This window comes from Amblyomma mixtum, chromosome 8, assembly GCF_055824585.1.
Source record: "Amblyomma mixtum isolate Tamu chromosome 8, ASM5582458v1, whole genome shotgun sequence".
Classification (NCBI taxonomy): domain Eukaryota; kingdom Metazoa; phylum Arthropoda; class Arachnida; order Ixodida; family Ixodidae; genus Amblyomma; species Amblyomma mixtum.
The window spans coordinates 19,209,863-19,281,951 of record NC_143019.1 but is presented as its reverse complement, the minus strand read 5'-3'; the positions used below and the strand labels follow the sequence as shown (position 1 = coordinate 19,281,951).

General features: G+C 45.9%; 2 protein-coding genes and 1 pseudogene across 2 annotated transcripts; all 3 read right to left on the bottom strand.

Annotated features, from left to right (window-relative positions):
- Positions 1-17,666: 17,666 nt before the first annotated feature.
- On the bottom strand, positions 17,667-32,732 carry LOC149331566 (uncharacterized). Its single transcript, XM_089557370.1, has 5 exons — positions 32,729-32,732; positions 31,437-31,449; positions 29,128-29,231; positions 28,400-28,672; positions 17,667-17,914 (listed from the first exon to the last, which is right to left on the bottom strand). The coding sequence occupies exons 1-5, from the start codon at positions 32,730-32,732 to the stop codon at positions 17,667-17,669; spliced, it is 642 nt and encodes a 213-aa protein (XP_089413496.1).
- Positions 32,733-38,433: 5,701 nt separating this feature from the next.
- LOC149331565 (uncharacterized) lies at positions 38,434-47,220 on the bottom strand (annotated as a pseudogene).
- A 4,260-nt stretch (positions 47,221-51,480) lies between these two features.
- LOC149331564 (uncharacterized) lies at positions 51,481-69,030 on the bottom strand. Its single transcript, XM_089557369.1, has 11 exons — positions 68,958-69,030; positions 67,075-67,245; positions 64,547-64,730; positions 64,236-64,462; positions 62,895-63,102; positions 59,458-59,605; positions 58,313-58,431; positions 57,250-57,370; positions 55,474-55,647; positions 54,013-54,135; positions 51,481-51,645 (listed from the first exon to the last, which is right to left on the bottom strand). The coding sequence occupies exons 1-11, from the start codon at positions 69,028-69,030 to the stop codon at positions 51,481-51,483; spliced, it is 1,713 nt and encodes a 570-aa protein (XP_089413495.1).
- Between the last annotated feature and the right edge of the window lie 3,059 nt (positions 69,031-72,089).

The window sequence follows — 72,089 nt, the reverse complement described above, 5'->3', positions numbered from 1 at the left end:
TTGTACGTTTGGTCCACTATTTCGCAGATCAAAGTTCTGTCTTATCATTGGTTAAATAAGTAGAGGCTGTCTGGTCCACGATTGCGAACAAGGAAGCCGTATCGCTTCCTACACCTTAATTTATTCCCAAGCTCAAGGATGTGGGAACTTCTTGAGCTGCTTCCTGAGCTGACGATATGTCGTCAGATAGTCGACTGAATTAATATTCACAGAAATCAGTGTGTATTGCAGACTTCCTTCTTTGTTTTCTGGACGCGGAAGACTATAAAGTTCTTCTCCAGGAGCAAAAGAAAGGCTTGGGTAACTCGCGATTTAGGAAATAAATTTAAATTTCAGGCCGTAACTTCTATCGCCGTGTCTTAATGCACCGAGAAGTGATCGGGACAACTGAAAAATGTTCCTATCGCAGCCTCTTTTTCCCCGCTGATCTGAGGCTCTTCGCGCCATCTGGCTGTAATGGCTGGAACTGGAATAGCACGGCGGTTGACTATGCAAAGTCGCACACGATCCCTTTGTACTCTCGTGATATAAGTGGTGGGGTGGGGGAGTTAGGACAAATGGAAAGGCGCAGTAAATGTCTCTAAGGCGGCAGCTTGTGAGCATTTGTTGCCATCTGTTCTTTTTAAAGGGATGAAGACCAACATTTATCGCCTCTGATAAGATACAGAGTGTTCCTGGAAATGCATGCACTGGCTTTGGATTAAGAAATATTTCTATATGCCGCTAAAGATTGAAGAAGTCAGGAGACTTGTAATGCTGAACCTGCCGATATCGACAGCAACGTGAAAATGATATAGGAAGACAAAATGTGATTTGGTATTGTATGTAACGACATCCAATTCCGCCCTCTCTCGGAAGCGTTCTCGCGAAGCTCGAAGTCGGATATCTTGTTTAGCTGTCATACTTTGAGATGCCTCTCGGTTTAAAGATAGTGTTATTGCCTATGACTTTGCCATGATTTCTGGACTCAGTTGGAGAAGCGAAAAAGAGTACTTCTACAAAGCACCTTACCGAGGGAACTATCTATTGCGGGCGAGTTTTTCGCTTGGCTAAAGTGCTGCATCGAACAATCCCTCGCTGCCGTTATAGAGAGGTTTCAATCTGCCACCCATCCAGCCAGTACTATGTGGTCGCAAGATCGGTGAAACCTGGCGGCCGGTGCGGAAATGAGCAGTCAGCCAAGTCGCATCTATTCATTACATATCCATTACGGTTCACTGCATCTGAGTCTTTTTTTTGTGTGTGTGCGCGGAACCTACCGAATAACGAAGCTGCAAACACACCTAAATGCGGCCTTCTAGCCAGTGCCTACTATATCATTTTGTTGTGGGTAGAGCCCTATAGAAGCATTGCTGGTGCTTTCCTTAAATTCACTTAACCACGTCATGAAAATCGGTCCAGCCATTGGTTGAAGGGCCTCATTTGAATACCGGCCGCGGTGGCTCTGTGGTAAGGCGCTCGTCTACCGAGCCGGAGTACCCGGGACCACGGCGGCTGCGTTTCGATGGAGGCGAAACGCAAGAGGCGCCCATGTGCTGTGCGATGTCAGTGCACGCTAAAGATACCCAGGTGGTCGAAATTATTCTGCAGACCTCCACTGCGGCACCTCTTTCTCTCTTTTTCTTTTTCACTCCTACCTCCCTCCCTTCCCTTACGTGGCGGTTCAGGTGTCCGCCGAGATATGTGAGGCAGATACTGCCCCATTTCCTTCCCTCAAAAACCAATTTACCAATTTTACCCACTTGAATGGTGGCTGCCAATTCGTTCTTGAGTTGTGTTCGATTGTAGTGTGTTGAAATATATTAAAGTAGGCGAGTAGGGTGAGGGGGATTGACGAGATAACGGTTTAAATCCCTAAACTCAGAACGTGTGCTTCAATTAGTTTTTCCGGCGTCAGATGCTAGTCAATTAACTTTTGGGACTATACGAAATAATCTGATATGTTTGTTGCGCTCACGACAACCTCAACTCACTTTTTTTTCTGTTCTAAACACAACTTACACTGCTTCCTTCAGTCTCCGATATTTAAGATTGATACAGGAGCGTGCCCCGATCTCCGTCGCATACGTGTGCCTTCGAGGCACTGACCAATGCAGAAATAATGTATTGCTGTTACCGCGACCAGGAAACGACTAAAATGTTCTACACAGGAACTCATTACTTGAAGGATAAGCAATAAAAACTGGCATGTCGAGTGCAGTAGCTTTACTTGAACGCCGACGCGCAGGCGCATTTTTTTCAGGGTTCTTGGACGTGTGCGCTCGCACTGAATTTTCTTACGTTCGTTTATCACCGTATAGCTCCGTATATTGGTATTTTATAAGTGACATCTCTTCTCTCTACTGTGGGACAAAAGCCGCACGGGTGAAGGCAGCATTTCCGCTTGTTGCCTGCGTGCCTTGTTCCATGTTCGCCCAACTTGCTGCTAGGCACGGGCATTACAATCTCCCTCGAGGATTTACTTTCTGCTGGGCACGGACATTACAACCTCCCTCCAGGATTTATCTCCACAAAGTGTGGTAATCAGGTGGCTTCTCTAACACTCCCACTCACCGGAAGGCTGTAAAGGAAAGGCTTGTGGCGTCACTGTGGTTCACAGATGTCTCCTCGGTTTGAACACGGAGCCGGTGTCAGGGTTGTCAGGGTGACTGCCTCGTATGACGTAGTATCTGCATCTACCGGAACCGTCGTTGAGAGCTCTGGAGTTCGGTCTTGAGGTCGAGATTGCGTAGACGGAGCGACTCTTGGGGTGACCCTTACACTCCTGTAGGTGACCCGCGTATTCTCGTCGCCGTCCACGTCATTGACGTCCATGAAGTCGTCATCTGCGTTACATTTTCAGGCAGTAGAATGTGACTCACGGGCACGAGGCGTAGGACGTGGAAGGCGTTATTTCCGAAAGAGCAGGGAACGTTGTTTACGTTCCGGTTCTGTGGTCTTTCTGGTTTTAGCTGCCGCGTTGCCACTTCCTCACGACGTACGTTGCAATTCATGCGAATTCCTTTTTTTTGCTTACATTTTTCGCATATGAAGAGCTTAGCGACACTGACTATATTAGGCGCACAAACACAACGGTAGATACGAGTTTTGAGCATTAAACAAGGACGCAATTTCCAGTAACAACAAGGAATCCGTTACATAGCCTGGTGATCTGCTCTTTTTCGGGCAATGTGTTTAGAAAACTCCTGGGACTCGACCTTCCATAAACTAAATATTCCTTGCACCATGAAGTTGTATGGACACAAATTCCCATATCGATTAAACAAGACCATCATCACAATCAAGGTTACATGAGTGACAACGAAGCGTAGGTTGTTGACACAGTTGGTGCATGGTGCTGGTGAGAGAAACCTTCCCCTTCTTCAAAGCCAGATATTAATCGCACTGCATTCATCTCCAGCCTCGTCTATTTGAATTCATTCTCTTGTTTACGCGTCCTGTTCTGCTCGTTTCTCTCTCCAGTTCCATGAGTGATGACGCTTTCAACAAAAGCTTTTCTCGACTTACCCCCATGGAGTCCACCTGTTACCATTTGTGCTGTTCAAGAGACCTTTTTTCGCGGTCCTACTCGTTCCCTTAAGGGGGCCGTCTCGCGCTTGATAGACCTTTGTCGAGAGCTCACAAAAAATTATTTTTATCCTTTGGAACAGGCAGAGGTTTGGACGGCCATACTATTGTCAGCTATAAAAGATAGCGCTACAATATAATCACTCACGTCAACGCTCGTGAAACCTGCCCCTTTCTTGAACTTCAATAAGGGGCATTAACGGGTATAACCAGTATGATTATTGCCGTTTTTGTGAATCAACGTTTCCGGTGGCGGTCTGTCAAAGTAGTTGCAAATGGCAGAGCCTATGGATTCCTGACAGTCTTAACCGGAATAGTTCTATGCACAGATAGTGCAGTTGCTTGGAGTTGTTAGCGTTATATTTTGAAAGGAGCAGCACAGGAACGTTCGAAATACACTCGTCTTTGTCCTACGCCTTTAATAATCTTATCTCAACACATGGTCTTTTTCAATTTGTGGCAACTCCGACCAGACGACAAAGAGGGACAAGTTCTATTCTTGATCTCTTGTTTTCAAACTCCCCTTCATTGCTCGACTCTCTCTCGGTTGTGCCTGGAATAAGCGATCATGACGTTGTAGTAGCCCGCGTTGTAAGTCCAAAACCGATCATTCCTGTGCCGCGGCCTCGCAAAGTCTACAACTTCGAAAGAGGAGATTATAATAGTATTATCGTTGCCCTACAATGTGAACTCGACAGCTTTGTTCAGATTAGCGGTAGCCGAAATGTAGATGAATTGTGGTCCGACTTCAAAGATAAGGTCCTGAGCTTAATTGATACTTATATACCTTACCAAATACTTTCGGTAAAACGCAGAAGGTCTAAGCCATGGTTCACGAAAGAAATAAAGACACTTATTAACAAAAGAAATCGCATGTTTAGAACCTATAGAGACCAGACTAACTCTCCTGCTTTTCAGAGACTTGAGCGGTTGAGTGCGGAAATCAAGTCTAAAATCAAAATAGCAAGAAAAGAGTTCTTTGTTTCACTAGGACCGAAAATTGCAAGTAATCCAAAAACTCTATGGCATTTAGTTAAAGCCAATAACAAAGACGAGGTCGGAATACCTCCGATAAAAGATGAAGGTAACATTCTTACTAGTGATGCAGATAAGGCAACCTGTTTTAATCAGTATTTCACCTCTGTTTTCTCGGACTTAGCACCAGGGCTTACTTCAGTTACTACGGGTACTGAGACCATGCCTGACATTACGATTAGTAGGTCTGGTATCTTTAATCTTCTGCGAAAGCTAAAACACAATTCTGCTCCTGGCCCTGATGGAATACCGAACTTTGTTCTTAAATCTTGTGCAGACATTATATCTTATTATTTATCCATATTGTTCACAAAATCTCTGGCCACAACTGAACTCCCCCATGAATGGAAAATAGGGAATGTAGTTACAATTCATAAGAAAGGACTGAGGGACTGCGTCTCAAATTACAGACCAATTTCCTTAACTAGCGTTTCCTGTAAGACACTTGAACACATAATTTACACTAATATTTGTTCCCATCTTGATAATAACAATTTCTTTGTAGATTATCAGCATGGGTTTAGATCAGGGAGGTCGTGTGTTACCCAACTAATTGAATTTTCTGAAGACATATTTAGCTCATTCGATAATGGTTTCCAAACTGACTGCATTCTCCTTGATTTTCAGAAAGCATTCGACAAAGTTTGTCACGCTCTTCTCTTTTGCAAACTATCTGCTCTCGGTTTACCTCAGCATATTCTTTTCTGGCTGCAAAATTACCTAACTGGCCGTTCGCAGAAAGTAATCGTAAATGGAGCTGAATCTGCTACCGCTTCTGTGACATCCGGGGTACCACAGGGCTCTGTATTAGGGCCTCTTCTTTTTTTAATTTACGTTAATGACATTGGTACTGGAATAACTTCAAAAATCAGGCTCTACGCTGATGATTGTGTTTTATACAGGGAAATTAAACATGATTCAGATCGATTAGCTTTACAGTCCGACCTCCATAGAATATCCCATTGGTGTCAAAACTGGCTTATGTCTCTAAACGTTTCCAAGTGCTCTTATATCCGTTTCACCAGAAAGCGTAATTTCATGCAGTCAAATTATTACATCGATGGTCAGCCCCTCGCGTCAGTTAACGAAGCTAAATACCTAGGTGTCACATTTTCTTCAGACTTAACATGGAATCATCACGTTCAATGTATAACCCAGAAGGCAGGTCGCGTTCTGAACTTTATTAAAAGAAACTTCAAACAAGCCCCACAAAACGTTAGGGAAACACTTTGCGTTACCAATGTCCGCCCTATTCTTGAATATGCCTGCATTGTGTGGGACCCTCCCACACAGCATCTTATTAACAGTATAGAAGCCATTCAGAATCGTGCCGCTCGCTTTGTAACTAGTTGTTACCAATTTCCCAGCAGCATCTCCGGTATAAAACGTCAGATTAACTGGGAGGACCTTTCCCTGCGCCGTGAACGATTTCGCCTTTTATTCTTGCGGGACGTTCTGTACAACGAAACACCGTTAGCTAAAAGTAGATATTTACAGACACCGAGTTATGTATCTGAGCGGCGAGATCACAGCCTAAAGATTAAAGAAATTTTTGCCCGCACATCTGTTTATAAGAAGTCGTTTTTTCCGTGCACTATCAGTAAATGGAACCAGCTGCGTCCTGACATTGTTGAAACTGCTGATCGTGCAAAGTTTGTCGATGCACTTAGTCATTACGCGTAACTTTCTTCATTTTTCCCCTTTGTGTCTACTGATTGATTACCCGTGTATGTTGCGTGTGTTTATTTATTACTTTGGAGCAATTATTGATTGCCCGCGTTTGTTTCTTGTATTTGTTATCACTCTGATGCTTTGAAATGGGTTTCTATCGTTCCTCAATTCTGCAATGCCCATCAGGACAATGTATTTGATGCCTGTACTGTTTACACTTTAGAACTTTGGCGCTGACAAGTGTTCCAGTTTTCTGCCTCGTCCCCCCTACTGTAATGCCCACCTGGGCGATATGTAGGTACTTGAATAAATAAATAAATAAATAAATAAATAAAAAAGGAAGGTGTCAATTATACACTGGAGCGGATTCGCACAAGAGGGAGAAAAAAAAACTTTGCTTGAAGCGACCTCTGTGTGTCAGTATCAAAGTATGTTCGTTCCTTTGAAGTGAGGTTCCTGAAGTGGCTCTCACCGTCGATCGATAGCATCACGGTGTAGGTAACGAGTCCCGTAAAGCCCAGTAGCAGGAGGCAGGAAATGACAGCCAGAATCTTCACTCTGTGGGTGGGGTCCTCCCTGCACGATTAGTTCCGAAATATGCTCTCACGTGGTTGCTGGGAGCTGTAGGCCTCTGAATCGCTGTTGACGAGACTTAAGCACCGCCACATGTCTGTCAGTTTCAGGATCTGACCCCTTCTCTCAGTAAAAGTCGCCTGTTCTCTCTTACGGGCAGACAACTATTTTTACTAATTATCTTTATCTCTTACCCTAATGAATATCTGCCTATCTAACAGAAGAATAAAGGAGATCGTGACCATTAGAAGGAAAAAAAAAACATCACGGTAGGATGAGTGGTAGTGAATAAAGCAGGAGCTCTAAACGTTCTTTCAGCGGCCTACCGATATCCTTCGAAAGGAAGGTAACACATTTATTATATTAGTCGTCGAATGTAGACGGAGTCCGAAACATGAGAATAGCGCGGTGATGCAGTATAAATACGAGTAAGTAACAAAATATCACGTACGGACTGACGGGGATGAGAGAATTCCCGTTTATGTTGTCCCATTCCAAACACACATAAGAAAATGACCTTGAGCGGTGCATGCAATTCGGAAGAAAGGTAACTACCGTTCTCTTAAGGCGACAGAGTTGATTCGCAGAGGAAAATAATTGTCGCGGAATGAAGTCATGTGCAAAGATGAAATCAGAGAACCTAATGGTTTGGTTTGGTTTGGCTTATGGACGTCCCAAAGCGACTAAGGCTATGAGAGACGCCGTACTGGAGGGCTCCGGAAATTTCGACCACCTGGGGTTCTTTAACGTGCACTGACATCGCACAGCACACGGGCCTCTAGAATTTCTCCTCCAAAGAAACTGAACCGCCGCGGCTGGGATTGAACCCGCGTCTTTCGGGTCAGCAGCCGAGCACCATAACCACTAAGCCACCGCGGCGGCTGAGAACCTAATGGGAAAACTTCGTAATTTCATACGTGACAAATTGATACCAGGGCAACTTGGGGAGCCCTGTTAAACGCCTTTGGGTGGCAAATATCCTCGATTTCACCCATCACTGCCGCGAAGAAGTGATACTGAGTGCGGATGCCCCAAGACCGGTGCAAGACACTCACACCAGCGGGACAAAAGGCTGACGACACCTGCGTCACTCTTTAACTGCACCCTCATCGTGGCCGACGAGGCCTAAAGGTTTAAGATAGCAACGGGCACACACTTCACCGAGAGTTGCCGATACAAGGCCAGCCTAGGGCTAATGTTAGCGTGATGTTGATCAAGCAGTTTCAGTCTAAGATAGGGTCTGCATATGCATTGCACATAAGGGCTAATTGGCGGATGAGGATTTCTGTGCCAGGTATCCGCAATCGAAGGCTTCGCTCTCAGAACACACCAATTCGCTGCTTATCTGCCCGTGTGCGCCATGTTAACGCGCTTAAACGTTTGCGCAGTGACATTAACAAACTAGGCAAATGGACAATTTAGGTCTGTACGGCCATTCAATGCGCCGTTACGGCATCGATAGCCCAGCGAGCTATGACAGGTTTTTGAAACGATGTCCGGTGATAACACACTCTCACTATGACTGTGGTTGTCCGCGGTAACGCGTGGTGTAGCTAAGCAAGCACTTACCCGGGGTCTAACGCTGTAATGAAAAGAAAGAGAGTAGCATGAGGTTGTGAATGTCACACGAACAGAGAGGCCTCATTTCGAAAAATAGCTCAGTTAAGTTAAGTGGCAGAGTTTTATACTCCGGTAATACACTGGTGGCGTATATAGGAGCTTTAATTGGGTTGCAGGCGTAAAAAAATGATAATGGAATTCACATCTTCTCATACAGTGCAACAGTGCAATGAAGACGTTCTAGTTTGGCGATGAAAAAATGGTTAAGCGACTTTATATGGTCTGTTATAAAAATCACAAAGACGAATCTAAGGCTTGTTCTGTTTTTACGGTATATTAAGAGGAATCTAAAGTTGCACTTATTGGATAATTACCTTCATTTTATGGCCGGAGAAAAGGGACCCAAAGAGATAATAGAACGTAGCACAGTTAGGTATTTTCACGTGGTAGCATATTCAATGACACTAACTGTAACAAGCACCATGGTCCGCTCCAGGAGGAATGCCATGAGTACGATCGGAGCCATTTAGTGGAAAAGGAGGCGACCACGGACAATGTACGTTCGGAGATCTCGCAGTGTGCTGTTAGTCCTCGCCCAGGGTTCCCCACAAGTTTTAGTGCGCTCGTACTAATGTCCACAGTAATCGATTTCGCCGATTTTTCTCTGATGCCTGCTCGGCCTTAAAAACCATGCTTCGACTAGAAGCTGAAACCTTAATAAAAACCGAAGTGCACTTCAGATTACTGCACTGAATCATCTCTCATTTTTGGTTCGGATCTCTAAAATTAATTTAGCTTAAGATGTTCAATTATTTTGAGCCTAAACAGGAATTATCTTGGCGCCATATTTATGCCGGCTTTGTTCCCGTGCGCGAATTCAGCTAGCCTGCTGACCTAGACGTCTTCAATAGCACAGAGCGCAAGTATAGTTGGCTGCTCTTTATGTACTATCACGCATACTAACAAGGCACAGCGAGAAAAAACCAACAGACTGAGAAACACGAGGGGGTGTGGAAGTTCCCGTATAAAGAAGAATGAAGTTTACTATAGAGTACTGAATAGCAGATGTGTTCTTTCAGCCTTTTCTTCATCAAGTACTGTTTTGATGTGAGCTGTATTGCATAAGAACACACGTGGTCCCTGTAACTATCCTCTACAGTTCGAAGCGTCTTATTTTCAATGCCCAGTGCACCGTCTGGAGACACCTACCAGATGCGAGGAGCAACCCAGGTGGAAACCCTGGTGCATCTACTGGAAGGAAAAGCAGTTACCAAGTGTTAGTGCGACTAGGACACGCCAGTGCAGACAACTGCACTGGGGAATTCAGGAAGATGGACATTCCTGATTGCGTTGTCAGATTGTGGTGACACCTCAGTTTTTAGGTATTGAATGTGTTTTTAAAATTAGGGCCAATGAATCAATGCCATAGCAGCTCATCCCGTGTTTAACGACTGAACTGAAGAAGAGGGCATGCCTCCCTTACGTAACATACCAAACAATTATAGATAAAAACATTTTTAAGTGAGAAACCTTTGTTGAACGCAATTTTTTTCAGTTAATGCAACATTTTTATATAATAGTCAATATATCAATATATCGGCAGTCTTGCACTATCATTTTCTATAACGTCTTTGCCATCGGCATAAGCGTTCCCCGTTGCTTTTCAATGAGAGTCTTAACTATCCGATGCGATCTACGGAATCACTTTAAAAGAAAGATTTTGCAATATATGAGAAGAATGGCCCATTGCCTTCAATATATCTACAACAGTATCTTTAAATTTTTTAGATTTCAAATTTTTTTCCAAGTATGCTCGACATTAAATGAAAATGTTTGAAAATCGAATAACGGAAACCTCTTGGTCGATTGCGCAATAAAATATACTTGCCCATGACGACGCTGTGCTAGATGCCAGTTGCACAGGCAGTCGAAACCTCGGAAGACATTGCAGTCAGAGCACAGTCTGAAGGCTATTAGCACAGACCCCTCAGAGGTAAGCCGAAAAATCAGCACCAGGAAGTATCCTGCACAATTGTCACAGCTGAAAACCAGAACTGGTTTGATAATAACACTGCGGCAGTGCCTGATTTGGGGAGGTAGCTTTGGGAGCAGTTAATACAGTAGCAAGTCCAGAGGCCTGTGACTGTGCCGCTCTAATTGGAAGCAGTGCAAACAACATGAAACACCACAGAGCAGCAGCGAACACACAGTGCGTATTGATCTAAAGTGGATCAACACGAAACATTTCAAATGCCCACTTTTACCACTATACTCTGGACTGGGGGCGTCTTGAGGAAATGCGCTCATCCGGGGAAACTAGGGGGTGCTTTCATGGTGACGATCATGCGTAAGATGCTTGAGCACACTAGTGAACCTGCTTATTCCAGATGCAGCCGGTTTGCAAAGTTATAGTTGCCTGTTACATGATCACTGTCGCATCGTTTCCGCGCTGCGCATTAAGCGCACAAATAAAAGTTGGTTAAGTTGCGACGACACACGGGATGCTGACCGCATGGTTGTTTCATCTTGTGATCGTTGAACGTGCATTCAGAGCCTGAAATGGCGAAGGCAGAAACCAGCGCTCTGCTCACCTGTGTTGAACCTTGGTAAAGCAGCGCGGCGCCGTCGGAGGACCGAAGGATCGAGACCTAAGAATTCTCCCGGAAGAATCTGGAGGAGAACGCGGGGGCGTCAGGACAATAGAGGGGATGCTAGAGGATTTATGAAGGGACACACGTAGCAGATATGCCCTAGGATTAGCTACAGTGACGTAACAAAAGGGGCTGGTTGGGCCGGATCGCCTCACCTCGTCCAGATTTCGTCTTCTTCTCATGCGTGGACGGTGGTGCTTGCCTGTGCGCTTCGTTTCCTATGGTCTCGAGACGGAATATGGGCATTAAGGAAGAAAGCAGAAGAGCCGATAATTGGACACAAAAGAAATTTCTGAGGAGAAGAGCCTTTAGGGGAAATAATAAACCGAGTCTATGGCAGAGAGAGATTGGTAAGATGGTTGTCGATAATCACAAAGTGAACAGGAGGAGGAAAATCTCAGGGTGCTTAAAGGAGTATCGACATCTAATTTTGGTCGCAAGTGTTCTCCTCTACAATGATGCGGAAGACAGTACTACGCATGAATCACCGTGTTGTATTCTCCTAAGACGGCTAAATAATTTATAATCGTAGTTTTTGCGGATTGTTATTTCGGTTTCAACGGCTCAGCCTGACTGTGACGTTAAAGAATGGTTTTATGTCACGTGAGGCAGAGAAAAGCTTTGATACAATCGCTGGTTGATTGTTTTAATTCACTACAGTGCTGAAGACAGCCTTCATCACGAGCATGAATGACAACGCTTGTGGAAACAGCGATTATATTGCAACTTTTAACGGCTCACGTGATATAAAACCACTCTTTGACGTCACACCATTCATTTGGCTGCTGAAACCGAAACCAAAACAGCACTAGAAAGAAATTGGTTTAAAAATTATTTAGCGGTGGTAAGGGGATACCAGGTGGTAATCCATATATAATAATACCTTGCGCATCTTTACAAAGAAGAAAACATGCACCCAAAAGTTAGGTGTCTCTACACCTTTCTTTTGACCTTAAACGACGCCTTAAGCCAAATTTTGAACGAAATTGAGTGTTTGAATCGCACAGCCGAAATACATTTTTCGCTATTTTCTTTCCCACTTCACTAACAATCACCTGCACACGAATAATCTATGAATTCCTTCAGGTTGGGCGTTACCTTTCAGGTTCCACTCTCCAGATGTTATAGCTAAAGGCCTTCCGACGTGCCGAGAGGCGAAACCGGAAGTTAGTGCTATGTAGCGCTGGGAATGCGCAGGATATAAGGTCGGGTGTCGGTGGATATCTGGCGACTTTACTGCGCCTCAGTTTTCAGTTAAAAACTAATATATTGACGTTTATCTGTCATCTTAATCGTACAGTGTTGGTTACTCCTGATGGATTTTTCGTCGTTGTCCACTCGATAACATATTATAGCAATTGCCGTACGAGTGGCTTCGTTACCACTCAAGCTTTATACCTGTATCGCTTAGTTCGCACCCACATGCTTAAAATTCCTCTCAGTCTAGGAAAGTTTGGAAAATATTTTCTCTCGGGTCTTTCAATCCCCTCATTTCACTCGCGATATATTTCCCTCCTGGCATGACTGGTCGCGTCTTGCGAAAAGCGTGGATAGCGCCGGTCCGAACAGTCGCCATCCGCACATAGCTTAATACGGTGCTCAAAAAAAGCATTTTTTTCCTGTAGTCTTCTTCATTGACGTCGGGGTTACGCAAGAGTCCTTCGATTGCTTTCGTTTAAGGCCATTTATCTTCCCTCTACATTACCTGTATCTTTTCTCTCGCTGTGCTTTTTGATCACGCTTTGAAGTTTGTGTAGCCCAAAATTAGCACCACTAAAAATGGAGTTGTGGCGAAAGAGCAGTTTTTTGCACATTACGATGACTATGATCGACGCTTCTGCACCTTTGGCGCCCAGCCACCAATTTCTGCTGGTGGGCTTTGGCGGGAAATGTCACCCTGAGCTGATCATTTGGTTTGGAAAACGACCCTCGAAGGTACTTTTCTGCTTGTCTTGAATTTTTCTTAACTTCCCTGCCGTTCTCGAGCGAGCGTGGTTGTTTAGTATGTTGCCTTTAAAAGGCTTCGGAAAACAATACTGAGGAGGGTAATGTATTGTCCTCAATTTTTTTCAATTGCTGAAATAGCGAAGGAGGTGGCAACTCCTGCCATAGTTGCAGTCACCAGATGCCGTTCCCCTCAGCATATGCAGCGCCAAAAGAAACTGACATTGGCCTCTTTCTTTCTTCTTTCACTCCCACCTTCTCGCCTTCGCTTACGGCGCGGTTCAGGTGTCCACCGAGGTATGAGAGACAGATGCTGCGCCATTTCCTATCCTCAAAAAAAAATTTACCAGTTTTTCTGGACTTAGTCGAAAGGCAGTGAACAGACTGTCATATAAAAAGAAATTGATTGTTATAAACCGGTCTGCAGACTATAGATTGTCTATAGTCTAAGACAGCCTATAGACTATGTAGAGACAACAAGGATGCAGGCTTTAGTCGGTAGATAGTCTACAGACTGACCATAGATGAAGAGAAATGTAGGCGCATAGACAGGATATATTTTGTAGGCTGTCTATAAACAAAAGGAGATTATATGCTTACAGACTTTATATAGATATAGACTTTAGTCTATAGACATCTACAGGCATAGAAATTAAGGCAGTCATAGTTTTCTATAATCTATTACCACCTTAATTTCCTTTTGTCTACAGACCACGTAAAGACTGAAGTGTATGAGAGCCTTAATTTTCCATTATCTATAGATTTAGACTGCATACTGAAAGAAAAACTAGGGCTGTTATAAACTTCAGTCTGTAGGTAGTCTACAGAAAAAAAAAAGGAAATTAAGGCGGTTATAGATTTACCTTATAGATGGTGTATAGACTGTCTAGAGACAAATGGATGTTAATGTCGTTATAGACTTCAGTCTAAGACAAAGAGAAAAAAATTAAGGCTGTTATAGACGTCAGTCTATAGACAAGTCTATCGACCTTATATAGACAAAGGAAATTAAGGCAGTTAGTAGTATTTTTTCTATAGATGGTCCATAGACTGTTTATCGATGGAACGAAATTAAGAGAGACCGCCTGTAGACAAAAGAAAATGAATGTTGTCATAGACTTCAGTCTGTAAGCCGTCTATAGAGGAAAGGCAATTAAGGCAGTCAATAGTCTTTAGTGTATGGATGGTCTATAGACGGTCTATAGTCGGAGGAAAAGCAAACAGGTTATAGACTTTAGTCCATAATTTATAGACTGTCTATAGATGAAAGGAAATTATAAAGGAGTGTTATGGACGTTAGTCATAGTCTGTAGAGTGCCTACAGAGAAAGGAAAATTAAGGCTGTTAGAGACTTCAGTCTACAGATAGTCTATGGACAAAAGGAAATTAAGGTTGTTAGACTTTATTCTAAAGATAGTCTATAGAAGTATTGACGCTCTTGAGGACTTCAATGTATAGAGTGTCTCTAAACCATCTACAGACAAAAGGAAATTAAGGCGGTTATACACTTCATTCCAGAGATGGTCTAGACACAAAAGGAAAAGTCTAAAGCATGGCTATAATTTCCATAGAAAGTCTACAGACCATTTTTATAAAGGGCTGAGCCAGACTTTTGTCCTTTTTTCAAGATTCAAACGTGTCACTGCGATAGAAATAAGATGGTTTTTGTTTCGTTTTCGCCGCTGTGCTGCAGGTTTACGGATGGCGGAGCTCTTAGTTTTTAATGCTGGGGAGCAAACAACAGGCGATTTACTGAAACTGATTGTTTGAAGCAAGTTACTGTCACGTGTATACTTCTTCCAAGGGCCGTCGTCAAGACGTCAGTGAGGCTCCTGTGTTACCTCGGGAAAGGGGTAAAAAGCGCACTGGAGTTGCGTGGCTGCGCCTGGGCGCAGGACAGAACTAATTGCAGACATCAGCACGAGGTTTTATTCTCTAGTGGACGTAGCCCAGCTAATATCATTTTGCTCACAAACAGCTTAAAATTTATTCGGCACACAACAACAGAATAGTCCCCGAGTTACTACTTGGACGCTATGTACGACATCCGTCCCTTCAGTGAATGAATTTGCGGTTTAAAGCTGAAGCAAACCTTTGAAGTGTGCCAGCAGCTATCCATAAAGAGGCGATGAGCATGGCAATGTATTAATAAGCATATCGAAATAACGAAAACGAATCGCACTCCTCTCTTCGAGCAGACATATGTGATTGTGTTATATGCGTCATAGGTCAACCCCTTGTGCTGACAATTCAAAGAGAAAAGAGGAACACTCGCCGGTAGGGCCTTCACATGTTATACAAATTGCGGTGCGAAATATAAAACATGGGCATACCATGCGTAAAACAATGTATTGTGCATAAAGCTGCAATAAGAGTTGCAAGAAAACGTGTAGACACAGCCGCAGAACTCGCAATACGTCGGAAGCAGATCTGTCACGATTAGAGCGGGCAGCATTGCCCAGTGCCGCATTCGTATACACACTGTACAGGTGCTTTTTCTTGGGCTCTGTGAAGTTGGAGGGGAGAGGGGTGCTTTCCGACGCCACTGAGCCGGCAGAGTTTGCCACCCACTGGTAACCTTCGCAGATGCTGTCCAACGTCTTTGTCCTTGGCACACATCTGCTGAGGAGGTCATTCAGATGGGTGTCGAGTGGCTTTGGATCTTGCAAGGTGGTGCGTAGAGACGAAAGGTCGAAGAACTGCGTGGAAGCGCGCAATTGCGAGAAGAGGACTAGTAAAAGCAAGCTAGCCTGCTATGCCTCACCCCGTGAGCGTACGTTATGCAGGACTTCAGGAACGGGCTAGAATCTTACATTTACACGCGAGGCCACTCATATGACGATGGTCATCTAAAGTTGTAATAACATAAACTGCAACAGAAAACAAATCTACTTTTTGCGCCTCTAAGAGATATAGTGTCCTTGCTTATTTAATAACCACTCAAATCTCTCTCTGCAGCTTTTGCTCTTCATCAGCCCATTCTCATTTTCCTCCCAGTAATGGATCGGCCACCGTTCTTCCATTCAGGAGGTGCAAATGGACGACGGCATCTTCTTTTCTTCCCGACAGCAATGGTTTTGGTTTGGTTTATGGTGTTTAACGTCCCAAAGCGACTAAGGCTATGAGAGACGCCGTAGTGGAGGGCTCCGGAAATTTCGACCACCTGGAGTTCATTAACGCGCACTGACATCGCACAGCACACAATGGTTTCAACGCACAAGAGTGGAATGATGCTCATTAAGCAGTTTCTCTTTCTCTCCTTGTGTACAAGTCTTGTACGTTTAGTCCATTATTTCGCAGATCTTAGTTCCTTATTGTCGTTGGCTAAATAATAATATAATAATAATTGGTATTTGAGGAAAGGAAATGGCAGAGTATCTGTCATACATATATCGTTGGGACATTTGAACCACGCCGTAAGGGAGTGCAGGAAGGTGGGATTTAAAGAAGAGAGTGAAAGAGGTGCCGTAGTGGAGGTCTCCGGAATAATTTCGATCATCTGGGGGTATTTAACGTGCACTGACATCGCACAGCACACGGGCGCCTTTTGCGTTTCGCCTCAATCGAAGCGCGGCCACTGCGGTCGGGTTCGAAACCGGGTACTCCGGGTGGTAGACAAGCGCCTTGACCACTCAGCCACAGTGGCGGGTGAAAGAAGTAGGGGCTGTCTGGCACACGACTGCGAACGAGATAGCTGTATCGCTTCCTAATCGTCAATTTGTTTGCAACGTCGAGAACGATACCTTTGTACTCTCATGATATAAGTGGGCGGGGGGGGGGGGGGAGTTATCAGGAATGGAAAGGCGCTGTGAATGTCTCAAAGGCTGCAGTTTGTGAATATTTTTTGCGATCTCGGCTTTTTAAAGGGATAAAGACCAAATATGTGAAAAACTGCAGTGTGTTCCTAAGAAGAATCGGTTGGTGGGCGAGTTGCTACATGACTAGATGATACAAAGCGCAAAAGGGCCAGGACGAACGAAGAAACCACACGGAGAAAGCGCCTTGTCCGTGTGGTTTCTTCATTCGTCCTGTCGCTTTTGCGCTTTGTATTGTCTAGTGTGTTCCTGGGAACGCATACTTTACTACCATGCCGTAGGTCTGGCTCTGGATGAAGAAATATTTCCATAAGACGCTAAAGTTCCATATGACGCTAAAGGAAACAGGAACGTGCACCGAGCTCCGTCATGTACGTGTGACATTGAAGCCCTGAACAACCACTCTGGCAGATGCACAAATAACGTGATGCTGTTACCGCGACTGGAAGCGACTAAAATGTGCAACACAGGAACACGCTAACTGAATGACAAGGACAAAAAAAACTGACGCGCCGAGTACAGTGGCTTCACGGAACGTCATAGCGCAGTCGCGTTTTTTCCAGGTTTCTTGGACGTGTGCGCTTGTACTGGATTTCCTTACATTAGTTTATCATCGTACAGTTCCGCATATTGGTATTTTATATGTGACATCAATTCTCTACTGTGGGACACAAGCAGCACAGTTGAAGGCAGCATATCCACTTGTTCACTGCGTGCCTCGTCTTTGTTCGCCCAACTTTCTACAAGGCAGGGGAATTAGAACCCCACTTGAGCATTTATCTCTATAAAGTATGCTAATGAGGTGGTCACAGTAACACGCCCACTCACAGGACGGTTGTCGAGGAAAGGGTTAGGGCGTCACTGGTGGTGCTGGAACGTCTCCTCGGTTTGTACCCGGAACCGGTGGAAGGGTTGTCAGGATTCCTGGCTCGTATGACGTAGTATCTCCACCTACCGGCGGCGTCGGAGCGGTGTCTGATGCTCGGTCTTGAGGTCGAGATTGCGTAGACGGAGAGACTTTTGGGGTGGCCTGTACAGTCCTGTAACGGATCGGCGTAGTCTCGTCGCCGTCCACGTCATTGACGTCCATGATGTCATCTGCGTTACATTTTTAGGCAGTAGAATGTGATTCACAGCAAAAGGCGTAGGACATGGAAGGCGTTGTTTCGGAAAAAGCACGGAATGTTCACGTTCGTGTCCTTTGGTCTTCCTGGCTTTAGCTGCCGCGTTGCCGGAAAAGAAAAGACCACTTCCTCACAGCGTACGTTGCAATTCATGCGAGTTACTTTTTTTGCTTCATTTTTTCGCATAATGAGAGTTTAGCAAGACTCACTATATTAGGCGCACAAACACAACGGTAGATATTAGTTTTGAGCATCCAACTCGGATGCGGTTTCCAGTAAAAATGAGGATTACCTTACATAGCCTGGTGATCGGCTCTTTTTGGAGCCATATGTTTGGAAAATTAATGTGACTCGACCTTCCGTAAAAGAAAAATTCCTTGCGCCATGAAATTCTATGAACAGAAATGCCCATATAAATAAAAAAAAACAATCAAAATCAAGGTATCACGAGGGACGACGAAGCGTAGCTTGTTGGGCCTGTTGGTGCAAGGCCTTGGGGGGAGAATCCTTCACCTCCTTCAAAGCCAGATACTATTCGCACTGCTTAGGCCTCCAGCCTCGGCCGTTTGAATTTCTTCTCTTGTTTATGCGTCCTGTTCTGCTCGTTTCTCATTGCAGTACCATCAGTTGCAGTACCATTGCAGTACCATAAGTGGGCCGTCTCGCGATTGATAGACTTTTGTTGAGAGTACGCAAAAAAAATTGTTTTGATCATGTGGAACAAGTGGAGGCTTGCAGGGCCATACTATTGGCAGCTCTCAAAGGTAGCGCTACAGTGTAATCGCTCGCTTACGTCAACGCCCATGAAACATGCCCTTTTCTTGAACTTCAAAAAAAGGGCAGGTTACTGAAATAAACGGTCTGAATATTGCCGTTTTCATGAATGAACGCTTCCCGTGGCGATGTGACAAAGGAGTCGCAAATGTCATAGCCTACGGCTTCCTGGCAGTCTTAACCGCAATAGCTCTATGCACAGATAGTGGAGTTGCTTGGAGTTGTTAGCTTTATATTTTGAACGGAGCAGCACAGGAACGCTCGAAATACAGAGATAAAGGTGTCAATTTTATACTGGAGAGGATTTGCCTAAAAGGGGCAAAAAAACTTGAAGCGATCGTTGTGTGCCAGTATCAAAGTGTATCAAATTGTATCAAAGTGTATCAAAGTGTGGCAGTATCAAATTATATCCGTTCCTCTAACGTTGTACGCATGTACGCTGCTCATTCGATGTTCGTAGTGAGGTTCCTGAAGTGGTTCTCACCGTCGATCGATAGCAACACGGTGTAGGTAACGAGTCCCGTAAAGCCCAGTAGCAGGAGGCAGAAAAGGACAGCCAAGATCTTCGTTCTGTGGTTGTGGTCATCCCTGCACAATTAGTTCCGAAATATCCTTTCACGTGGTTGCTGCGAAGCTCTATGGAGGGCAACGACGGTTAATGATGCGGAGCGAAAGCATTGAAAGAAAGCTGTAGGTTAGGTGAGGTTAGGTTAGGTGAGGTTAGGTTAGGTTAGGTGAGGTTAGGTTAGGTTAGGTTAGGTGACGCACACAACGATTACCAAAATCACGTCCACTTGTATCACATTTCGTTCAGGTTATTCTAGCCACTGGTGTAAAACCTTTACGTCGTTGGGACAAAGGGCTGACGGCACCTGTGTCGGTCTTTTAACTGCACGCACATCGTGATCCGCGTGGCCTAAAGGTTTAAGATCGCATGGGTACACACTTCGCCTAGGGTGGCGGATACAAGGCCTGCCTAGGGCTAATTTTAGCCTGATGTTGATCAAGCAGTTTCGGTCTACGATCGCGTGCGCATATGCATTGCACATACAGGTTAATTGGCGGAAGTGGATTTCTGCTCCAGGTATCCGCAATCAAAGGCTTTGCTCTCGGGACACACCAAGTCGCTGATTATCCGTCCATGTGCGCCATGTTAACGCGCTTAAACGTTTGCGTAGTGAATCTCACAAACTAGCGAAATGAAAAATTTCGCTCCGCAGCGCCATTTCGTGCACTGCTACGACATCGATAACCTGGCGGGCTGGGAGAGGTAGTGGAAACGGTGCCTGATGAGAACACACTCTCTCACTGTATCTGTGTTTTTAAGCGGTAATGCTTGATGTAGCTAAGCAAGCACTTACCTGGATTCTAGCGCTGGAATGAAAAAAAAAGTAGCGTCAGGTTCCGAATGTCACACAACCAGATGGGAATCATTTCGAAAAATTGCTCAACTAAGTTAAGTGGCCGAGTTTCATACTAAGGATAATACACTGGTGGCGTCTCTAGGAGCCTGAATGGGGTTGCAGCCGTAAAAAATCGCAATGGAATTCACATCTTCCCATGCAGTGCAATGAAGGCATTCTGGTTTGTTGATGTAAAGTGGTGAAGCGACTTCATATGGTTACTTATAAAAATCGCAAAAACGAACGTAAGGCTTGTACTGTTTTTACGGTAAATTAAGATCATTCTACAGTAGCACTTAACGGGTAATTCCCTTGATTTTAAAGCCGAAGAGAAAGGACTAAAACAGCCGTATGAAATATCGTCGAGGGCGCACGTTTCACCCAAAGGGATAATAGACCTTCTACAAGTTTAATGTTTTCACGTGGTAGTATATTCAAAAACACTAACTCTAACGAAGCTGCACCATCCGCTCTAGGAGGAATGCCATCAGTACGATCGAAGCCATTCGGTGGAAAACGAGGAGACGTCGGACAACATACGGGCGGCGATGTCTCATTGTGCTGTTAGTCCTCGCCCAGAGTGCTCCACAAGTTTCAGTGCGCTGGTACGAATGTCCACAACCATCGATTTAGCCGATCTTTCTCTGACGCCTGCTTGGCCTTAAAAACCACGCTTAGACTGTAAACTGAAACGGAAATGAAAATTGAAGTGCGCACCTAATTAGCTGTTGACCTTACCATACTAAACCGTGTGTCATTTTTGATTCGTAGCTTCCGAATCAATTTAAGATCATCAATTATCTTCAATCTCTACAGGAACTATTTTGGCGCCATCTCTAGGCCGGCTTTGTTACTAAGCGCGAATTCAGCTAGCCTGCTGACCTAGATGCCTTCAATAGCGTAGAGCGCCGGGATAGTTGGCTCCTCATACTGTACTATTACGCACACCAACTCGGGACAACGGGAAAAAACGAAGAGTCTGACAAACGTGAGCGGGCATTGTAGTTCACGCATAAAAGAGCCCAAAGAACGACAAATGAATTTAGTAAAGTACTAAATATCAGTTGTGTCCTTCGTCTTCTCTTCGTTGTGTACCGTTTTGATGTGTGCTGTATTGCATAAAGAACACACGAGCTCCCTGTAACTACCCTCTACATTTCGAGGAATCACATTTTCAATGCGCAGTCCACCTTGTGGAGACACTTACCGGACCCCTCTGCGAGGAGCAATCCAGGCGGAAACCCTGGTAGGTCTCCTGGAAGGAAAAGCAGTTACCAAGTGTTAGTACGACTGGGACTCGCGAACAGAGACAGCAGCATTGGGGAATTCATGAAGATGGTCATTCCTGATTGCGTTGTCAAATTGCTGTGACACCTCGGTTTTTAGGTATTGGATGTGTTATTAACATTACGGCTAATGCATCAATGCCATTTAACGCCTTTAACGACAGAGCTAATACAGAGGGTACGGCTCCCTTAGGTAACCTACCCAACAGTTATGTATAGAAGCATATTTAAGCGAGAAACCTTTGTTGAACGCAATCTTTTCATATAATGCAACATTTCCATATAACAATCAATATATCCACCGATCTCCCGATGGCAATCTTGCACTTTTTTTTCTATGGTATCATAGCCCTCGGCAAACGCGTGCCTCATTTGTTTTTTTATGACAGTCTTAACTATCCGATGCGATCTACGGAATCCCTTTAAAAGAGAGATTTGGCTACATATCAGAAAAATGGACCATTACCTTCAATATAACCACACCAGTATCCTAAAAATTTTCAGCTTTCAAAACTTTTTGTGCAACAATGTTGGACATTAAATGGAAATGTTTGAAAATCGGATAACGTAAACCTCTCGGTCGATTCTGCATTAACAATATACTTGCCCATGACGACGCTGTGCTAGAAGCCAGTTGTACGGACAGCGTTCGGAGCAACTCCAGAAGGCTATTACCACCGGCCCCTAGGAGGTAAGCCGAAAAATCAGCGACAGGAAGAACCCTGCACAAATGTGACCGCTGAAAACTACAACTGGTTCAATAATAAAACTGCGGCAGTACATGATTTGGGCAGGCAACCTTGAGAGCAGTTAGGGACGTAGTGAGTCCTCAGGCCTGTTACTGTGCTGCTCTAATTGGAAGCAGTACAAAGAACATGGAACACGACAGTGGCGCAGGAACACAGCGCGTATCGATCTCAAGTGGATCCATACGAAGCATTTATACTTTCCCCCTTTTAACACTATACCTTAGACTGGGGGCATCTCGAGGAAATGCGCTCATCCTGGAAGATTAGGAGGTGCTTTCGTTGTAAGGATAATGCGTAATATGCTACTAAAGCCATCTTGAGCACGCTAGCGCACCTGATTGTTCCAGTTCCAGCCGGTTAGCAAAGTTACGGCTGCACGTTACGTGATCGCCACCGCATTAATCGCACAAATAGAAAGTTGGTTAAGTTGCGGTGACGCACGGGCTGTTGAGAACACACAAACTATTAGCAAATGAAAGAGGTAACGTTTTAAGCCCCGAGCCCGCTACGAATATCATCGTGCTGTTGCTCAGTGTTGAGGCCAGAACTGTCCTGATCCACATGATTTCAGACTTCCTAGCGGACCGCTTTAACATCTTTGTGGCGGTTGCGGAGATCTTTTGAGGCATAACGAAGACTTGTCAGTTTGTTCCAGTGGGTCATTTCGTCTGGCTACACCATCATTAGAACAGGCAGGCAAGGAGGGGGCGTCTTTGTCGCATTCGACCTTTCGAAACGGACAGGAGGCAGGCACCTCCGTAATGCTGTCGAGGTGATGCCTCCTTGATGAAATGCAACAAAGCGCCATATCATAAATTAATCGGGGCCAGAATCCATGGATGCTAGTGAAATGAAAAACCAACGAATTAGTGCTCGCCTGTGATGTGTAGGCACCCGATCATGTCCCGCAGTCTACGGAGCAGTGAGAACGAAGCTTAGCGCATGATTGTTTTATCCCGTGATCTTTGAACGTGCAAACAGAGCTTGAAATGTTGAAGGCGGAAACCTACGCTCCGTTCACCTGTGTTGCTGCTTGGCGAGGCGGCGTGGCGCCGTCGGAGGATCGGTGGATCGAGACCTAAGAATTCTCCCGGAAGAATCTGGCGATGAGGGTGGTTGCGTCAGTAGAAAGGAGGGGATGTTAGAGGCTATCCTGAAGGACGCAAGCAGCATATATGCTGTAGGATCAGCTATACTGACGGAACAAATGGCGCTCGATGGGCGGGATCGCCACGCTTCGTCCAGATTTCGTCTTCTTCTCATGCGTGGGCGGCGGTGCGTGCCTGCGCGCTTCGGATGCGACTGTCTCGAGAGGGGATGACGTCGTTATGAAAAAAAGCAGAAGAGCCGAGAAATTCAGAAAGAAAAGAAATTTAAAAGAAGAAGATAATTTAGGGGAAAGAATAAAATCTTAGTGGTATGTGGCGGCTGAGTGAGCGAGAACAACAATCAATGCACACAATAAATCGATTCCATGGTAGAGGGAGATTGGTGGGACTGTTCTTGATAAGCACGAAGTGAACAATGAAGACGAAAGCCTCTGGGTGGTTGCCGAACACCGTGACGTTTTCCTCTCCCTTGTTCACTTTGTGATTAGAATAAATCAAGGTTGGTTGTGTGGGCCTTCATTCTATGTATGGTTGAAATCGATTTAAGAGAGCTATAGACTTTAGTCTATACATAGTGTATAGACAGCCTATAGACACTAGAAAATTAAGGCTGTTAAAGACTGCAGTCTATAGTGCGCCTATAGTCAAAAGGAAATTATGGCAGTTAATCTTTAGTCTATTGATGGTCTATAGAAGAAATGAAAGTAAGCCGGTTATAGCCTTTAGTCCATAGTCTATATACTGTCTATAATTGAAAGGAAATTAAGAGTGTTTTAGACTTTAGTCCATAGATACGCTATATACTGCCCATAGACAACCGGAAATTAAGTCAGTATAGACTTTGGTCCATATATGGTGTATAGACTTTCTATAAACAAAAGGAAATTAAGGTTTTTATAGACTTTAGCCTAATGATAATCTATGGACTGTCCATAGAGAGGCATTATAAAGCTCTTAAGGACTTTAGTGCATATTTTTTTCAAAGTCAAAGTCAAAGTAAAAGTCATTTTATTCAGGCAGCAGTAATAGGTGCCTAGGAGGCAGACATAAAGGCAAATTAATGCCTGACTCAGTGTCGGCCCCCTTCCCCCTTCCCAAACACATCACTCAACAGCAGGTACAATCAGATCGTTAAACAAAGTTTCGATCAACATAAAAGGAACACATTAATACAGCATAGCATACAGGGCTAAGTCATACTGCGATGAAACAAACAGCCAAAATAAATCGCATGTAGTAATAGGCAGAGAAAATAAACAAGCGGGAACAATAAAACATTCACAACAAAAACCATCTGGTGTCTACTTGGAACCCAGAAAAAAAAGGAAATAGTCAAAATTGTGTGCTCAAAAAAATGTGTTAATGTTTCTTTTAAAGGCTAGAGCTGAAGAACTGTCAGTAATGATATTCATAACCATGGCGTGCTTATTCAAGAAGTCAGGAATCTGATATGTTAACTTTTGTGTTCCGTAGTTTGTACGAATCCTGTCTCTGTTATAAATGGTATGCCGGAGATTGTACATGTGTTCTTTATGAACACATGTACAATCTCCTTTTCCGAGACGGGCGCTCAAACCACTAGGCCACGACTTTGGTCTAAGACCCTTTTCCCAAGCATTTCACCCTAGAAGAGCCGAGCACCAGGCCAGGGGAAATCTTCTACCCATTAAAGAAACCGGTGGGTACCCGGCAGCACTGGGGATCGAACCCAGCACCTCCAGAATGCGAGGCGGATGCTCTACCACAAGGCCACGCTTCGGCCTTGTGGTAGAGTCTGTAGACCATCCACAGACAAAAGGAGATTGAGGTGGTTGTACACTTCATTCCATAGATTGCCTAGACACAAAAGGAAAAGTGTAAAGCATGGCTATAATGTCCGTAGTTCATAAAGGGCTGAGCCTGACTTTCGTGCTCTCAAGTTTTAAGCGTTTCACCGCGCTAGAAATAAGGTTGTATTTGTTTCGTTTTCGCCGGTGTGCTGCTGGTGTACGGTTGGCGAAATTATTAATTTATAATGCAGGAGAGCATACAATAGACGCTTCACGCTGTTTGAAGGAAGTTATTTTCAAGTGTATAGTGTTTCCAAGGACCGTCGTCGATATGTCAGTGAGGCGCCTGTGTTACCATGGAAAAGGGGTAAAAAGCACACTGGAGTTGTGTGGCGGCGCCTGGGCGCAGGACAGAACTGATTGCAGACATCAGTGGGAGTTTTTTTTTCGCCTAGTGGACATTTGGTTTGGTTTATGGGGTTTAACGTCCTAAAGCGACTAAGGCTATGAGAGACGCCGTAGTGGAGGGATCCGGAAATTTTAACCACCTGGCGTTCTTTAACGTGCACTGACATCGCACAGTACACGGGCCTCTAGAATTTCTCCTCCAAAGAAATGGTAGCCGCCGCGGCCGGGATCGAACCCGCGTCTTTTGGGTCAGCAGTCGAGCACCATAACCGCTGAGCCACCGCGGCGGCCCTAGTGGACGTAGCCCAGCTAATATCCTTTTGCACACAAACTGTTTACGATTTATTCTGCAAACAACAACACAATAGTCCATTAGTTACCACTTGCATGCTATGTACGACACTCGTCCGTACAATGAATGAATTTGTGGTTTAAAGCTGAAGCAAACCTTTGGAGTCTGCCAGCAGTCATCCATAACGAGGTGATGAGCATGGCAATGCATTAGTAAGCATAGTCGAAATAATGAAAACAAATCGCAATCTAGACTTCGAGAGGAGGTCGAGTGATTCTGTAATGCGTGGCTTATAGGTCAGTACATTGCTCTGACACTTAAAGGAGAAGAGCGGAGTACTCGCCGGTAGGGCCTTCACATCTTACACAGATTGCGGTGCTAAATATAAAACATAGACATACCATATGTAAACTATGTAATGCGCACGAAGCAGTAATAAGAGTTGCAAGAAGACGTGTAGACACAGCCGCAGAACTCGCGATGCCTCGGAAGCAGTTCTGTATCGATCAGTGCGGGCAGCACTGCCCAATATCGTATGCACACTGTACAGGCGTTATTTGTTGGGGTGTGTGTAGAGGGGGGATGGGTGCTTTCCGATGCCACTGAGCAGGCAGAGCTTGCCGCCCACTGGAGACCCTGGCATATGCTGTCCAACGTCTTTGTCCTTAGCACGCATATCTGCTGAGGAGGTCATGAAGATGGGTGTCGAGTGGCTTTGGATCGTGCAAGGTGATGCGTAGAGACGCCAGGTCGAAGAACTGCGCGGAAATGCGAAATTGTGAGGCGAGGACTAGTGAAAGCAAGCTAGCCTCTTGTTCCTCACCCCATAAGCGTACGTTATGCAGGACTTGAGGAACGGGCTACAATCTAACATTTACATGCGAGGCCACTCTTATGTCGATGGGCAAGTAACGTTGTAATCACGAACGGCAATGCTTATCATAACCACAGTCTACAAAAGCGCCTAAGTGACATTTCTGCGCGTCTAAGCGATTAGTGTCCTTGCATATTTAATAATCTCAAAAATTTCGCTCTTCAGATCTTGCTCTCCATCAGCACATCCTCGTTTTCCTTCGAGCCAATGAATTTCCAATTTTGGGCCTGTTACTTTTGCTGCTTGGTGCTTATGGATTTCCAACGAAATGTGGACTCAGCTGGAGAGGTTAAATCGAGTGCTTCTGCTAAAAAGCACTTAAACGCGGGAACGAGCTATTGGGGACTAATTCGGGGCGTTTTACGCTGGGACAAAGTTGTGCATCGAGCAAGGATCCCCCACTGCCTTTACAGACAGTTTTCAGTCTGCCACCCGTCCAGCTAGTACTATGCAGTAGCTAGGTCGGTGATAACTGGTACAGGTCCGGAACTGAGCCGTAAGCCAAGTAACATCTATTCATTACATATCCAATACGGTGCACTGCGTTTTAGATTTTTTTTTTGTGAGCGGAGGTGGCGCCTGTCGATGACAGTCGGATAGTACCCGAGAGCGAAGTTGCAAACACACTTGAAATGAGGCCCTCCAGGCAATGCCTACGACTATATCAATTTGTCGCGGGTAGACTCCTGTAGTATTGAAGAAGCGTAGCTTGTTGGGCCAGTTCTGCGTCAGCCTCCTGCGTCAGCACCATCGTCTACCTCTCCTGCAAATCCCAGTATTATTCACACTTCATAAAGAACGATCTTCCGCCGCAGGACGCCATTAGTTTGTTTGGTTTCTAGCGATGTCATGTGTACTAATCCTGCTTGTGAACGCATCCTTTCCATTGCTTTTGCACTTACCAGACCCCTATAGCCGCGTCGCAGGTGCTTTCTTTAAATTCACTTAACCGCATCGTCATAAAAATCAGTCCAGCCATTGCTCGAAGGGCCTCACTTGAGGGGTGGCAGCCGATCCGTTCTTGAGTTGTATTCGACTGTAGTCTGTTGAACTATGTTAAAGTAGGCCAATTGGGCTGTGGGTATTGACGCAGAGCATTGTTTAAATGCCTAAACTCAGAGCGTGTCTTTCACTTAGCTGTTCCGGCGTCAGGTGCTAGTCAGTTAAACGTTAGGGCTAACTGTACGAAATAAACTTTGTAATATGATATGCTTGCTACACTCATAACAGTCGCAAGTCGCTTTTGTTTTTCATTCTAAACGCAACTTACTCGTTTTCCCGCAGTATCCGATATTTGAGAACGAAACAGGAGCGTGCACCGATCTCCGTCGCGTACGTGTGCCATTCAGCCATTGAGCATCCACGGTGGCAGATGCACAAATAATGTGACGTTGCTACCACAATTGGGCTCCACTAAAATGTGCAGCATAGGAACTCGATACTGAAGGATAACGAGAAAAACTGGCGTGCCGCGTGCAATAGCTTCACTGAGCGCCATCGCGCAAGCGCGTTTTTTCCACGGTTCTCGGATGTGCGCGCTCGTATTGGTTTTTATTGCATTCGTTTGTCACCATACAGCTTCGTATAATCGTATTTTAAATGCGAGAAGATGCCTCTGCTCTACTGTGGGGCACTAGCCTCACTAGTGAAGGCAGCATATCCACTTGTTCTCTGCGTGCCTCGTTCCATGTTCGCCCAACTTTCTACAAGACACGGACATGAATTACAAGATCACTCGAGGAATTATCTCTACAAAGTATACTAATGAGGTTGCTGTAGTAAAACACTCACTCACTGGATAGATGTAGAGGAAAGGGTTGTGGAGGCACAGGGGGCGCTGGAACGTCTCCTCCGCCTGAGCCCGGAACCGGTGGCAGGGTTGTCAGGGTGCCTGGCTCGTATGACGTAGTATCTCCACCTACTGACAGCGTCGGAGAGTTGTCTATATTTCGGTCGGGACGTTCAGATCGCGTAGGCCTAGCGACTCTCGGGGTGACCTGCACGCTCCTGTAGTGTATCCGCGTAGTCTCGTCGCCGTCCACGTCATTGACATCTATGTAGTCGTCATCTGCGTTGCATTTTAGGCAATAGAATGTGACTCACAAGCACGAGGCGCAAGACTGGCATGGCGTTATTTCGAAAAGGGCGAGGAACGCTTTTTGATGTTCGCGTCCTTGAATCTTCCTAGCTTTAGGTGCCACCCTGCCGGACAGGTAAAAACCACTTCCTCACAGCGTACGTTGCAATTAAAGCGAATTACTTTTTTTGCTTCATTTTAGCACATATGATGAGTTTATCAACACTCACTGTATTAGGCGCCCAAACACAAAGGTAGATACGTAAGGAGCAGCACAGGAACGCTCGAAATACAACGAGAAAGGTGTGAATTCTATACTGGAGTGGGTTTACCTGAAGCGAACTCTGTGTGCCAGGATCAAAGCATACCCGTTTCATTGACGTTGTACACATGTAGGCTGTTCATTCGAAGTTCGTAGTTAGTAAGGTTTCTGAAGTGGCTCTCACCGTCGATCGATAGCATCACGGAGTAGGTAAAGAGTCCCGTAAAGCCCAGTAGCAGGAGGCAGAAAACGATAGCCACGATCTTCGCTCTGTAGTTGTGGTCCTCCCTGCACGATTAGTTCCGAAATTTCCTCTCACGTGGTCGCTGGGAAGTTCTATGGAGGGCAGCGGCGGTGAATAATGCGGAGCGAAAACATTGAAGGGGAAGCTGTAGGCCTCTAATTCGCTTTTGGCGAAACTTAAGCACCGCTGTACGTGTGCCAGTTTCAAGATCTGACCCCCTGTGTCATCAATGTCACCTTTTGTACTCTCTTACGAGCAGATCACTATTTTAAGGCGAAAGCCTTTAATGCCTCATGCTGTCGTTAGCAATCCGTGTCGGCAGCCGTGTCTGCGTCCGCCTCGGCAGCCGTGTCTGCGTCCGTGTCGGCAGCCGTGTCGACAGATGTGTCCGCGTTTTGACGGGTGCCCACCGAGATATGTGAGACAGTTACTGCGTAATTTCCTTTCCTCAAATACAATTTTCAGTTTCTTCATTACGGCCCCTCTTTCTTCTTTCACTGCCACTTCGTCCCTTCCTGTACGGTGCGGTTAAGGTGTCCATCGAGATGACCTAGAATTACAGCGCCATTTCCTTTCCTCAAAAAGCGTTGCGTTCAAAGGGCGAGGCATCGCGCCGAACGGATGGTGGCGTTCCGTGGACTCCCTGGCAGCGCTACAACACGCTGTCGCGTTCCACTCTTAAAGGGCGAAGCTTAAGCGCCATTAATTAGAAGTCAATTAGTGCTGAGGGATCAACCAGTAATTATTCATTAATTATTAATTTGTCATTACTTCGTCATTACTTCGTCATTAATTATGTCTGACGTCATCCAGTAGTGACGTCACCAGTGTCACATAGGCAAAGTGGTGCGGATAACACTTTCGCCTCTACGGACTTAGACAGTCAAAGTGCCCCCTGAATTTTTTACTAATTATCATTATTTCCACCCTAAGAAATCTCTGCCTATCTAACACAAGAAGAAAGTGGAGATCCTGACCATCAGAAAGAAAAAAAGAGTAGGCTAGGATGAGTGGAAGTGCATTATAAAGGAGCTCTCAACGTTCCTTTACCGCATTACTAATAACCTTTGAAATGAAGGTAGTTTTCTAGCCATATTACATTATTTTCATGTAGATAGAGTTTTAAACTTGAGAACAGTCCAGTGATACACTCAAAATATAGCTAAGTAAGAATATATCACGTTGATATCAGCCCGAATAAACGGACTAGCGGGGATCACAGAATTCCCGCTTATGTTGTCCTAGCCGATGCCCATTTAAGACCTTGCGCGGGGCATGCAATTCGGAGGAAAGATAACTAACATTCTCATAAGGCGACAGAGTGGATTCAAAGAGAAAAATAATTGTTGCCGAAGGGGGTGAAAAGTGATGTGGAATGATGAGAGTAGAAAAGCTGATGGGAAAGCTTTGTAATATCATACGGGACAAGTGGATGATAGGCTACTTGGGGAGCACTGCTAAATGTCTTTAGCCTGCAAATAACTCTAATTACGCCCTTCATTGCCCCGAATAAGCGATGTTGAATGCTGCATACACCAATCATTAGCGCATGTCGTCACCATGATCCTACTTCGTCCTGGTAATCGTATTGCCAGCGCGCTTTATGAATTCCAAAATCCCCTCCTTTGCTCAAATCACTGACGCAAAGTCAGGCGACGCACACAACGTTTATTAAAATTACGACCACTTGTACCACATGTCATGCAGGTTTTTCAAGCCCATGGTGCAAGACCTTTATACCGGTGGGTCATAAGGCTGACAACACCTGTGCCACTCTTTACCTGTACCCGTATCGTGGCCTGCGTGTCCATAAAGTTTGAGATCGCACGGGCACACACTTAGCCGAGAGTGCCCGGCAGAAGACCTGCCTAGGGCTAATTCTAGACTGATGTTGATCAAGCAGTTTCGGCCTAAGATAGGGTGTGCATACGCATTGCATATACAGGCTAATGGCGAATGAGGATTTCTGTGCCACGTATCCGCAATCAAAGGCTTCGCTCTCAGAACACACCAAGTCGCTGCTGTATCCGTCCGTGTGCGCCATGTTAACGCGCTTAAACGTTTGCGCAATGACATTAACAATCTGGACAAATAGAATAGGTCTGTATGGCCATTTCATGCGCCGTTACGGTATCGATAGCCCGGCGTGCTGTGAGAGGTATTTGAAACGGTGCCTGATGAGAACGCACACTCTCACTGTATCTTTGGTTTTCCGCGGTAACACTTGAAGTGGCTAAGCAAGCACTTACCTGGGCTCAAAGACTGCAATGAAAAAAAAAGAACAAAAAACTAGAGTGAGGTTCCGGATGTCACATAAGTAGACGCGGCTCATTTCGTAAAATTCCCAAGTAAGATGGCAAAGTTTTATACTCAGGGTAATACCGTGGTGGCGTCTATAGGAGCCTGCATGGGGTTCTAGCCGAAAATGACAACGTAATTCATACCTTTCTATCCAGTGCAATGAACACATTCTGGTTTGATGATCTAAAAACGGTTAAGCAACTTTATATCGTCAGTTATCAAAATCGCAAACAGGAATGTAAGGCTATTGCTGTTTTTACGGTATCTTAAGAAGATTCTACAGTGGGTCTTATTGGATAATTCTCTTTATTTTATGGCTGGACATAAATGACTAAAACAGCCATATTGAGGACATGAGGGGCGCACGTTTCGCCCAAAGGGATAATAGAACCTGTCATAGTTAGTTGTTTTCACGTGGCAGCATATTCAAAGATATTAACTCTAGCCAAGCTCCATCATCCGCTCCAGGAGGAATGCCATCAATTTAAGATCATCAATTATCTTGTCTCTACAGCAACTATTTTGGCGCCATCTCTAGGCCGGCTTTGTTACTAAGCGCGAATTTGACCTAGACGTCTTCATAGCGTTGAGCGCAGAGATAGTTGGCTGCTAATTCTGTAATATCACGCACACCAATAAGGGACTGCGACAAAAAACGCACAGACTGAAAAACGTGAGTGGGCGCGGAAATACAGGTATAAAGGAGCCCAAAGAACGAGAAATGAATTTCATAGATTACTCAATGGCAGAGGTGTTCCTCCACTCTTTGTGTCCCGTCTTGATGGGCACAGTAATGCATAACGAATGCAGGTGGCCCCTGTAACCATTTTCTACATTTCAAGGTTTCTCATTTTCATTGCCCAATCCACCGTGTCGCGATACTTACCAGACCTCTCTGGGAGGAAATACCCAGGCTGATACTCTGATGCGTCTGCTAGAACCAAACGGAGTCGCCAAGTGTTAGTGCAACTGGGACTCGTCCGTAAGGACAGAAAAACTGGGGCATTCAGAAAGATGGTACCTTCCTGATTGCGTTGGCAAAATTGTTTTCACGCCTCAATTTTTAGTTATTCAATGCGTTATTTAATTTACAGGTTATGAATCAATGGCATAGCCGCTAATCCAGCATTTAACGACTGAACTCACGCAGAAGGCAAGCCTTGCCTAGGCAAAATGAAAATGTTTGAAAATAGTGCAATGAAAACAATCATCTTCGATTTTGCATTAACAATATACTTGCCCATGATGACGTTCCGCTAGCAGCCAGTTGTAGGGGCGGTGACGCGTTCACGAGACGTCGCTGTCGGAGCACAGCCAGGTGGCTATTACCACCGGCCCCACAGGGACAAGCCGAAAAATCAGCGCCAGCAACAACAATCCTGCAGATATGTGGCACCTGAAAAACGGAGCTGGTTTGAAAATAAAACTGCGGTGGTTCCTTATTTTTCCAGGTAGCTTCGAGAGCAGTTACTAAGGTAGAGAGTTCAGAGTGCTCTGACTGAGCCGCTCTGATTGGGAGCAATGCAAAGGACATGGAGCAAGAGAGAGAGGCAACAAACCCACAGCGCTTATCGGTCTAAAGAAGGTCATTACGAAGTATTTCAACTGCCCGCTTTGTACCACTACCTCCTTTACGGGGGCCTTCTTGAGAAAATGTGCTCTTCCTGAAATATTACGGGGTGAAGGATCATGCGTAATATGCTACTAAAGCCATCTTGAGCACACTAGCACACCTGCTTGTGCCGATGCAGGCGGTTAGGAAAGCTACGGTTGCATGTTACATGTTCGCTACCGAATTATTTGTGCGCTGGGCATTAACAGCACAAATATAAAGTTGGTTAAGTTGCGATGACACACGGGCTGCTGACAACGCACATACTTTTAGCAAAAGACAGGAGGTGATGTTTTAAGCACAGAGCCAGTTACGAACACTATCGTGATGCTGCTTGGTGTTGAAGCAAGCACTCTCCTAACCCTCTTGATTTCTGACTTCCCAATAGACCGCTTCGACACTCCGGTAGCGGGTACGGAGATCGTTTCTGGTGTAACGAACATTTTTTAATTTGGTGGCCTGACTGCACCATTATTAGAGCAGGAACGCAAGGTGAGGGCGTTTTTGGCTCATTTGGGCATTTCGAAACGGACAGGACGCGCGCTCCGCCGTAATGCCGTCATTGCGATGCCTTCTTGATGAGGTGCAACGAAGCGCCTCATCGTGGCAAAGTCAGCGGAGATTTTATTCAACCAGGGCAGGAATCCTCATTGATGATAGCAAAATGCCGAATTAACGCATCTACGCACGCCTGCGACGTGTACGCACCCGAATGTGTCACGCAGTCTTCAGAATATTTCTGCGGAGCAGTGAGAACGAAGCTTAGCGCAAGGTTGTTTCATTTTGTGATCTCTAAATGTGCGTCAATAGACTGAAATGCAGAAAGCGGAAACCGGCGATCCGCTCACCTGTATTTCGCCTTGGCGAGGGGCGTGGCGCTGTCGGAGGACTGATGGAGACCTAAGAATCCTCTTGGATGAATCTGGAGATGAGGGCTGTTGCCTCAGGAGAAAAGGGGAAATGGTAGAGGCTATCCTAAAGGACGAAAGTCGCATATATGCCGTAGGCTCAGCTATATTGATGGCAGAAATGGCGCTGGGCGGGCCAGATCGCCTCGCCTCGTCCACATCTCGTTTTCTTCTCACTCGTGCACGGCGGTGCGTGCCCAACGTTTTGCGTGCCTGCGTGCTTCGGATGCGATTGCCTCGAGAGTGGATGACGGCATTAAGAGGAAAGCAGAAGAGCCGAGAAATTGAGAAAAAAAATGAAATTTAAAAGGAGAAGAGAATTTAAGGGAAAGAATAAAATCCTAGTGGTAATTGGTCGCTGAGTGAGTGAGAAGAACAATTAATGCACTGAATAAATCGGGTCCATGGCCGAGGGAGATTGGTGGGACGGTTCTTGATAATCACAAAGTGAACAAAGAAGAGGAAAGCTTCAGGGTGCTTGCCGAACACCCTGACGTTTTCCACTCCCTTGTTCACTTTGTGATTACCCCGCCGCGGTGGCTCAGTGGTTATGGTGCTCGGCTGCTGACCCGAAAGACGCGGGTTCGATCCCGGCCGCGGCGGCTGAATTTCTTGAAGGCGAAATTCTAGAGGCCCGTGTGCTGTGCGATGACAGTGCACGTTAAAGAACCCTCAGGTGGTCGACATTTCCGGAGCCCTTCACTACGGCGTCTCTCATAGCCTCAGTCGCTTTTGGGACGTTAAACCCTAATAAAACAGACCAAACCAAACCAAACCAACTTTGTGCTTAGAATAAATCGAGGTTAGTTGTGGGGGCGTTTATTCCAGGAGCCCATTGGCTTTTGCCGCGGCCCATGCACCTCGTGCTGGACTTTCACCGTTACGCCGTCTACTGTTGTGTGCAACCTCAAAAATACGCAAACATATATGAGAACGGGTGTCGAGCCCCGATTAAAGCCGCTTATTTCATTACTCATGTTGAGAAATGCATTAGCTTTGTGTTTTTGAACGCCTAAAAAGAGATTCGAATCCAGTTTCTTCCTCTTTTCTATATAACAATGCCTTATGTCAAATTTTCAGTCAAACTGACCATTTACATCGCTCAGTCGGAATACATTTTTCACTATTTTTTTTTCACTTCATCAACAATCACCTGCACACGAATAATTTATGAATTCGCTCAGGTTGGGTGTTGCCTTTCAGGTTCCACCCTTGAGATGCTGTACAGACATATTCGCCGTTTACGAAGCTTTCAGACCAGCCGGCAGGCGAAACCGGAATTTGGTGCGATGTAACTCTGGGCATGCGCAGAGTACAAGATCGTACGTCGGCGAATATCTGGCGCTTTAATGCATGCATATTTTCAGTTAGAATTCTATTATATCGGTATGTATCATTGTCATCTCCGGTGTACGAGAGCCTTTATCGCCACTGGTTTTTTACCTCTATCGCCTCAGTTCACACCCATATACCTCAAATGCCTCTCAACATAGGCTAATTTGGAACATTTTTTCTCCCTTGTCTTTCAAGCCCTCATTTTACTCACGATATCTGTCCCTCCTGGCATGACTGGTGGCGTCTTGCGAAAAACAGGGATAGCCCCGGTCCGAACAGTCGCCATCCGCACAGAGCTTCATAGGGTGCTCGCAAAAAGCATTTTTTTCCATGTATTCTTCTTCATTTACGTCGCGGTTAAGCAAGAGTCCGTCACTCCCTTTTGTTTAAGGCGATTTGTTTTCACTCTTCCCTACCGATTTCTTTTGTACCACTGTGCATTTTGATCATGCTCTTGAATTTTCCTTTACTTTCCTGCCAATCTCGAGCAGAGGTGGTGCAGGTGATTGACATTCTCACTCGCAACAAGGGCAAGGTGTCAGAAATCCTTAAGTTACGTGGGTGCTTATTCTGTCATCTTTTGGAGCGGTACGGTTGTGTATACAATTAATGGAAGGTTGTTTCCCTTTTTCTTCATCGTGTGGTAGGTGAGTGGTTATCGTTGGTCTTACTTTGAGTATTACTAGTCACATTGTACATGCTTTACCAATTAAGTGGAGTAACAGCAAGCTATTGGAAACTTTGGCCGCTTTGTGCGGCCGGCTGTATACATCTTAAGTCGGGAGGCAAAAAGGCAAGTGCGTTGCCATGGTAACCAGGTAACAAACAAAACTTCGACAAAAGAAAGAAGGTAAACATAGGCGACCACGCCACAGTGTTACTGGAAAGATGTGCTTTAGGACTTCGGGGCTGGAAGGGCGCACCTGGGGCAGGAGGAAAGAAATTGATATCAAGAGGAGTCCTTGATTTGCAGTGGTCACAACTGGGCTGACAGCATAACACTTTTTTTTTCTTTCAGACAGATAGCGCCTGTCCTGTCCACTTCTGTGTCATCCGTGTCCTTTTTGCGCTGTTTTCGAAGAACTGTTACCAACTAGCCCTAACCAAGCTACTGTTACACCGTAGCAGTTTAGTCGCCGCAGCCTGAGTGCTTATGTAGCAGTGACGGCACCAGCCCCTTCATTAAAGGCAGCTGTGACGTGCACGCTCAAGCGGATGCACTTAGCACCATAGCATTAAAGGCAGCATACGCGTCAGCAAGAAATAATGCGTTATTACTGCAACAAAGGCATTTGTTTCGCTCATTTGGGCCTTATCTCCGGCAGTGATCTCAGGAAAAGGAGTGCGATCCGCCGGAGGGGTCTTCATACACCCTACACAGAATAACGCATGGAACACCAAAGGAATGTGAAAGAAACGCAATGTTCACGAAGTGGCAATAAGAGTCATAACAAAGCGAGTGTAAAAACAGGTATGATTCGCGCTATATACTGAGCAGTTAGCTCTCTAATAGGTGCAGCTACCCGCCAATGTCACTGTTTGATTCGGTGCACCCTTGGGTGTCGCGCACACAGCCACATTTGGCGAGGTTTTCCGACGCCACTCAGGGGGCAGAGCTTGCCGGTCCATTGAAACCTCTTTGAAACGTTCGAATGTCTTAATCGTTGAGAGGTACTAGCTGACGTCGTCGGCCGGGTGGATGGCGAACATCAGAGGCGACAATCGGTCGTGGCAGCTGATCTGCCGAAAGGCCAAGTCTAGAATCTGCGAGCAAAAGCGCGATAGGCGAGCACAGTGAAATCGAAGCCTGACACATGCCTCGCCACATCAGGCGCGCACACATTCGGAGAGAGTTTGGCAATGGACCAAATCTAACGTTTATTGTCAGTGCGAAATAAAACGCGTAGAAGGCAAATAATATTGAAACCACCAATGAAGAAACCTTTTCGAGAGTGACAAAATATTCTAACATTTGATTTTCAACTACATGCAACTGCCTAACTTAGGTGTAGGTAATCCAACGACCACGACATGAAGGTAGGGATGAATGAGTAGCTGCAATATGAAGGACAAAATGAGGTTCCGTTATAGAAGACTTAAGATTAATTTCCATCATTAAGAGCTCGTATGCTGCTCACTGACATCTGACAAATACGAGCGGCTTTTGCATATCGGCTCTATTGGAGTGCGGCCACCGCGGACCGTGGTGAGTTTAGATGGCACACATGTAATGCTGACAGAAAGCCAACCGCGAACAATCGCAAAATATTGAACTAGGAGTTTGGAAATGGAGCGTCCTTATTTTTGTAACATAAATTTAGCGCCGCACTACAGTCATAATAAGCTTATTATGTGCGCCATAAGAAGTTCCGAATAGTGCTGATGAATTTGTTCAGCTAATGACTTTATATCTAGACAGTGCAGCTGACAATGCAGCTAGATAGGCTGCAGTCGCTATTTGTTGCAGAGTAGGGCAAGGAACATGAATTTTTTTTCAGAAGCAAGTGAAGAAAACAAAAGTGCCATGCAGATTTCATTACCTTCGCTGAATACAGTTGTGCAGGCGTCTGCTGTCGCTAATTGGTGGAAATGTATACCGCTGGCCGCACTTGTGTAGAGCACTCTACTACTGCCCTTCTCTGCATAAAAATTGACACCTCGTTACAGCTGCTTGTTTTTAGGGGCAACAATTGCGCCGAGGTCGAGCTACATAGACCTGCAAGCAAAGAGGGTGTGATCAGTTTTACTGAAACTCATGGACTGCTTTGAAATTTAAGTTTTCAATGCCCCTTGCACAGTGCGCGAGCGATCTGCGCAAGGGTGACGCCGACTGAACTTTTTCGCGAAATGCCACCGCTTGTATTAGGTCTCTAGCTCTCGCTTCTCAACGCCTCCGCTCCAGGTTGATTGCATTTTAAAACCTATGAAATATGTTTATGGGTAGCGGCTGTACCTGGTCTTGTACCCTTACTGCTTTAATGCGGTTTACGTAGTCGTCTACTCAGCATTAGCACTACTCGCGGAACACTCCCGATTCATTATGATAGTCAGGGGGGGGGGGGGGGGGGGGGGGTAAACTAACACGTTCACTCACCGGATGGCTGAGGAGGAAACATTTGTTGCATCACTGGTGGCGCCGGAACGTCTCCTCCTGAGCCTGCAGGAGGAACCTGTGAGAGAGTAGGTGATATGACCGGCCTGTATAACGGAGTGGCTGTACCTACCGGCTGTGTCGGAGACTGCAGCGTAGAAGAGGCAACGCTTAGGGTGGTATGCGAACTTCTGGAATCGACGCGCGACGGAGCACTGGGGATGCTCTCCTCAGCGTTCATGCCGTCACCATCCCAGTCATTTATATCAGTGACGTCTTCATCTGCGTAGCACCGTGAAATATTAGCTGTGACCCATAATAACGCGTCGCAAGATTGAGAAGCGTATGAAGAGGCCACGCTGATTGGCTACCATGTCCTTCTGGCCTTCTCGCTTTGGCTGTGACATTGCCGAGATAGGCAAAGTTCCGCGTTATGTACGACTGAGCACAAGGAAACACTTTTGTTTTGTTTCTGTTTAGCGCATACAAGCAATGTACTGATTCATTCACTATCACTGGGATGACGTGGCTGGAGACATTCCAACCGAAAGTTTTCCTCGAACAAATCATCTGGTCGGCCGGCGGAGCCATTTTTACGGTTGAAAGGCTTTTTTTTTTGGTGACCCTCCTCGTAGAAGCAAATTATTGTGTGCATGTTGCGGAACATATATGTCAGCAGTACAAAAGTTTCGAGACATCATCTCTTTAGTTTTTTAACATGTGCGATTGTACGGTGTAGAAAAATCATACCAGCAAACGGGGACTTTTGCCGCTTTTCGTGTTGCTTATTTACAAGCGATCGAAAATCAAAATTGTCGTTTGGTTTCTCTAATTTCAAGAATTTGGCGGATCACTGGGCGTGAGTGCACTGATTTCGACGCGATTTGCGATTTCGAAGTGCGGTTTGTGAATAAGCCAATTAGTTGAATGTCCAGTAGACTCGTCAGATTTAACTCTACATTTACGCATTATGTTCGAGCATTTTCTTATTTTTTAATAATCCTCACTTAAAGCATCACGCATTTAGGTTAATCTTACGCATGTTTCGTTGACTGACTTTTTTGTTTTTATCACTTCGGTTTCTTTTCACAAGCGTTTCTTAAAAATCAAGCTAGAGGGGAAATTTTTTTCTGGTTACAAAACAGGAAGAACACACTGCTTAAAGTGGCGCAGAATAGAAGCTGCTGGCCAGTAATAAAAACTAAAATAATAACTGCAATGTCTATATGCATCTCAATCAACATTCATAAGTTCACTACAATGCTTCTGTTACTTCTGACGTTCATGCTGGCCTGTTTACTGCTAGCTGTTTACTGCCGTACAGAAAGCAAAAAGGTTGGGTTTCTTTCATAACTTTGCTCAATGTCTTCTTATGACGGCGTTCCTGGAGTGTTGGGTTGAGGTTTATCCCTCTTTATTCTGCTTCTCAAGCGCATTAGTCGTATTGCGTAATGTCAAGCTCTCGGAGGGCACTTCTTTCCACTCAGAAGACAAGATAGAATTAGACAACGCTGATGGTTCCCTTACTTATACCCGAGTGATGTGACAGTTTTATTTATAGATCGTAAGGTTCTCATCTTGGAATTGAAGTCATTTATGATGTAGTATTTATAGACTAATTTTGTTTAGATATATCTTAGGAAGTATTGGGGACTGGAAAAACCTCTATATATCGAAGTCGTTGGAATGAACGATGTGAACGACGTGATCAGTAGAAAGTTACATTTTGGAAAATCCACGAGAATGCTGTGAGCACAATCTTCTCCTCTTGTATCTGTTGACGCGTAACGTAATCTAAGGTGCCAGGAGCTTCTGTGCATCCGAAGCCATGAAAGCTCATCGAGCTGCCCGCCTTCTGAATCCTTCTGAATCAAAAATGTGTAGTCACAATCGAAGCGACCGCCGAAGACACGCCGAGTCATGCCGCAGCGAACAGAAACCACCGCTTCCGCTTCCTGTCCTTTAGACCGGGACATGCCCGAGCTCAGTGCTGAGGTGAGCAGTGTTGAAAACCGTCTCGAATCAAGTCTACAGCATAAGGTATGAATCACTCACAGTGTACGGCAAAAATGAACTGTAAACCATAGCCCGTGGACTTCTCAGAGCCGTAGGTAAAAGTAAGGTTCTAGAGTAACCGGCAAAAGCTATAACTGTGATTGTACATGGTCTGTTCTGAAAGTAGTAGGACTGGTTTTTTCCTGGGCGAACGGGCGGACGAGAGGTGGACTGCGCGTGCAGGATCGTTGAAGGGGGATATTGGGAATGCTGGGGAAAATCGGCAGTCGGCTCTCGGCCGTTAAAAAGAGGAGGTCGCTTGTACTGTGAACCCCTGTCGAAACGTCTCGTCACGCAGAATCGTCGAGCGTTTACTGCATCAGCGATACGCGATCAAATTTTGAGTAAATCTTGGTAAACCGTGCAAAGAGACTCACAACATGATTAAGAAGGCCTACGGTGACGCTTCCATGTGTAGATCAGGTGTTTTTGATAGGCACAAGCTTTTCCGAGAAGGTAAGGAAAGAGTGGAGGAAGACGACCGCTTCAGACGCCCTTCGACAAGCAAGACCAACGAAAATGTGTAGCGAGGGAAACATTTACTTAACAGTGATCTATCAGAATGATTGCTGATGACTTGAGCATTCCTCAAACCCAAGTTTTTGGGATCGTGACAGAAAACTTTTCTATGAGGAAAGCGTGCGCGAAGTTGCTGCCGGGAGTGTTGTCAGAGGAGGAAAAGGCCAACCGGTAGGATCTTCTTCGTCATCTGAATGAGGACCCCGATTTTTTGTCCCGCGCAAGGCGGCAACGCTGTATCAGCCCCCCTACAGCCTCGACTTGGCCCTGCCAGACTTTTTTCTATTCCCGAGAATAAAATCGACGCTCAAGGGGAAACATCACGGATCGGTAGAGGTGGTTCAACAGGCCGTGACGAGGGAGCTAAACAGCATTCCGGTCCAGGCGTTCCTGGAGGCGTACGAAAACTGTAAAACTCATTAGCAGCAGTGAGTAGGTGCGGAAGGGTGCTACCTTGAAAAATGGTAATCGTTTGTACTATTCTCTTGAATAAATTTTGTTTAAAAAATGATTCCTACTACTTTCAGAACAGACCATGTATGTTCCAAAAATGAGTGGTCGACAAAAAGTTATCAATTAACACTTTTAGTAAGGCTTACGAGGAGTAGAAAATATGACAAGGAATATACCGAATCCGTGTAAATATTTTGTTGCAATTAATAGCCCTTTACGGAGGCTCTGCGACAAGGAAGTCCCAATGGGCGCCGCCCAGTGCGGCCTTGCACAGTTCACAGGGATGGCTGCATGCAGAACTGCATATATTAAAGCTGGTTAGCTTTCGCTTTTGAAGTGAGCTGCACAGAAGATGAGGACATTGCAAAGAAAAATGATCTTCTTCCAGTAAAGTTGTCAACAATACAATGCTTATCTCATGAATGAGAAAGTGTTCCTTGAGTCCATCGTCTGTGTGCAGGCAGCGTCCTTTCCTTTGACGCCACGTATAAGTTCGGTCGCTGAGTTAAACTTTGTTGAAAGATTTTTCAACTGATTCTCACCGTTTCTAATCGATCCAGTCATGACGTAGGTAACGAGTCCCGTACAGCCCAAGAGCAACAGGCAGAAGACGATGGCCGCCATCATCCCTCTGTCATCGTCCACCCTGCGGGATTCGTTCGCAAATTTTGTCGGACGTGAGTGTCATGCAGCCTTTTCGAAGGCACCGATGGTCAGTGGTGCGAAGCGAAGATTTCAGGTGGACGTGTCAGGCTATGGTGTACTGGCCGCTCTATGGTACATGGCGAGAACTAATCATGTAAACTTGCGCCCGTACCTCTCGCTGTCTGCCTGCTGTCGTTGTGTACCTTTGTCTGCCTGTTTCATGATACCTGCTAGTCGGTCTACAAGTATCTATGATACCTGTCTGCCTGTCTGTTTGTCTGTCTGTCTGTACGTCTCTCTCTGTCCATCTCTCTCTCTCTCTCTGTCCGTCTGTCTCTCTCTGTCCGTCCAGCCGTCCGTCCCTGACCCATTGTCAGTGTCTGCGGCTTGCCTCTCGAATTCAAATAATAACGGGAGATCCCGCCCATGAGAAACAACTACAGGAGCAGGAAAGAAAGAATTGATGTTACGGGAAAAGGCCTTTAGGAACTCTTCGCAACTAAACCGATACCCTTTGAGCTGAAGATCTACCAGTTCTATCTTCTCAGTAATAGGTGTGCGGGAAAGCGCAAGATTACAGAATAACGCCGCAAGCTCCAGAAAGCATTACCGGCTGTAGGAGACAATCTACAGAAATTGACGAGGATATTGGTGAATCCGATTCATTGCGATTGCCACGTTTCCGAGTAAATTGAAATGTCAGAGGTAATGCTAACTCCACTCCATTCTGGCACCGATGTCCTTGTTCCGCCTTTGTGTTTTTGTTGCTTGTGCACTGTAAGCGTTTCAAAAACCCACTCCTATGCCTATATGCGTAAAGACCACAACATCTCGCATACGTTATCCTGCCCCTGAGGGTCCCACGCATGTTGTCCTTGCTCACGGAGGTGACGCCCACTTGTATCACAACTTTTTTTGTGTGGTCGGGTCTTGCGGTCCTCGGTGCAAGTTGTTAGAGCCGGGAAAGAGGAGTGACAACAGCTGTCTCTGCCGACACTTGACCATAGCACTGTGACAGTTGCTCGCGCAGCGAATAACCACCTTACAATGAGATTTGTCCCATAGGGCCCATTTTTGGTAGCAACCGATGCCCACGCCGCCTTGCCTATTAATGATGATAATGTGGGTTTTGGCGATCGATCTGATGGAAGTATACATATCCACCATATTGCCTCACATATATGTTTTAGATATTTTTATCAATTATCCAACCAGCAACTTTACTGTGTAAGCCCGCCTCGTGTCCCGTAATACGGTGGGTCGGTCGGCAGCCTCTCAAGGTAGTCTGAACTGCGTAGTGACTGGAAGAAAGCTCGTTCCCTGTAATATTTCCAGTGGTAGCGATCTTTCGTGGCTAATAGAACACTTACGCAGTATCTGTGGCTGAAATGGGAAAAAAAAGCGCGAGGGCTGAGAGCATGATACAAGCTAGGGTGTCTCTGTGCAAATGTTGCTTTAAGTCCAGCACAGCTAGACCCTCGGGAGGACACAGTGGTAACGTAAGCAGTAGCCAGAAATGAGCGCAAGGCGTATAATGAAATGGCGCTGATACGTCCCAGCCAAGGCTGGAAGTCGGACTACGTTCCGATTCAGGTATGTAACAATTTTAATTTACGTTAAAGAGTATGAAATGCTATTGTTAGGTATGAGCTGTTCATTATGAAGATGCTAAAGCTATGTACTTACAACATTCTTCGTATGATTCCAAGACTGGAAAAAAGAAAGAATGATGCAGAAATAAAAAATTACCAGGGACGCATCTGCGTGCTGTGGCCAGTTCGACAGTTCCCAAACACGCGTTTCCTCTCAAGGTGTACGCTGGAGGAGCTACTACTTATTGTGTTGAATGGTTTGACATCTTCAATGCTACCAGCTTCCTGAACCTCCCCGCCTTCAATCCCCCGAGGACAAAAATGTGCTTTTGAAGAAAGGGACATACACTGTTGTTGTCTCACTTCTCGGTGGACACATCAACAGCGCCGTGAGGGTGGGAAGTGGGATTGAAAGAAGAAGGAGAGAAAGGGTGTCGCAGTACAGCGCTCCGGAATACTTCCAACGATCTAGGGGTTCTTAACGTGTAGTGATCCATTTTGTAGCATTTAACTATCGAAGTAAGACATGATGTTGGGCTAGTCGGTTCATGGTTAGAGCGAAACAAAACTGCGCGAAGAAGACGGGACAAAAGAAAGGCACGAATACACGCTTTCTGCGCTTTCTGCACACTGCGCTTTGTGTGTGTGTATTCGTGCCTTTCTTTTGTCCCGTCTTCTTCGCGCAGTTTTGTTTCGCTCTAGCATTTAACCTCCACCGAAACGCAGCCGCCGCACAAGGAGGAATTGCGCAGGGCATAGAGAAACCGTTAGGAGGGAGAGGAGAGCCGGGCGTTTTATAAGGAAGGAATGTGCTAGCTCCCTACCAATGTATCTGTGTTCCTCATCCCGGATAATGAAAATTGCATCCACGCGGTTACCCACTTGATGAGAGCGTACTGTGCTGTATGACCACAGTACAGATCGTATAGAGCGTCCGATACCTGACCAAACTAGGTCGAGCGTGAGACTTGTGGTGTGATGTGTTTTTCCGGCGTTAATGGGGAGGCCATATTGCCACGTATCATTGTAGTGTGCGTTTGTTCGCGCTCAAGGCCACAGGAAAGGGGTGTTATCATTTTTGTTCGTGACGCAAGAAGCGACCGGACTAATCTCGATTGATCACAGCCATGGGGAGCTGCGTCTACTTTTTTCCAGATTACTGTAGATGATCTTGACCTGTTATCTCGAAGTTTCCTTGCCGGCTTTAAATTGAGCGATGCCGCGAGCGGCGGACATTCGTAGTTCGACGACCGACGAGCACGTTTATTGCTTACGCCGCCGCCAAGTGATTCAGTTCTTTTGCGGGCGCAAGTCAGCCCAAATAGAGAGCTTCGTTTCCAAGACTTGTTGCTGTCTTCCTGGTCGCTGGACTGCCTTCACTAAAACGTGACAATATATATTGCGTGAATTCCAGAAGCTATTCAATAAATCTAATATTAAACAAAAGCAGCCGCACGCCCTCCATCGTTATCCTATTAATGACACTCGCATTTATGTTTATGGACGGTTGCGAGTGCGCGCAAGTTATTAATCTTCGTGTCTGCCAGCGAGTACGCGCTTTGGCTGTGGGCCGGTATGTATCTGCGTACAAGTGTGTCCCTGAGAGCACACGTGTGTGCTTGGGGGCGAGCACATTACCTTGTTTGCTTGTGTTTGTGAGCGCTTATGAGCACGTGTTGAACGCCTTATGGAGCGCCTGCGTGAGCTGCATCAGTGCTTGTGAATGTATGTGAGGGTTTGAGTGCCTGTGCGCAAATATGTATGCTTGTTTATGTGCTGGTGCACGTATGTATGTGTTTTTGTGCGTCCGTGTCTATGTGCGCATGCAAGTACTGCAGTTATGTGCGTGACTGTGCATGTGTGCGCGCGTGTTCCTACTTTACCAAGTACAAATTGTGTTGCAAACAGGTACTATGTTTGTCGGTGTAATAAACTTTAAAGGTGTCGGAACTGAGATCGCGGGCCTAACGAACTTTTAACGGTGTTATGTCTGCAAAGCGGCAGGCGAGGAGCCGTGCCTCAGTCCACGTGAATCCCGGACTTCTGAATCCAACTAGAGCCACCCCAAAGATTCTTTACTGTGATGATCGGGCGGCAAACACCGTGATGAGGGTTTTCATGTTTAGTCCGCACACTACGAAGATGCTGTAATAATACTTACTGATTAATTCGCTTGATTCCATGACTGGAGAGAAAGAAATCAAACAGCCCTGTGAAATATGACCACGCAGGTATCTACATTTTGCCTGCAGTTCTAAACATCCAAAACATGCGTTTTATCCAAGCGTAGCCTGAAAGTGTTGCTGCTGCCATATATGAAATAGAATTTTCATTTCTGAAATTACCAGCTCCTCGTGCCCCGCCCCCGCTCTTTCGTTTCCGATGACATTCCGTACATGATATGGAAACCATCGCGGGTGAGAAAAGGTGAGCCCAGTGTGTGCGAGCCTCTTTGGTAACTTTTAAATCCCCCTAATAGAGTTAATACACCGATACCAGGAACAAAGGGGTAGGGGGTAGCGCTACCATGTGCACCCTCCCCCCCTACCCTCGGTGGTCCAAAAACATGGCGGAATAATCCGCCACCAAGGTTGGTTGCAAGTCGTGCGATTTTTGCGGATACTATGACGGCCGCTGCCGGCAACACTACAGCAGTATTTTCAAGAAGAGGGCTCTCAGAAGTGTAAAAAATAATAAATAGTACGAGATATTTCGAATCGTTGATTTTTTCGTCTTTTTGTGAAACAGATATTTCCAGTCTAAACATGGTGTGGTAGAGAGAAATACAACCTCCAAGCACTGATTCAAGTCACCTTCAGAAAGTAATCTATATAACGCATGGATTTTGATTGAGAGCTCAGCCACCATTTGATTAATAATTATTACGCTGTTAGAGCTCCACAGGAATTAACATGACCCTTACTAGCAACCGGTTTGCTGCTTAGGCCAGCAACCACCAAGCTTGCTGACATAGTCGTCTTCTACCTGACCTCGTCTGTACATTTACCGATTTGTCACTTTCAATACCTCATCAGTCGTCTTCAGACTTACCAGCCTCTTCCTCCATTAGCGCCAAGCCGGACTGTAATACCGGTGCGTGCCCTACGAAAGAAAGCCCACACGAAATGTTGTTGGAACTATTCAACTTGGACAGCAACAATGGAAGCTCTAGAACATGGCACCCTCCAGAAGCTTTGACTAGCTGTTGTGAAACCGTTATCATTATTACTGAAAGCGTTGCGAAAGCGTGAGTTAATAGATCATTTGCATTACCAACTATCCAGAATTTATTGTTTAAAGTGAAGTCAAGGGAAGAATTCCGTACGGAAGCCGAAACGTCAAGAACTTGGTCATGGTGTTTCGCCTTCGCCGTCATCATTGCCTGAACTTAGCCTGCAATGAGCGTGTGCTACTTATTTGCGTTCGTGCAGAGGATGTACCTTGCACAATAAAAGAGAAAGTTATTCAGACGAATAAATCGAATCTGACCTTCTAATCAGCATTCACCACATACTCACCCATGGTCAATCTGTGCTAGGTGTTCGTTGGAGGCACAGTGATGGGCTAGACATTGATGTCCGAGGACAAGGAGCACGTGCTTGCTAGTAGCTGCCTGGTGACAAGCGCAAGACCGGCACCGCACAAAGCCTGCACAAAAGTATTGCAGTTTCAAAATCGAGCCGGTACGATATTATTACTGCAGATGCGCGCGATTTCGGTAACGAATGCTCACTGGAGATATCCAAGCAAAGGTGTGTTGAGCGCTGTGATTGAGTCTTTGCGATGGAAAACACTGAAAAACCCACTAAGCACTACAGAGGCTGAGACGCACAAGGAGGGTATGATTCAAAGGGGTAAGTGCAATTAGCGAAACTTTATATACGGTACCACTGTACTCTACCGTGGTGTCTTGTATAAATGTGGGCATACTGAAAGAAGAGGCAACGCCATCTGTCCAGGATTTATGATTTAATATGCATATAGCGCCGTCTTCAGGCAGGTCACACCTGGTCGTGACCAGTGCAGCGGGCTAGGAAAATTTGTCTTCTCTTCTTTGTTACGGCTTCATGCTAATGATCTCTGCAGGTACTTTTGTGCGCTGAGAATTGAGGGGAAAAGTTAATTGACGTAGTTGCAATAACATGGAGGCTACTGAAAACGGACTGGCCTTGAGAGGCTAATGCCTGAACAAATGACACTGGCGCTCATTGTAGGGGAACAGCGCGACAGCTGCGGGACATAGACCCTTACAATGTTCCCCTACAATGAATGCATACCAAATTGCCCAAATTTCAGCTTGGCAATGGCGCTACTGAAAATCCAAAAGTGAGCTGCATTCATTTTTGTGAGGTATCTCTCAGCTAAGACTAACGCTGTTATAAGAAGGCTATCTTCTATTCGCCTATCAGACGGCTTCAACAAAATGGAGGTGGCTGACAAAACAGTTTTTGGTGGTTCGCACAGCATGCGGTCAGGAAGTTCCAAATACTTTAACTGACTGCTTATTCCGCCCAATTGTAAAGCGAGGCAATGAGTAAAAATTTTTGAAAACAGGACCCCCATTTGCTTTCATACCGGCAAAATGCAGAAAATCGCATGTACGCTGGCAAGTAGCGTGGTAAGTTCCGGAACCTTAATCGCAATGACCAAAGGAATCCGCTTGAGGAGCCGGCTGAAGTGAACCTTTGCACTGGCGTTATCTAACCGTTTTCTCTGATCGCTGAATCCACGTATTTGTCCGAATTACAGAAGGAAGAAAAAGGCAGCCTGCTCACCTGCGCTAAAACTTGGCGAGGCTTCGAGGTGCACTTTGACTATCGATGCACGCAAGGTGTAAGCCCGGACTCCAGTGAGCTAAGAATCCTCCTGCAAGACGCCTGAGATGAGGGCGGGGACATTAGGAGAAAGGAAGGATGTTTGCGAACGAAATGGGAGTGAGGCGTGAAACAAATGTTACCTAAGTTGGGCGAAGTCTCGCAACAAAAGGGGTTCTATGGACATTAAAGCCTCACCTCGTCCAATTCTTTTCCTCTTCTTCCTCGTAGACGGTTGGGCGTGCCCTTGTGCGCCAGCTGAAATTGAGTACCTCGACAGACTAATTAACTAATGAATGAATTTATTTACTTTTGATTAGTTTATACCTCAAATGCCTATTTTGGGGTATTTCATGAGAGGTGGGCTATTACAGTTCTTCCAGGAGTCTTTCAATGAATGTCTTGAAGTATGGCGGACATTGAAAAAAAAAAATGGCGGGCCGACGAAATGAAAACAAAGAATGTTATTAGCAATTATGACAAAGAAGCCACTTAGGGGGAACACTGAAACGTTTGAACGTGCTTAGGTGTTGTGTCGTTCCTCTGCTTATTTAGTTTCTTGAATACCTTCAACAGCCTTTTTCACGTCAACTACCGACGGGGTTCTGGGCTCCACGCTTCTTCATGAAGAGACGCGCGACGAACATTCTTCATTCTCTTCTCGCTCAAATGGTACGTGCAGATCCGCACAATTTTATGGTGAGGAGGGAGGCAAACCATGTCAATCATCATCATCAGGCCGACTTATGCCCTGATTCATATATTCAGCTAAATATTCATATTAGTCGATAGCCTAAAGCTTACGGCGTAATGTCTTCAGCTCGGATTGCAGTTCGTTTTCGTCCTAGCCTCGAATAAAAAAAACCACAGAAACTGAAATAATGTTATGAAATACACAGGCCATAGAAATTATTCAGAAATCTGTTTCCCAAAAGTCATTCAATAGAAATGCTAAAGCTTACCTCCTTTCTCGCCCGAATGATTAAAATTCTTGATGTCCCTGTTTTTCCGTCAACTCTTTGAATTCTCGTGTTTTTCTTGTTGTGATGTGTCTTGTAAATATTTACTTTAATTATGTCATTGCAAAAGTATGCACCTTCCTCCTACTTTTACCTTGTATAATTATGTGTTGTTTTTTCTAATGAGAGTGTATGAAGCTCTTGCTTCTTTTGCCGCTTGTCGTGAGCATTGTGTCGGGTGCTTGGGCCCCGTCAGGCAGAGTGCATCTGCCTTTTGCCCCTGCATCCGAGACCTTGTTGTCTAAATAAAGATCTATCTATCTATCTATCTATCTATAAATGTATTTTAGTCCCCTAAGGTACGGCTGATGGCCCTTTTTGGAGGGTGCCCCATAAGAGGAAAACAATAAAACACTGCCACCGCAGTCTCGACTTGGAAGTTGAAGTGTAATATTGTACTCAGCATTCCAAAAAAATATTACAAACGCATTATTCTTTATTTCTCTTTCTTTATGTCATGGTTTTACTTCCTTATTTTTTCTTCTGTACTTTTTTCCTTCTATCTTTCCTTCTTTTTTTAGTGCTTGCTCTTTATTTCCTTCTTGCTTCCTTAGTCATTCCATTTCTTTATTCATTTATTTTTTCTTTTGTACTTTTTTCTTGTTCAGTTGTTTTGTCTTGGTTCGGGTTTTCCTGTCTTCCCTTTCTTTCGTTCTTTCTTCAAGTCTTCAAAAGAGTCACGCTTTCAAAATTAGACCAGAGTACAATGGCGAGACGGATGTCGACGCAGTTTATTCTTTTTTTCTTCACATCTGCCGCGCAATAAAAGCAGTTCAGCCAAAGACCCACATATCATATAGTGGTTGTTATGGGTTCAATACTCCGATTCTGTGACGCCTGATAAGGCTTCTAAATAAACAAGAATCGTTGGAGCCAATCGTATACATGGGTGTGGATGGAAAAGGAGCCTTTCCCGCTTGCACCCACCCTTACGAGAAGACGACAAAAGTACTACCACTTGTTGCCGCCGCACATTGCTGCGAACAGCGAAGGGGTAAGTGGTGCTCATCAAGCGCACTGATGAAAGTGCTGAAGCCATCAAAATAAGGCTGTGCCTTCAACAGTGCTTGTTTTTCCTCTAACGTCCACAAACTATTGACGCATGGTTACAAACATGCAGACGTATCCACCCAATTAATTTTTTTTTCAAATAAACCAAGCCCCATGATGGGCTTCTAGCTCATATTTTTGAAGGAGCAACTTGTGCTTAACTAAGAGCTCTCTGGTGATACGACAGCGTCGATTTGTTATGTCTCGCCGTTTACCAATATATCTGGCACGTGTAAAAGTGGTAATGAGCGTTTAGCATTCGACATGTGTCTAAGAATGATTTTTAGTACCACACACTCGCTTTGCTGAGAGGACCCAGAATGATTTTGCCGTTTGCCGCTACCATATGACATACTGCCAAAAGCTTACCTGTAAGGGATAGACTGACAAAGTCGCGTCGTCGTGAACCGCGACGCGCACGCCAAAGCGTACGAAATCTGCGCGCTAAGTGATGAACACGAGAGCCACTGATCACGCAGAAATTGTATTGTAGCAATAAGGACGCTCGACGACACGGTATGAAAAAGAGAAACAGAGATTGTTCCCGCCGCCACCTCTGCCAGAATGTCTCTCACCTGAAGTAACGAGCTAAAAAGCTGGCGCGTACGCGGACGCAGAACATGTATCGCACTAAATAAGTAAACATAATAATTAAAAATTGAAAATTGAAATTGAATTGAAACTTCCATGCATGCTGTAAGAGCGGAGCGAGTGGAATGAATTACAAAGCCGTCTATAACGCTATGTTCAAAAACAGCAGATTTCAACTAAAGTAAGCACGGGTGCCCAAAGCAATAAAGTGACCGTCTGTGTAACGCAACCACCACCATCACTGTGTCGCCGATCCACGCAAGGGTGTCGTGTGCTGCGCAGACGACCCTCCCGTTTGTGTGCGGAGGTCAAGTCGCATAGCAGGCGGTGGGTCCCTTGAAGTTCAGGCACACGTCTTGAAGCAACTTGGTCTTCGGGATGCATGTACCCCTGTTGTCGTCCAGGTGGACGTCGTACACCAGCCACGCCATGCGCTGGCGGAAGAGGATCCCGGTCTGGGCAAATGCGTTGATCTGCGAGGGTCCGAGCTTATGCTTTCTCGCTGCTCGTGCTCACACGCATACGTACGCACAAACATACATAAACGTACTCATGCTGCGCGCGCGCATTACATTATTCATGCGAGAGTATTTCTAGGCTGCGTCGGTGGGGTCGTGTCACCAGAACGTCTCCGCAAAATGTGTCCGCAGCTGTTGTGACGTTCTCAGAAGAAGTAGCGCCAAACGAATGGCTGTAATCGAAAGAGGAAGATGTGAGGATGCTGCGCAAAAAATTATGTCGATAGGATGATTAGTTAGTTAATTATAGCCAATTATGTCGAAAAAACGTCGAAATAGTGCGGACGTCGATATAGTTAGTGGACGGGGAAACAGCCGTGGATGGCAAAATAGTGCAAAAATAGACAAAACACGAAAATAAAGTTTGAAATGAATTGCAATGTATTTTCTGAGTAATAATTTATCAAAGAAAAAGTTTCACTGACATAGATTAATTAATAAATTATCAGCAAAGACCACTGGATGGCTGAATAGCCTGGACGGGGTTATAGTAAGTGGACTGGAAAGCAACCACGTCGCCAAATTTCAAAAAACCAAAAATGGTTGATTGAGATAAAAGACGGTACTACCAGAGCGAATAAATCGATCTTTAATTAAAGCATACGATAATTACGCTAATTGTGTAGTTAAATTAACAAACAAAGCTAAAATGATAAAGAGAGTGAAAGAGGGGTTACGAGTGCCGAGGAGGCGTCAATGCTTTCGCATTGTCCCAAAGCGGGTCACTGCAGTGATCTCTTAATTTTTTTCTGCAGCTGCGGACAATAACTTTCTTTGCACAGATTAGTCAGCGCTTTGGTTGTTTGGGCTTTAGAAAATATGAAAAGAACTCCTGCGAGGCCAGTTGTCCAGTAGTCGCCGCACGTGTACAAAAATTTAATACAGAAAGGCGAAGGGATCCATTTTCCACTCTATAGACCATTTAAAAAGTCTCCCAAAAGACAACCCAAGCAGCACAGCAATGGGCCCAGTATTCAAAACGTATTGGCGAAGGCCCGTCCAACAAATAACCAGAGAGAAACCATCCATTTGCAATATGGGGCCGATTACCAATGTTGCTTGGAAAGGAACATCTTTCCAATCCCTTTCTGGCCCATAAACACACTACACGGGAAACTCAAATTTAATTATTCAATTCCTTCTATTCATGTTCATGTGGCACAATATGTAGCACAAAAGCACGAGAAAATATAAATCCGCAGTTGCGAGAACGAATGTAAGCATATGTGCGGTTTAAGCTTTTCTTGACGAAACAGTCACCATAGCAGAGATAAAGGATAACACATTGATATGAAATAAGCACGCAATCGCTTAACGCCGTCAAACATAAGTAAACCTCACATTTCTCGCAGTCTGCCAGCACTTTTAACGCCATGCGGAGAAGTCTCCAAATGGACGCATTTTTCATGAAGTGAAGAAAGATTCCTTTCAGGCTAATTTTGCAGACCTCGTGAGAATGGTCTATTTCACAAAATCTTAGAAACGAGATAGCGGGGCTTGGTCGGGGCAAGTACACTGTTTTCCTAGGGCCAAAAACAGAGACTTTCTTATGCGACCACTTGTTTGTACAGGGCCGGAAATGGTAACGAGAAAGTATGCAAGCTTCTCATGGCGTTCGTAACAATGATGCGCGTTGAGCCTTCCATGGAAGCATTTAGGTCCCTGAATACCGTATGCGCCGTTTCATATTACGATCCAGAAATGGTCCATGTGCGCAAAAAGCGTGAATGTTATAGCAACCACAACGGCTTTAAACATCACAGTGATCGGCGTCGAGCAGAAAACATTAACAATGGCAATTTTCTTCTCCTGCTTTGATATTAATATTTCTTCGTCTTGATAACTCTATCTTAACTGCCAACGCAGCAATAGACGATCATTATTGCAAATCGAGACGCTATGAAACATCGAAAAGGGCAGTTTTTAAAACCTATAATTACTCGTACTATCGCAGGTTACTGAAACCTGGGTGCACTTTTTATTTTATTTTTCTCTTTAGAGCTATATTGGTTTGGTTTCGTTTATGGGGTTTAACGTCCCAAAGCGACTAAGGCTATGAGAGACGCCGTAGTGGGGGGCTCCGGAAATTTCGACCACCTGGTGTTCATTAACGTGCACTGACATCGCACAGTACACGGTCCTCTAGAATTACGCCTCCATCGAAAAATTCAGCCGCCATGGCCGGGATCGAACCCGCGTCTTTCGGGTCAGCAGCCGAGCACCATAACCACTGAGCCACCGCGGCGGCTAGAGCTATATTCGAAGAAATCATTCAAGTCTGCGGAGAAGGAAACAAGAAGGGAAGTTTTCAGCTGCACTGACCATACTTTCGAAGCTTCCTCTGGTCTCCGATAAAAAGACGGTCCTCAGGGAGCCGTTCACGTATCCGGTGACACCTTTGGATATGGTGGTGTTCAGGGGATACGGCTGTCCACTGGCGCATATCTGAAAGATATAACACCCGTTGAGGGCCGGTGGTCGCTCAGCTGTGGATCTCTTGTGTCAGTTACTGGCGTCTGCGACGTTACAAAAACCGACAGCGTCGTAATCATTGAACTTAGTGGGAACACCGAAGATAACTCTATAGCGACTCAGGGATTGCCGTTTCCGAGTGAGTGGAAGAGCAGACTGGTCTCAGAGATTCACGAAAAATATCTCTCGAAGTCATCGCAGTTTGGCTGTGAAATTAGTCGGGGGAAACAACAGCTGTGTTTAAGTAGTTTTTTTAAACTTATATACTAGTTTTCTTGTTCAAAAAACAACCACTTCTTCATTGGCGCACGATAACGCCCGGAAATAATAGTCAAGCTGCACAGTGCGGTTTGTAACTAAAGTTCACTGTAGTGAGGAAAATCAACTTTTCAACGTCGTATTTTGCTAAACAATTCAAGATAACGAAATCCTCGTTCTTATAATTACGACATTGTAATCAGCTTTTAATTCTCATTTTCAACCAGAAGAGTTAGAGACAAATGACTTTACGCTTTCGAGGAGAAGCAGATGCCGCAATACAAGACGTATGAGTATCTTCACTGAAGGAGAATATTGCGTCCGCCTATAGTAAAGAAAACCGGCTGGAGAAAGCAGTTCCTAAACAGTTCTCGAGAAAAAGTAATCCTAGAGTACCCTAAAAGAGCATCATGTATGTGGGCGGGGTTCATATATTCATGAAGCAGTAAAAAGTGCCCTTGAAAATACTTTCTAAAAAGCCTACATTGATTTTAATTCTTTAAATTGAGGAGAGCAGAATTTGGCAGTCATAACCGCCAGCTAGTATTCCTTAATTTGCCTGATTAGGAGCTTTCTAGATACTACCGACGTCTGACTCATCGCTCTAATTGAAAATCAAGAGAGTTTAAGTTGCGAACAATGCGGAAATCTAACGAGGGTATGCCATGCAGAAGTTTGTCCGGTTTCTTAAAAAACGCTAATGTCGTTAAAATACAACCATGTAACAACAACAAAAAAAAAAACAGAAGAGAGACATAGCGAATATAATAGTGCCGTTCAGAGTTCACATATGACTCTGCACGGACTTCTTCCTACTTGTTCACGTTATTAGGCTGCCTTTTCAGAATCGATTTTGTTTTTTTTTACGACGAGAAACGAATATTTGTCCCCGTTTTTTAACCCGGACAGACTCCTTTTTAAATAGGGCTGTATCTCAGGCGAGGAAGAAAGGCTCCGTTCTAGTTTTCCACTACAGGAATTTCATTTATTTTTTTAGCGAATATGGGCAGTCTGTGCAGTTTTCACGCAAGACACATCGCTGGTACGACTTACCACTTCAACGCCCGCCTGGCTAATACTTTTGCACTTGGTGTAAGGGATCTTATCGGGGTCGGAGGCTCTGTAGTGAAGCAGGTAGACCAAGGCGCCCAGCTGGTAGGACAGGCCGACTGTAGCGTTCGGGTTGGTGTACCTGGCGTAAGGCGCCACCAACTCTGCGTGCTGAATCTGCAAAGAGCCGTTTCGCCCGGCCGTATTCGCCAGTGACGCACAGTTAACGCGAGGCAATTTCTTGCATGGCCTGCTATCGGGCTAAAGGAAGCCGGCAGTGTGTCAACGACCGCGAGCCTGCGGGTAAAGAAGCGAGAGCGCTTGAAACTTTGTTGAACGCACGAAGCGTCGGACCCGACACGGTGGTGGACTACGCAGTCTTCTAATTCTCAAGGTACTGCGGTGGCCGGTGCTTTTATAGTGAGGAACAAAGCAAGTACTCTGACAGTAAACGAGACACGCAGAGCTCTACACTCTTAACATTAATACCCCTCATAATCCTCACCACCACCATCATCATCATCATCAGCCTGACTACGCCCCCTGCAGGGCGAGGGCCTTTCCCATGTCTCTCCAATTAACCCTGTCCTTTGCTAGCTGCGGCCGCCGTACCCCGCAAACTTCTTAATCTCATCCGCCCACCTAACGTTCTACTGCACCCTGCTACGCTTGCCTTCTGTTGGAATCGACTCTGTTGCCCTTAAGGACCAGCGGTTATCTAGCCTTCGCATTACATGCCCTGCCCAGGCACATTTCTTCCTAGATTTCGACCAGGATGTTGATACCCCTATATGGGAATAAAAAGGGTGTAAGCTCTCCTCTAGCGCTCTGCATTTTGTGAAAGAGAGTGCGATAGAGGACAGCAGCAGTCACAAAGCTTTACACCCATTGTAACCGCAGTGTTCGTCCACAGCAGACAGGCTGACACCGGCGACACACTTTTCCGGGCACCGTTGATCCCCTGGCCCTCGGAGGACGGTGGGAGACTCACTCTTCGCCGCACCATAAAAGAGGTCTACCTTGAGCTCCGCCTCGACAAACGCCTTTACCTTCCCCCTCATCCATCACTCACGGTGCCGCAGTCTCGTCTTCTACGGCACATTCAAATGAATGCAGTTATAACCCCGTCCCGCCTCTTTCTCTATCGCTGTCGGTCGGACCCTTCCTGTCCCAACTGCCCATGTATCTACGCGGACCTGGCCTATTGCCTCTTCTATTGCCCGGCTGCTCAGCAGTCGGGTTCCTACCCCCACCCTTTCTATCCATCACCACCTGGCTCGCCTGGCTTGGCGCTGAAAGGGAAGAAGAACACCGACTTCTGGTCGCCCAGGCGGTCGACATGCTCGGCCTATAAATTATGGTCGAATAAAGGTATTTTACTACTACTATCCGCGATACCGGTAAAGGCAGCACTGAGCGGTTCAACGGGCACGAGGGCGGGCATACAGGGGCAGGAGACCTGCAGAAGGGAACGCGATATCTTGCTTAGTGCGACGTTAGCAACCGCGTGACGATTTTCCTTAGCCTGGGAAGGTCTCCCTCGACGACTACGGTGATTTCGTGATCAAGCCTTGAGTTATCTTTCTGCAGTACTCAGAACACTACTACGATGCCGGCGCCAAAAACGCTGGAAAGGATCGCTCACGTAAGCTAGCACAGTGAAACAACGTGCCACTTGTCAGTTGTAACATTCATGCAAAGATAACGAGCGCATGCAACTTTGTCATCGACACGGGCCGCAATGTAGTCATGCTGGAAAGGCAAAACCTCGAAACCCACCAGTTTTGGGAACTTAGCGTTCGGGGTCCGTATAGCAATCGGAGGCGCAGCGTAGCATCTAGCCGTGTCTACCATGGAGTTCACTGAAGAGGTAGCTATAACGATGTCCGCCATGTAAGTGCTGCGAGGAGTAGAAGCGCCAGTTAGCTTCTCTTTCTGCATCCGCAGGCGAATCCTCTTGAATAAGTGCGTCTGTGATCTGAACTAATCCGCGAAAAACGCAGCACTAAGATGTGTACCATGACTCCCAGAGATCGCATACATGCACTTACTGGTACAATTAAGGCGTCATCAGATGATACGAGTATAACGCCATTCATGTACCACGCGACACACTAGTGACACGGCACGCTGCAGAATGTACGGCGTTTTCAAGGCGGAAACTTGGGCTAGTTGGAAAGCGTTCGGATTAATATTTGCTAGCGCTTAGTGAACACACGGGACAAGAACACAAGCACACAAGACCAGCGTCTGTCCTGTGTATTTGTGTTCTTGTCCCGTGCGTTCACTAAGCGCTAGCAAATATGAATCCAGGCGCTTTCAAGACTCATAAAAAGACGAAGTGATCTCTTTTTTCAGTGATTTACACTCCATGGCCAGAGATCGTCACCGATCACCTGGGGGATCAACGTCGAACGCTGCTGGCATACCGTGTCTGCTCTCAAATAAGAGAGAGGGCATTACATCCTTCTTCGCGTCCCAGAGGATTCGTACAGCGCGCGTCAATCACGCGCTGGTTATTAGATGTGATGAGACTTCGTAAAGTGAATTAATTACCTTGAGGTCCACCTCCTTATTAAGTAAAAAACAATCTAATGATGCACGTTTCTACGCATAAAACCAGCCGGCTGCAAGCGCTTTCGAGCGCATTATTTTGTTCCTGTGAAATTAAAATCTATGTAATGAACGCAGAGGTTTAGGCGTCCACGCCTCCCCCGTCTGTGTTTAAACGAAACGCGGTTCTCAAAAAACAACAACAGCTGTGTGCTCTACTCATCTTCCCGGCCAGAGAAATACCCTCTGGACCTCACCGCCTGGAGCTTGTCTTTCAAACTGTACTCACTCGACCACTGTTTTGATGACATCTCTGTAGATGTCCCAAGCGTTTGGCTCGCTGTAATCGTGTAGTCCGATGGCGATGATGGTCCTCGAGTTGGGATCGTCCTGGAGGCTCTTCATTTTCTGCACAAGGACAGAAGGAGCGAACCCTCTGTGGGTATCGATGAAGGAAACAGTGGCAAGCAGCAAGTATACTTCATTGCAGTTGATGACTCACGTGCGCTGCAAGAGGATACATGGTGCAGCGGACTTCACATTCATCTCCCAATACACGTTCATAATTTATTTAATCTCTAATATTAGTTGAACGGATTGAGACCGCACCCATTTATTGCACTGGCATATTTAAGCCTTTTTTGTTTTATATCGTCGTAAACAATGTAATTACTTTATAGAACACGGCTATTTGCCGTGTACAATATATACAACGTCTGCACAGCTACCTTAGTGCTACATAAAGTCAATAATAAAATTCAAATAAGGAAGGGTGTCAGGTAGGGAGACACAATCTCACCACGGCTCTTCACCGGCTGTTAACAGGAGATGTTCTGTGGCCTGGACTGGGAACAGCTGGGGAATCTACCGCTGCATCTTACCAGTATTGACTTACTGAACTGAAACGTGGAGGCCAACGAAAAGGTTCAGCTTAAGTTCAGGATAACGCAGCGAACTATGGAAAGAAAATGATAGGTGTAACGTTGAGTTCGGAAGCGGACAGAGTGGATGAGAGAACAAACGCGAGTTAAGGACATCCTAGTCGAAATCAAGAGGAAGAAATGGCCTTGGACAGGGCATGTCATGCGAAGGCAAGATAAACGCTTCTACTTAAGGGTAACGGAGTGGGTTCCAAGAGAAGGCAAGCATAGCAGGAAATGTTTCTGTCCCGTAGTCAAAGCAGCGGGACATCTGGCGCCTGATGACAACGACTACGAAATATTTTGTGGTAGTCGTACAAGTACCAATTGGAAATGTGTTTGTTCATTGTGCTTTGAATTAGTTTTTACCGAGCTGTGCACTAAAGAGTATGCGGGATGCTTACTAGAGACTGCGTTTTTAGTGGGTCGCACTATAGCGCAAGGCATCAATCGGGCATCAGTGATATGAAAGCAAAGCGGGTCCGCTGTATCTATACAGCGACGCTGCACTCACTCGAAGGTTGTCTTTCAGTCTATGCACCACGCGTGCCAGCCTGAACGCGTCCGTCAAGACGTTGAGGATGCCGTAGTGCTTTATTTTCTTTTGGGCGAGGGAGCTTATATGCTGTGAGGCTTCTCTGAGCCTGTCGATTGTGACATCACTGAAACAAGCAGAAAAGAAAATAGTTCGTTGACGCTGGTTCGGCACCTGGAAGGAATAAACAAGTTCTAACGCTACAATTTCAAAATTGCATGTTTGTTCGACTTTCCGCTGTCTCTTTGGCTTCGGCACGAGCGAGGAACCTCTTTAGTCACCTGGATGCTTCAGTTATATTATGATTGGCAGCCACTCACTCCCACCAGTTATAATTGAGGACACTAAAGTTTCCAGGAGGCGTCAAAATAAATTTAGACATATAGTTACCATATCTCCAAAAAATCATCTTGTTTCTCTAGCACGCGCTACAACCTGTTGGAGATTGTTGAATCTATACCATTGGCGTACTGGAGACCTACCGCGATAACCACAGTTACCGTTTTCTTTTATCACTTGCTCGTCGTGCAGATTTCTGTACTCTGCTATAACTTTAGATCACACAGACTTTCATCACATAGCGTCCGCCGCGGTGGCTTAGTGGTTATGGCGCTTGGCTGCTGACCTGAAAAACGCGGGTTTGATCCCGGCCGCGGCAGTTGAATTTCGATCGAGGCGAAATTCTAGAGGCCCGTGTACTGTGCGATGTCAGTGCATGTTAAAGAACCCCTGGCGGTAGAAATTCGGAGACCTTCACTACCCATTAACCCCCATAAACCATAAACTTTCATTTCACAAAAAGCTCTATGTCAGGGAGGGCGAGTTAGGTACCTGACGATATTTCATAACGGAAACATTAGCAGCTGTTGGGTGCCCGTGCCTAGATTCTGTAGTGCCTCGCCATCGTTCAGGTGTAACCGAGCGCGGAGCGCAGCGGGGGAAGACGGCGACAACGACAAGATCGCGAGAAGAAAAATGGAGGTAGATAGTAGGGCGTCACCAGAGTATCGCGGCGTCGTTCACTCGCCGATGACGTCATCGCTAAGCTATGCACCACTCGACCGAGTTGGCGCCGCCAGAGTATGCGCCACTATTCCACTCGCCAGAGATGGCGAGTTGTAAACGCGCTGGCCGTTGGCCCGAGGCGAGGCTGATCGGTGACGGAGAGCTTAGCGCGCTGCCCATACCGAAGCACAGCCGGCACCGTCCGGCACTGCCTATTCCGCACGCGGTCGTCTAGAGTTCGCCTACCACTGGAGCTGCGCTCAAAAATTGCATTACCGAGCAGCATAATCGTCGGCGAATTTTTTCGTGTCGGAAAGTTGTAAATGCATTTTCAAGACAATGCATTTTCAAGACAATGCATTTTCAAGACAATGAATAGAAATCTTGCTCGCGTCGAGTTGATTTCGATGATTACTGTAGAGCCACTGAGCTTAAGACCGCCACGCACAGCCGAAATATTTGTGTTCCCGCCGGCCTGCAAGCTGTTAGTCGACGCGGTTGACACGGTCGCGCCGACGAGCGCCCGCGCCGAAGAGCTAGCCGGGTACGCGTTACGTGAGTTACGGCGCGCCGGCAGTCTCGTCTCGGTCCCTTTGAAGGATCCCCGCCGCGAGAAACCCTAAACGGCACTGGCACCCGCACCGCTTTTCGGGGGAGCGCTCCTTTTTCTTTTGCTTGTGCGTGTGTGCGCCGGCTCCGCGTATTCACCGTGAGGGAAACGGCGCCGCTTCTGGGCGGCGCGCGGGAAGCCGGGGGCACGGACTGTGTTTGGTCGGTGTCAGTGGCGCGCTTTCCGAACGCTGGCATTTAGTTTTCTTTTTCTTTAAGGCAACGGGTGGCTTCGGCGGCGGCATGCCTTAGTTCTTGAGCTGCGCGGACAGATGTGCGCTTCAGCTACGCATATTGCCCGAACTTGCGGCCTAACGGCGGCGCCGAGACGATTTTTCTTTTAGCCGTGTGCTTCTGTTACCGCTGGCTGGCGCCGCTTCGAGGAACAGGGCAAATGACGGTTCTGTTTGTGTTGTTGTGTGTATTCCTGCCTCTTTACGTGAGCGCAGTCCGACTTCCCGAGGGGAAGATGCTCTGTTACGGTTTCGTTGCGTTTTGCTTGTGTTGTATCTTATATCAGTCACGTGCACAGTGGCCCCGCCTAAATACACGGCCACAGGCAACTGTTACGTCACGAAAGGGCCGGCCCAATCAGCGATGAGCTGAGGGGGTTAAGAGCAGATGTTGGCGGGAATCTGGGGGTTCTCGCCAGTAGCTTTTGACCGGGAGAGCTCTGGCGGCTCCACTCTGTTGTTGCTCTCCCTTTGTTTAATTCTGTATTCACTGTACCATCATGCTAATCTTATATGTATAAAGTTTTTGTTTGTTTCTACAACGAAAAGCGTCGTCATCGTCATTCGCGCTAATTAATGCCAATCACAAGACCGGGCCGTAACGGCAACGAGACGGCCTGTCCTCGCTAAGCAACAGCAAGCGAGGAGAAGAAGAAAAGTGGAAAAGAACCTCAACTATTACCATTCAGCATTTTCCAGTAGTTACACTGAGTCTGATATTTTAGCGCAAATTGAAGACCGCTTGATCGGACATTTGGTTTTGGATTCTTTTTACAGCGGCAAGCGTTGAATCGAAGCGTTGTTGGGCAAAACTTGTTATCGCCGTCATGTTCAAACAGTATCGGCGAAGCCCAGCGTGATCGAGAGGAGGGGGGCAACAGGTGCACAGTGACATGGCCACCCCGTACAAGTACAAATAGCACGTGTCTTGGCGCATCGCGGGAGCTTTCCCAGAGCAAACAGAGCGAAGGTTCCCGGGAACAGCACCTTTGTGTTCGTAGTCGTTTCGCGCCCGTACATGCCGTACATGCCAGGGAGAAGGACGCAGGGATCCCGAACGGGCTGATTTTCCGCATTACCAGCCGTGTGATAGCTCTTTACTTGTTCTCATCTCAAGTAGTTCATTAGGCACAGAACAGCGTGTTCCTACTGAAGCCCTATACCAACAAGCAGGGTAATTAAGCTTTAAGAAAGAAAGGAAATGCGTATTCAGCAATAAATTAAGCTGTGACTGCTGCTCGCTGCAGCTGGAATCACAGTCACTGAGTGCCAGAATGCTGGCGGTGACAGTCAATTTGGCTCTGAGATTTTTGAGCGTTACACGATACTATAAACTTAAAGCACAACCACTAATAAATATACTGGCCGCACTGGAGGCACATCCCCATGACCTGCCAGCAAATATAATCGCTCTCACAACCCTGCGTGATAATTTATGCCCTTGAAGGTTAGCTGACCTGACAAGGAAATCTCCCCGACACACAATAATCGCGATGATTCTGCAACAAAGTTGGTGTAAAAACGTATGCGGGGATGAGCCCATGTGTTGGCAGTAGATGGGAAACCCACTTGAAATGAAAGGACATTCCGAGCCGAGCCCGGTAGTATGTTGCCGCCTGCTCTTGGAACATCTGCCAGCTGGTCTCATTTTTGGACGATCGCACCGTGTCATTCTTGACGAACACGTTGCAGTAGTAGAGGTAGTCGCAATACCGGTCATGTGGGTACATGTACGCCGCCGTGGCCGAATAACCTACGGTGCAGATCAGCGGCTTCTCTGCAAAAAGAAGCGACGTTCAGCGGTAGGGGTGTACACATGAACTCTGTCTCCTGAGAGCATAACATTCCCCTCTCCGTTTGTGTCCGAAACATGAAAGATGTCAGAACTGGTAGACCCAGGAGCACTGACACTACAGTCGACATCGGAACGTTCGCGAGAAGGTTAGTTTTGGTAAAGCGAAAAGGTATTCCTGCTGCTCCAAACTTCTATGGAGGCTTGTAGTATTGGGGCTCTTGCAAGCAGCAGGCGAATAATCGAGAAACATCTCACTGAAATTCGTGGCGCATTACCATCATGCCCCCCCCCCCCCCCCCCCCCGATGTGTTAAAGGGGACATGGAGTCCAATGTCACTTCTTGAATCCTGACCCTAGGCTCCCGGAGCCCACGCAGACTGGCAAGTGGAGATTTTCATGTCATTCAATTGCATGAGATTGTTATGTTATAAGCGATGTAAATACCAATGTGAACGTGTCAAACTTAAGCTACAAAACAACATAGTCTCCGCTCTACTAGAAAAAAAAAAGGAGGTAGGGCGGAATTAGCGGTACACGAGCGGCTCTGTCAGCCGTCTCAGGAACTGATCGATTTGAACTATGCTAAAGAAGTCCTTAGAGGCCTCCGTTGGCATATGCAGTTCAAGGCATGTGCAGGCTCCCTCCATAATGCTAATAAAACAAACTAACGGAAAATAGGGAAAATAAGTGTATAAATGTTCTGGAGCCTGTACAGAAACTGCACCACTTACATGCCAGCACCTGGTTTTCTTACAACACCATCTGGTTGTAATGATGCCTTTGAAGCTACGCTTTATCCAAAATTCCTAAAGCATTACTTGAAATTGATTATTAGCCTCATTTGCAAGAAGATCTGGGTCATCTTGAGTACGCGATTTGACTGGACTGAATGATGGGTCTTCCAAGTGTATCATCAGCCTATTGTCGACACTCATAACTAATGTCAACAACTTTACACATTTTTACTTTAAGCTTTTCCCTTTTAGGAGCCCGTGCACTTGCACCTGCGTAAAACACGTCTTTTGTTGCGGGAGTGACAGCGAAGAATTCTTGTTGATGTAAATGTCGCATATTTTCTTCTAACCTTACCCGACCCGGTGCTACGAGGTATTTACCTGGGGGTGGTTCCGATGTCGTCCTCTGGGTACTTGCCGTTGGTGTGGTCACCTGAGTGATCGGCGGTGTGGCTCTTGTAGTGGAAGTTAAAGTGACCATTGATGTGGTGGCTGGGATGGTAATTGGGGTCGTAGTGGGTGTGGTCGTTGGTGTGGTGCTTGGGCTTGTTGTAGGAGTAGTCGCTGGTGGGGCCATCGAAGTGGTTGGTGTTGTCGTGGGTGTGGTCTTTGGTGTTGCCGTGGGTGTGGTCTTTGGTGTTGTGGTGCGTGTGGTCGTTGGTGTTGTCGTGGAGGTGGTTGTTGGGGTGGTTGTTGGGGTGGTTGTTGGGGTGGTTGTTGAAGTGGTTGTTGGGGTGGTTGTTGAAGTAGTCGTGGGAGTGGTGGTCGGCGCGGTCGAGGGGGTGGTCGTTGGCTTTGTCGTCGTCGTCGGTTGAGTGGTAGTCTCCTCAGTTATATCGGGAGGTGCCACCACCGGCGTTGTGGCCTCGGTGGGCACTGCAATGGTGGCAGCCAAGCATATTATGTTAACTATGTGGAATTTAATACATCATAACTTACAGAGATTATCATGATCTTAATATAGAGTTAGAAATTTTCCTTTTGTGAAAGACGCTCAATGAAGGATGACAGGAGGACGCGATAGGCGCTGCATAAGTATTGGATATAACACACGCACAGATTGGTATTTGACTGTCCCACCTTCTCAAGGAGGTGTATTTGTCCGCCGGAAAAGTTTCACAGTGCGCAGAGCAATCTTTGCAAGAGATTAGTGTTTTCAGTTTCAGAAAGTCTGCTTAGGGATAAGACTGGTGCAGCAATCCCAAGTCACGATAGATGCCGTAACAGGTACCCTCTCTCAGGTGCGCGCGGCTGCTGCCGTGTTAAATGGTAAATTACTGAAGTTCCTGTCCAGGAATCAAGATTTCGCACCCAACACCTCTGGGCCGACCTTGTCGTTTGCCCTACTCTCTAACGCAAAAACCAAGGCCTCTAGCATGCAGGGATCCGCGAGAATGAATGCTCTCCTATAATGACAAGCAGACCACCGTCGAACGAGCTGTTTCCTGGCCACTGAGCAAGCCGACTGCTATTGGACACCTCTCCTACCTTGAATTCACTCGATAAAAACTTCTTTTCGTTCTCCTTCTCGCTATTTATTAAGCTGACACGTCGCGACGTTGGGAATACCAGTCGAAGGAGAGCACAACGAAATATGCCATCATCATCGTTCTCAGCCAAACTTCGTCCGCTGCAGGACAAATGTCTTTCCTGTTGTCTTTAAATGAACCCTGTTCAGTGCCAGCTGCAGCCATATTTCCACAGAACTGTCTCTCATCCACCCATCTGGCTCCTCGTACATCCTGCTGCGGTTGTGTTCATTAGGAATCTAATCAGTCACACTAAGGGACGATTCCTTTTTTGCTCTTCACCTTACGACCATGACCATGTGTATTTCCTTTGGTTTATCTTAACTAGGACACCATTAATTCACATCCGTGCCGTAACCCACTCTCGTGACGTTACGCCTGTTTTTTACCTCTCCATAGTAAGCAGCGCTGTCCTAAACTTATCTCAGGCGAAACGGTGGTTCTAGACGTAGGGAAAAGTTTCTGGTTGTACATCTGCAATCGCGTGGATAGGAAGATACAGCAGGATGCAGCAGCGGTAGCTTGTGACCACCTAGTCACTCGAAAAACGACGTGAAATAGGGGCCACTCTTGCGATATAGTTGAACCATCATAACGTGCTTGTCGCCACCATGGCTTATTCGATGAAAATTAAGCAAGGCCTTTCGGAGCTTCAATGGCATTTGTCCCTAATAATTTTCGATGTAATCGTCTCTTGAACGCACTTGCCATCCTTGATCCACACATCTTTCCTAGACGTTTCTTTTCTTCTTCAGAAGGCACATAGCGTAGCATAACCAAGCATGATTCATCAGCGACACAATACCGATGACGCCTTCATATATCTTACACTGCAGTGCAACTGTCCCATGACTTCCCTCTGTTGCTAGTTGTTATAGCCTGACTCGACATACCTTCGTGTTCACTGCTCGTGGGAAATCACGTCATATAAAATGGCAAGGTCACATGACATATTCACATAGACCAGAGGAGCGAATTCTTGATATGCTATATTACAGACTATCCTCACCCTGGAAAGTGACGATTAGTGATATTCGAGGTAGCTGATTCCGGGTTTCTTCGGGGTGAGACGAGATTGGCGATGCACCTTCTTATGTTCAGCAGACGTCCCGTCTCTCCTATTCATAGCCCTGCCTGCGTGTTCCTTTTGTCATCGTCCTTTAGCTTGTTCATGTCTAACATTATAGGACAAAAATTTTTGAAACTGTAAAATTGTAATACACTGCTATGGAAATATCTAAGGTAATGGCCCAGTCTTCTGCTATGCAGCAAACTCTTTCGTTTATAATGTTTCCATCGATTGCATCACAGTTAAGACTGCGATAGAAAACCAATGAGGAACACATTTGACGATAGCAAAAACATAAATAGAACAAAAAATGTAAGATTCCATCGGCTGATCTGCGGATATCTTGAGTGTTATAACCAAATCTTAGTGTGTGCAAAAATTGCGTTAATAAAAGGTTTCGCGCTCATAAATGCTTTTGTGCAGAACTGTTGGGAATGTTCTTACTAAATCCAAAAGAAAGTTTACAGATTTTTGGCCTCCTAGGCAGCTGTCGCTTAAGATCACGTGATATGTTTCGTGAGCGGTCCATCAGCCATTTACTAAGTGCCAACATAAGGTTTACTGCCAAGAGACTCGCTCTTAACCCCATTTATGAGGCCAGCAAAGGCGCACAGTTACTCACCGACTACTACATCGGGGGTGAGAGGTGCTGGGGGCGCCGGCGTCTGGGGTGGAGCTGGAGGCGGAGCGGTTGCTGGTCGGTATGTGTTGCGCCGAGTTCGACCGATGGTCGTCGTGGAATCGACGCCAGCCATGATGGCCTCTGTGGTGCTGTCGTCAACAACGTCGGTATCTGCGGCGCACAGTGCCAGTGAGGAGTGGCCCGTTGCCATAGAGATGATCACTTACGGTGTGTTGGTAAACTCAGCGTGACTAACCATGCCATGGTAGAAATACACCTAAATACAACCGGCACGAACTGTCCCACTAACTATGTCAAATTCTCTCCCCTCTAATTTCGACTCTATTCAACACAACCATGAAATGTAACATTCACTTAGACTCTCTTTGGGGTTAATGATTTTTCTCTCAGACATTTACATAGTCATGTATAAGTGCGGGTATGTGTTGACTCATTATGAAACGCATAATTGGTCAGTAAAATAATTGCAATTTGTGTGGCTTAGTGCCCCGAAGAGACACATGGGCAGCAATGTGGGACGCAGTCGGGGAGGTGTATTGATCAAATTAGTCCACCTGGGGTCCTTTTCACGTGCTCTGATGGGAGTGAGACTGACGAGATGGTGGTGAAAAACATTTATCGTGTACTATAACAGACTATATCAGCTTGAGGCCAGTTTAGCCTTTTTTTTTTTACTGCGATTTGATTTTAAGGCCTCAAAAGCGTAGGGCTCTCAGCCGTGTGAAAACACTACCTACAGACACCTATTGCGCGTGCTTTCGTCTTTTAACGTCGATTCTATTTTTTTCTGCAATGGGGGCGGATAGCTGTGCCCGTTTTCACCGGCGACCTTTTTCTCCTAAGTGCGTCGACTGGCAAGGGCATCAACGTTCAGCAGTACCAGTCACGAAACTCCTCGGCCACTGCCGATAGACAAAGCGCCCATAAAAGAGACTCAATACAGTGTTAGGGTTCGCTCCTTGCAAAGAACGCAGCTCGCGATTGCACGAGTACCTACGGAATTCTGCTGCAGCACACGAGTCTCGACAACATGATCACTGCATCTCGATGATGCGATTTCCGAACGAGTGGTTGAGCTCCCACTTCGGTGCGCGCTCCATACTCTCGTACATGGTTCCCTAACTATCTTTCCATAGAGCAGGACCCTGGATCACCGTAATGTTCGATGCTAGTCATATTTGATTTAACAGGTACAAATTAATCTCGACTACCACTCTTATGACGCGTGGAAGGCGTAGTGGGTAATTTTTATGACGTAATTTTTATGATTTTTATCTATATAGTACAATATTCAAGGGACACAACATGAGCGCTAAACTTCCACTGAACGATCTTTATTTGGCGCTGACAACCTTATAAAGATCACGTATGGCACAAGGTTGTGAGTGCCGAATAATCGTTCATTGGAAGTTTAGTGTCCGTGCTGTGTCCCTTGAATATTGTGCACGGTGGATCCCCGTGTTGACTACCCACTAGCCCAAACCCTGACCTTTCTATATTATGACGTGCGAAAGCGGAGAAAGAAGTGATGAGGGAACGCCGCATTTAAAGGTTCCAGGTTAATGTCTACTTCTTGCGCCTCTTATAGACCTTTTCACTGTTTAAAGCTCAATTAAGCGCGAGTGCATGTTGGACTGTGCTGCGCATGCTCAGTAGATGCCTGTATGAAATACACCAATCAGAACGCTGTTGCACAGCCTCGTGGAATTATGGCCGCAGCCAAAAAAGCAATTGTGAAAAGGTCTATACAGGGAAAACTATTGAGGCCACGTTTCGCAATCATGTAGCGTTGGCGTTGGTGTAACACCGCGCCTCCGTGATCGGTCAGCATTGATTAGCATCGCATACTGCGTGATACTCACCTATATCCATCGTTCCAAGCAGGACGAATATGACCAGCCCAAAGAGACCCATGAACACCATACAGAAGGCCATGGCCGCGAGCTTTGACTTCACGTTAGCGTCCCTGTGAATTCGTTTGTTCCCATAAATTATGGACTGAGTACATACATTTTCAGAAGACAGCGCAGTGACAGGCGCAAGGGGATGGGCTAGGCCTGTTTGCGAAACGTTGGCTTTAGCAACGGTGGCTATGCAAATCGCAATACTCAATGACAAACTGTAAGGCACTCGTTCGTTGCCGTGGATTTCAATGCGGCTTGACGTATTTATAGTTTAGTTGTACTGTCCGTTCAGGAAATTCAACAATGTGACGTTGGTTTAACGAAGGACGGACACTATATTTGCAGGTGTTTTTTCCTGCGGTTAAAATACCGCGGATTGTGCTAGAAATGCTACTACCGGCGGTGACATTGCCTAGTGGGGTGTGAAAATTTTTAAACACATTTTTGTTGCCTTTATCTTTTGTTTCATGAACTCAGTTTCCCTAGTCTTCTGGAAGAATATGCATGAAGTATCCCTTTGAGGCTCCATATCTCCGTCACGCTGCTGTCAATCCTTTTCTTTATTCCAGCGTGTTTAGAAAGTTTAACGTCATTTTTGAACATATATTCTACGCCTCAGCAGTAAGTGGTACGTACACGGTGAAATAAAGGTTTGTATTCCTAGGAGCAGTTTTAAAGACTTCTCACGGCACCAAATTCTAGTCTTTCTACACGTTTTATCGCCGAATTACTCCTTAGCGTCGAGCTCCGCGATGCAGCTGCAAAAGGAAAGCAACACCTCTCACTAAAGGAAATACTCGAGGTATCTTTAGCAGCCACGGCAGTCAGCTGTTAAAGGCGGTAGCAGGATATATACGCCGCCTATGCACACAGTCGGCAAGCCAGGAAACCTTATGATCCTGCCGGGCACAAGACACTTAGGCGGTGTGCACGGATGCCAACAAACATTTATTTTTTTTTTATTTTATTTGAACATACTGCTAGCCTCACATTTGAGGCCGTTGCAAGAAAGGGACACATTACACATTGAAAGCAACAAACTTGAAGTAGGCACGGTCATAAGCAATTTGAACTGATGAGGCAGTAGATATACATTCTATATTGGTTTATACAAACGCTAAAAATTGCAATAAGAGGAGTAAATGATAGGTTAGAATATTTAGTACACGAAAACACAGGTGGCCAACATCACAGGTGGCCAGGCCTCTTCGCTACTCCCTCGAAACTTTGGGGCCTGCAGTTTTTCGTCGCTGTTGCGCAGCCCGCAAGCATACCAATATATAACAAACGCGTCGCGCTCTTTCAGTCCTTCCTGCTCTCTGTTTTCGTCCTGGTTCTTTGGGACGTACGTACGCGTAATTTGTCGTTTCTCGGATTAGTGTGGAAGCTTGGACTCAGCGTTGAATATTTGAGCCTTCCTCTCTCTGGTTACTTCTCATACACCTGGGGCTATGTCGTAGGCAAGCCACACAAAACTGTGACAGTTTCCTTACCCGTCGCTGCCAATCTTAGATTCCACCCCCGCGTACAACAATGACTGGTCGTCAGGGATGCTGGTAAAAATAAAAGCAATCAGAACGAAATGCACAAAGTTAGTAGAGAAGATGAATAAGAACTGTTTAGCTCTATATGATTAATTATCATTAAAATAACCTTTGTGAATGCAAGCGCATTTTTTGCAAGAAAGTTGAAGATGGATTTCCTGGTCCACGCCTAATGTTCCCATACGGAACCCGCTGTTATTGTTATCATACTGTTGTCGTAATCTTGGAGGAACGGTATTCGTTCCCTTCTGCATCATAGATTGCCACCATTTCCTGTCCGTTTCGCTTGCAGGGTGTTACAACGTGCCGTTTGCAGCCTTTTTTTGTTGCCATATCTTTGCTCTAAAAGTGTCACAGCGTGCGCCTCTGATTCTGCAACAGCCGGAGAATAAGGTCCCCATGCGAGCTCCTTCAAGAGCGCTTTGGCGTACATTCCTGAAGCTCTCAGCTCGTGATCTCTTGTATCGTTTCTTTTGTGCGTTTTTCCAGCTTATCTATTTCTCCAGGCTCTATTTGTCTATTTTACATTACAGATACATTTTGTCCTTTCCACTGGTCACTTTAATTAGGCGACCTATTGTGGCTTTCAAGCATCCGCGAGAAGCGATTACACCATTGGCTCACTGGCGACCAAACCTCGCCGATGGCTTTATATTTCAGCCAATGATTAACCGCTGCATGCGGGGAGCGCCGAAGGCTACTGCCGACGGAAGGACCAACAGCTATGTGATTTGTATCAAAGGTCGCTTGCTGCTTCTTTATGATGCTGTCGGCACGATGACGTCAATCGAAATGAAATGTTTAAAGGACATCCGTTTAAAACTGATTTTTATAGACTGCGGCGCCAGTTCGCGACTACTCCTACACAACGTGGCGTTACAGCATTTTTGTAAAATTATGCAGAACACAATTTTTCGACACCTTTAGTTTGACGAATGATAGCCTTTGATGCTTATGCGCCACTAAAGCCGACACCCAACTACGTGGTTAGAGCCTATTTCACATTATCGGAAGCCTGCCTCCATTACTGCAAGCATAGAGCGTGGATACAAAGCGCTAGTAGATTAAAAGCCCCTGTTGCAGACCGTTCTCGAGACAAAAAGCGCTTTTTGAACGAGACGATTCGCCGAGTTACCTGTCGACTGTTACCGACGTTTGCACGAAGGTTTGACCTAATTTATCGACAGTCTATCAGATCCTTCTGGGCCCTGGTGGGGATGGCAGTCGAGCAGCTTAATCTGATGAGCATTGGTCAACCGCTCCTCAGTTGCCATACAGCGGTAATCATGGCAAGGCAACGAAGTCATTTGGGTGCACAGAAGCGAGAAATACTATACACAACCTATATTTTTATACTGCATACCACTTAAGAACGCAGCCAAACAAAAAGTGCTTCTCATTCGCACTTACGAAGTAATAACTGACTGTGCACTAAAAATGCGTGCTCTTCCTTATTGCTTTCATTTGTCAGAGATTACCACGTGACGACTAGTTGCCGGCGACAAATCGTGCTGTGTGCGGTGCACAACCACGTTTTTGGGCGACG

Bases quoted from the DNA above. Each gene is read 5' to 3' on its own strand.
- LOC149331564 (XM_089557369.1), bottom strand. From the start codon at position 69,030: ATGGCCTTCTGTATGGTGTTCATGGGTCTCTTTGGGCTGGTCATATTC. The intron at 63,103-64,235 runs GTAAATACCTCG...TTCTTTTTGCAG, and splicing joins GACATCGGAACCACCCCCAG to AGAAGCCGCTGATCTGCACC. The intron at 54,136-55,473 runs GTAAGTCGTACC...TATATCTTTCAG, and splicing joins GCCAGGCGGGCGTTGAAGTG to ATATGCGCCAGTGGACAGCC.
- LOC149331566 (XM_089557370.1), bottom strand. The intron at 28,673-29,127 runs GTGAGAGCCACT...AATGCAACGCAG, and splicing joins CGTGATGCTATCGATCGACG to ATGACGACTACATAGATGTC. The intron at 17,915-28,399 runs GTGAGTGAGTGT...AATGTAACGCAG, and splicing joins CTTTCCTCTACATCTATCCA to ATGACATCATGGACGTCAAT.